The sequence below is a fragment of the Myodes glareolus genome, chromosome 2 (assembly GCF_982192425.1).
Source record: "Myodes glareolus chromosome 2, mMyoGla1.1, whole genome shotgun sequence".
In the NCBI taxonomy this organism is placed as follows: Eukaryota; Metazoa; Chordata; class Mammalia; order Rodentia; family Cricetidae; genus Myodes; species Myodes glareolus.
The window spans coordinates 90,706,134-90,778,222 of NC_142027.1; the positions used below are offsets into that span (position 1 = coordinate 90,706,134).

The following is a 72,089-nucleotide window of genomic DNA, read 5'->3' on the forward strand; positions in this document are numbered from 1 at the left end:
GCATTCCCACCAGCAATGGAGAAGTGTTCTCCTTACTCCACATCCTCTCCAGCATAAGCTATCAGGTGTGTTTTTGATCTTAGTCATTCGGACAGGTGAAAGATGGTATCTCAGAGTTGGTTTGATTTGCATTTCCCTGATAGCTAAAGAAGTTAACCTTTCCTCAAGTATCTTTTGGTCATTTGAAAAACATTGCATAGAACAAAACAAAGCATAACTCTAGAAGACATAATGTACTTATAGATACCATAAGATCACATATAAAAATAAATAAATTCCAAAGCTAAACGTTATGGAGAAAAAGAATATCCAAAAATTCCATTGAGTTGTGTTGGTGATATCCTTCAAGATCTGGTTATGGGGAATTCCTGTGTGACTTTTATCCCCACTGAGACTCTCTTGAAGAAAACGTTTTTCATTGGGGACTTGTAGTCTGTTGGATATAGTTTAGGTACGATTAAGATTAAATGCTCTTTATATTTCAAGTGCATTTTTCTAGATTCTTTGACAAAATGAATGTAATAGATGAGTGGACTTAAGTTAGTATCTACAACTTGATTTTTTGATCAATATATCTGTTTTTCAGCTGTACCAATATTTTACAAACCTGATTATTAATAAATGTAGTATAATTTAAAACTCTGAATGGTGTATTGTTTATAGTTTTATTTTTCATAACTGTTTAAGCTATTGTGAGGTTTTTATTTGTTTGTATCCATATGATGCTGAAAACTGTGTTTTTGAGATCTGAGAAGAATTGTTTTAGAATTTTGATAGGGTTTTCACTGAATCAGTATATTACTATATCAATTGACCAGTCCTTGAGCATATATATTTTTACATCTTCCAATATCTTTTTTAATTTATTTCTTCAATGCCTTAAAGGTTTTAAAATGGTCTTTCACTGTTTGAGTTCTAATTACCCAAAACTATTTTTTGAGGTTATTATGAAAGACATCATTTCCCTGAACTCCATTTAAGTCTTCTCTCATTTGTGTATAGGAAGGCTACTGCTTTTTGTTAGTTAATTTTGCATTCCTTATCTTTGATGAAAGTGTTTCTCAATCGTGCAAGTTTCTACATAGAGTTCTTAGAGTCTTTTGTACATAAAACATAGCATCTGCATATAACATATTTTTGATTTCTTCCCTTGCTATTAATTACTTCTACATCTTCTCATTTTGTTATCGTTTAAGCTAAGATTTCAAGTACTGTATTGAATACATATAGAGAAATTGAGTACACTTGCATTGTTCCCTATTTTGTTAGAGAGGCTTTGAATTCTTTCCATTTAGTTTGATGTGGGCTATACCTTTTCTGTGAATTGAATTTTTTATTTGGAGGTATATCTCTTGCACCCCTAAACTCTCCAGGACTTCTATCAAAAGGAGTGTCAATTTTGTCAAAGGTTTTTCTGCTCTAATAAGATGAACTTCTGGAATTTGACTTTAGTTTGTACATTTGGTAGATTATACTTATTGGTTTTGAATGGATCATCTACCCCTAAATGTCTTGACATGAAGCCTATTGTAGTCTATCTTTTTGATATGTTCTTAGATACAGGTTGCAAATATTTTATTGATGATATTTGTATATATGTTCATAATGATATTGGCATATATTTCACTTACATATTGGGTGTATACGTGGTTTAGGTATCAAGGTAACTGTCCTCAAGAAAAGAATTTCATAGTGTTCTGCTGTTTTTATTTTGTAGAATAATCTGAGGAGCATTCATGTTAATTCAAATGCATTCTTAAAAGATAGAAAGTACCACCTACTACCGTTATTCTGCTTGGATATAGTACTAAAATTATTTTTGATATCCTATTGATTTATTCACAGACTGTTCCATCTCTAAGTCTTCATTCTAAAAATGTCTGTCTAATTTGACAACTAAAAGGTGACTCACAGCTGGACATGGTAAAACAACAAGAAAACATTCAGTTTTAACTAGTATGTTTATATTAAACGTATTCCATGAACTGTTCAGTGGTCATTCAGGACAGAGTGATAATACACAATAAGGCAGGAAGTCATGGATGACTATAAGAAAATAGTGCTTTCTGTGAACAACATGACAGTTGCCCTTATAAACTCAAGAAATTAGGACAGAATGTATCAGACCTGAGCAATCCCAAGCCAGATGAAAATCCTTGGGAGACAGTAAGAAAGGACCTGAAGAACCATGCCTTCCTGAGAAGCTACTATTATCTTAAAGATACTTGGATAAAGGGAATAATGTTGATTTTAAGAATGTGCAGCTCCTCTTTATTCAACCATATTGTAGACCATGCTCAACATCCATAATTTTATGGGAGTTTCAGATTGAACTCTGTGAATGTAAAAAAAGAAGAGGAAAAAAACCAAAGATGTCTGGAAGAAGTGGAACTTGGGAAGAGTAAAGAGTTGAATTTGCTCAAATGATACTGAAAGGTATTATTAAATCACTAATAAAAGTATTAAAAGTAAAATATTGTGGATATTTCTCCAAACATATTCCATTACTGATATAAAACACAAAGGAAAACAAGTGCATATACAACATTTATGTGGAAATTAACATAAATTTTGATAGTCAAAGATTAGTAGGTGATATTAAATTAGACCAATAACATGTATGACTCGAAACAAGTCTTAATTACTAAAGAATACTTTACAGAAATAGAAAAAGTTACCTTTTAATTTCTGTAGTATCTCACATAAAGAATGAACTCTACAATCCTCCAAAATGAATACAGCTATAAGATTTATATTTCCTGATTTTATGTGAGACTACACAACAGTGAAAGCCATGTAATTCTGTCATGAGAGCAGAGAGACAGACATGAAAAGGTACAGAGAAATACTTCTTCAAATACTGTGAAACTTTTTAATGCTAATTTTCATTTCAATATTGTTCATTTCAAAGCCTGATAGAGTACAAAGATATGCAAACAAATCATTTTACTTCTGTTTTATATCATAATTTAAGTAAATTATTCAAAGTGACATTTTAGGTCATTTTACTTTTAAAGTAATTTGGAATAATCATTCAATGTGAATTTTTACATAATTTTACATAGAAATATTTGTGCATCTGTTACCGGGAGAGGAAGCCTTTTGTTCTGGCCATCCGCTAGCTTACACCCAAAATAATCACACAGAAACTGTATTAATTAAAACACTGCTTGGCCATTAGCTCTAGCTCCCTATTGGCTAACTCCCACATTTTGATTAAACCCATTTTTATTAATCTGTATTCACTATGAGGTCATCGTGGCTTACAGGGAAAGATTTAGCTTGTGTGACCTGGTGTTTCCATGGTGGATCTCTCATTCTGACTCTGCTTTTCTCCTCCCAGAATTCAGTTCTGTCTTCTCTGCCTACCTAAGTTCTGACCTATCAGGCCAAGCAGTTTCTTTATTGATTAACTAATGAAAACAATACATAAACAAAAGGCCCTCCTACACCATGCATCCCACCTCAGGTCAGAATTTCTCCATGCCCTAGGTTTCCCACGTGTGCCAATGCTTCATTCTGGCTTACCTTGTTCATTGCCTTCTGTCTCTCCTATGTTCATTTTCCAGGGCTCTTTGTTTTGTTCAAGAAAGCTGATCAGATCTGGTTTTGACACTGAAAGACCTGCATGTTGGATGAGACTTATAACCACAACTTGGGATAACAATAATAAAACACATGGATTTCTCGTAAACCACCATACTGATTATATAAAATGGCCTATAATTTAAAATTCCAAAAATGATTTTCTTATTGCTATCTCCAAATATTTTTACACACTGAAAAGCATTTTTGTTAATATTTTATACCTTGAATTTCTTTGTAAATTAGTACTGGATCAAATGCAAACACATTATGAATCATTAAGATGCAAATCAATATATAATCTGTGATGTGTCTAAAGAGTAAAATGTATTATGAAAGTTTGAATGATGAATGTCTTCTCCAGGAGTCAGGAATATATTGACAAGATAAAGTGACACAGAATATTGTGTTCTACATGAACTCCAAGATTTTTATTAAATTGGCAAATGAAAATGAGGCAGACAATTCAGACATAGATGTAAAACATACTTGTAGGAAACAATTATGATGAAGGAATCAGAAAAGAAAAAAGTCTCACCCACGGAGACCATGTTACTGTAGTTCTCCAACATGACTTCCCTGTACAAAGCCCTCTGTGAAAAGTCGAGGCAGTCCCACTCATCTGGAGAGAAATCAATTGCCACATCCTGGAATGTCAAGATTCCCTGTCATGAAAGAAAAGAGGTTATCAAGTGCCTATGTATATATTTCTTTACTTAGACTAAGGATACAAGAGTTCACCACAAAACTTGATGTGTTCTTGCTTAGCATTATTCTAAAAGACATAGTCCAAAATACAGTCCATACTAAAAATCCATGTGCGGGAAATATTAAACAAAGTAGGACAAGTTAAGCTGGAGATTTATGGGCTAAAATAGGGTATGTGAATGGGAGTCCGATTATCTTCATGTGAAGTTCCAGACTTCACCCGTGCCCTTAACTATCTATCCTCATTCCAAATTTTTCTTTAGAAACCACAGGCTGAAGAAACATGAGCTGTAAATTTGCAGCCATGCAGGCATACACTGCTGTCAAATAAAAATATGTCAAACATAAGATGTGTAGCAAAGGCAAGATTTCCATATCCAAGAAAGAAGCAGAAATTCTTACTGTATATGATTCTAATGACATCAGTGGGAAGATCATGGAAGGGTTGACACCTGTATGTGGTGACCTAAAAAGAGACTTATTTCTGAGTCCTGAATCAGTGCTGGGAACACCGTGGGAAGATTTATAAAGGACAAGTGAAGGATGTAGATTGTGTAGCTGATGCATGGCTTGGATCAGCTGACATCCAAAACTGACTCTCCTCTACAGGGTCCCATCACTGCTTCAAGAACATAAGATGAGTATGAACTAAAGTACCATAAGTTACTCTGCAAAATTTCCAAAGAATCAATAAAACCACCAACAAAAATGTGACTAAACAACTCTGTGAACAACATTCCCCCAAATCTGGTATTCTAGATTAGTGATAACATTACAAACAGTACTTTGTCCTTCATCAATTTTTTTCTACATGAATTATCATGGAGAAGATAGAACAAAAAGGACAAACTACCAAGAACATGCCCTCATCGACAGTATAATTATATTGTTCATCATACATTTCCCTGTTGTCTTTTTCCTATTCTAATTCTTTAACATATTCATTATCACTTAACTACATCTTAAACATTTTTATGATTTTTACTGTTTCATTGTTTAATTGTACTTTATGGATTTTTTTCTGTATGTGTCTGTAGTACACTGTTTTCTTCCATTGTTCTAGTCACATCCTGGGCAGATGTGCTGCTGACTTGAAGACACCGCAAATGCATGGCCAGACTACTAAAACCAGAAAAGTTTTAAATCACCAATTTCAAACAAGATAACCCATGAAAAAAACAGATTTAAACAATATCTATCCACAAATCCAGCACTACACAAAGTACAAGAAGGAAAACTCTGACCAAACAAAGCTACCTGTACACAATCAAATACATGCAACAGATAACCTCACACAAACAAAACCCAAAGAAGGGAAACACACACTTTCATAAAAAACTAACAGGCATTAACAAACACTGGTTATTAATATCTCTTAATATCAATGAACTCAATTCACCTATAAAAGACACAGGCTAAGAGAATGATTCTTAAAGCATGATCCAGCCTTCTGCTGTATACAAGAAACAGACTTCAACCTCAAAGACATATATTAACTCAGAGTAAATGGTTGGCAAAAGATTTTCCAATCAAATGGATCTAAGGAACTAGTGAGTGTAGCTATTTTAATATCTAACAAAATAGACTTCAAACTAAAATCAATCAAAAGAGATGGATAAAAACACCTTATACCCATAATAGGACCAATCCATCAAGGTGAAGTCTTGATCCTGAACATCTATGCCCCAAATACAAGAACACACACATATGTAAAAGAAACATTACTAAAGATTAAATTGTAAATCAAACCCTACACACTAATAGTGTGGGACTTAAACACCCCATTCTCCCCAATGGACAGGTAAAGCAGTCAAAACTTAAAAGAGAAATAAGAAGAATAACAATTAATGAATCAAATGTAATTTACAGACACCTACAGATCATTCCACCCAAACACAAAAGAACATACCACCTTCTAAACATCTCACAGAACCTTTTCTAAAATTGATCACATAATTGGTAGCAAAGCCAATCTCAACAGATACAAAAAATGGAGTAATCCCCTGGATGTTATTAACCACTGTGGTTTAACAATAGTGTTAAAAAGTAACACTAATTTCTGAAAATCCACTAACACATGGAAAATAAACAGTGCTCTACTGAACCACCCCTGGGTCTTGGGATACTATAAGCAAAGAAATCAAAGTCTTCCTAGAATTCAACAAAAATGAAGGCATAGTGTACCAAAACCTATAGAACACTATGAAAGCAATGCTAAAAGGAAAGTTCATAGAATTGAGTGCCCACATAAAGAATGTGAAGGAAGCTCAAACTAGTGGCCTAACAGCACACCCGAATGCTCTAGAACAAAAAGAAGCAGACTCATGCAGGAGGAGTAGAAGACAGGAAATAATCAAAATGAGGGCTGAAATCAACAAAATAGAAACAAAGAAAACAATACAAAGAGTCAATGAAACAAAGAGCTGGTTCTTTGAGAAAAATCAACAATATAGACAAACCCTTATCCAAACTAATCAAAAAGCAAAAATAGAATATCCAAATTAAGAACATAAGAAGTGAAAAGGGAGATATAACAACAGAGAGTGAAGAAATCCAGAGAATCATTAGATCATACTACAAAAGCCTGTACTCCACGAAATTGGAAAATGTAAAAGAAATGGATAAATTTTTAGATAGATACCATATACCGAAATTAAATCTAGACCAGTTTGACAATTTTAAATAGATGTATAACCTGTAAGGAAATAGAAGCTGTTATCACAAGCCTCTTAACCAAAAAAGTCCAGAGTTGATTGGTTTCTGTGCAGAATTCAAGAATTTCAAAGAAGAGCTAATACCTATACTCCTCAAAGTGTTCAACATAATAGAAACAGAAGGAACATTGTCAAATTCTTTTTCAGAGGCTCCAGTTACCCTGATACCAAAACCACACAAAGATACAATCAAGAAAGAGAATTACAGATCAATCCCACCCATGAACATTGATCCAAATATACTCAATAAATTACTGCGCACACCTTTAATTCTAGCACTCAGGATGCAGAGGTGGATGAATCTCTCTGAGTTTGAAGCCAGCCTGGTCTACAAGAGCTAGTTCCAGGACAGGCTCCAAAGCAACAGAGAGACTCTGTCTCAAAATACCAAAACCAAACTAACTAACAAACAAACAAAACCCCCAAATTCACCATGATCAAGTCAGTTTCATCACAGGATGCAGTAATTTTTCAATGTACAAAAACCTATCAATGCAACTCACCACAAAATAAACTGAAAGATTATATGATTATCTTATCAGATGCTGAAAAAGCATTTGAAACATCTTTATGATAAAGGTCTTGTAGAGATCAGGGATACAAGGAACGTATCTAAGCATAATAAAAGGAATATACAGTAAGATGACAGTCAATATCAAATTAAATGGAGAGAAAGTCAAAGGGATTATGCCAAAATTAGAAACAAGACGAGTCTGCCCACTCTTTCTATATCTATTCAAAATAGTTCTTAAGGTATTAGCTAGAGCAATAAGACAACAAAAGGAGATCAAGTGGATATAAATTGGAAGAAGTCTAACTTTGCTATTTGCATATTATATGACAGTATACATACATGACCCCAAAAACTCTACTAGGGAACTTCTACAGATGAATAAATTACCTTCAATATTATTGAAGGATACAAGATCAACTAAAAAAATTAGTAGCCCCCTACATACAAATGATAAAGAAGCTGAGAAAGAAATCAGATAAATATCACCATTCACAAAACAAATAACATAAAATATCTTGTGGGTAACACTAACCAAACAAGTGAAAGACCTGTTTGACAAGAACTTTACATTTTTGAAGAAAGAAACTGAAGAAGATAGCAGAAAATGGAAAGATCTTCCATGCTCTTGTATAGATAGGATCAACATAATAAAAATGGCAATACTACCAAAATCAATCTATTGATTCAATGCAATCCCCATCAAAATTTCAAAAGAAATCTTCACAGACCTTGAAAGAACAATAATCAACTTCATATGAAAAACCAAAAAACCCTGGATTGCCATAACAATCCTGTACAATAAAGAACTTCTGGAGGCGTCAATGTCCCTGACATCGAGCTCTGTTATAGAGTTACAATAATGTAATGGTCTGGTATTGGTATAAATCAGACTCTTTGACCAATGGAATAGAATTGAAGTTCTGTATATTAATCCACACACCTATAAACACCTAATTTTTAACAAAGAAGTTAAAATTATACACTGGAAAAAAGAAAGCATCTTCAACAAACCATGCTGGCATAACTGGATGTCAACATGTAGAAGAATGAAAATAGATCCATATCTATCCTCAAGCACAAAACTCAAGTCCCAATGGTTTATAGACCTCATTATAAATCATAGCACACTGAACATGATAGAAGAGAAAGTGAGAAGCAGCTTTTAATGCATGGGCACAGGAGACCACTTCCTAAATCTAATAAATCCAGCAGCACAGACACCGAGAGTAACAATAAATAAAACTGAGAAGCTTCTATAAATCAAAAATCACAGTCAATAAGACAAAAAACCAGCCTACTAAATGGAAAAATATCTTCACCAACCCCACATCAGACAAAGGACTGATTTCCAAAATATATACAGAACTCAAGCAATTAGACATCAAAATACTAGAGCATGTGATCCAACCAGATTCTCTGAATGTGGTTGGATTTTCTGAATGTGGCTGGCCTGCAGTCTTTCCGAGAAGCCATTGACAATGACACTGGGACTGGTTTCCTCTGCATATACTGGATTTTTGGGATCCAGTCTGTTTGGATGCTCACCTTCCTGGACCTGGAGTGAGGGGGGAGGAACTTGGACTTCCCACAGGGCAGGAGACCCTGACTTCCCTTGGGGACAAAGAGGGAGGAGGAGAGGGAGGGGGGGAGTGGGAGGGCGTTGGGAGGAGGGGCGTAAATGGAAACTTTTTATAATTTAATAAAATTACTAAAAGAAAAAAAAATAAATAAAAATGGGGTACAGATCTAAACAGAGAATTTAAATAGAAGAATCTCATATGGCCAAAAGACACTTAGGGGAATGTTCAACATTCTTAGCCATCAGGGAATTGCAAATCAAAACAGTTCTGAGATACCATCTTATACCTGTCAGTATGTCTAAGATCAAAAACACCAATGGCAGCCTATGGTGGAGAGCATGCAAAGTAAGAGGAACATTCCTCCATTGCTGGAGGGAATGCAAACTTTACAACCACTCTGGAAATCAGTATGGAAATTTCACAGAAAATTGGGATTCAACATACCTTAGAACCTAGCAATACCACTTTTGGGCATATGTCTAAAGGATGCTCAATCATACTACATGGACATTTGTTCAACTATGTTCATATGTTCATAGAAGCATTATTTGTAATAGCCAGAACCTGGAAACAACCTAGGTGATCCTCAACCAAAGATCGGATAAAGAAAATGTGGGACATTTACACAGTGGAGTTCTACTCAGCAATCAAAGACAGTGGCATCTTAAAATTTGCATGCAAATGAATAAAACTAGAAAAACAGTCCTGATTGAGATAACCCAGACCCAGAAAGATGAGCATGGTATGTGTTCACTCATAGGTGGATTTAGCTATAACCAAATCCTATAGTCCATGACCCCAGTGAAGCCAAGTAAAAAGACAATCCTAAGAGAAACATATATAGATGCCCCTGGAAAGGGAAAGTAGACTAGATCTCCTGAGAAAATTGGAAGCATGTCGGGAGGGCAGGAGAAGGGAGGTTGGAAGGGGAAGAGGAGGGGAGAAAGGAATGGTGGAAGGGAACTAGAGGTAACAGGATATTTGAGATTGTGAAAAGACAGAGACAGAGAACAAAGAAAGAGATATCATAATTGTGGGAGCCTTTATGGGGCTTGCAAAAAAATTGCCACTAAAGAAATTTCCTAGAATCCACTAGGATGGCCTCATCTAAGATCCTAAGCAATAGTGGAAAGGGTGACCGAACTGGCCTTGCCCTGTAGTCTGATTAATGACGATCCCAAATGTCACCAAAGACACCAAATGTCACCTTTGTCCAGCAACTGATGGAAGCAGAGGCACAGATCCACAGTTGAGCACTGGGCTGATCTCCCAAATTCCAGCTGAAGAGTGAGAAGAGAGAGAATATGAGCAAAGAAGTCAAGACCATGATGGGCTTAACTGCTGAAACAGCTTGACTGAGTTAAAAGAAGCTCACCAACTCTAACCAGATGGGAAAGGAACCAGCAGAGGACAGAGTTAGGCCTTCTGAATGTGGGTTACATTGTATGACTGGCGCTGACTGGGGGCCACTGGCAGCTGGCCAGGGTTTATCCTTACTGCTTGTAATGACTTTTTGGAACCCATTTCTTAGGAGGGATACCTTGCTCATCCTAGATGTAGCATGAAGGACTTGGTCCTTTCTCAAAGCAATATGCCTTATTCTCTCTGAGGAGTTGATGGGGTTGAGTGCGGGGGAGGGGAGGGTGAGGGGGGGGCGGTAACATGAAAGGAATAGGAAGAGGGGAGGGAGGGGCAACTGGGATTGGTACATGAAATGAAAAAAAGATAGTTTTTTAAATAAAAGTTTTAAAAAAGGATGAAGCTAGTGTGCAAGAGTCAAGGATGATGGAAAATACAAATACCCACACACCCTTCCCAAACACACAGCCCTCTACCTCAGCTGGATTGAAGGAGATATTAACTAGCAGAAATAGAAGCAGCATACATAGGGCATGTACTTATGCACCTGATTTAATATTAGAAATTAAGTAAGAAGTGGACTCATGAACAGATCCATAACCCAGAAGCTATCTCTGATTTATATTCATTTTCAAATGAAAATTTACTTTTTTCAAGGAATTGTCGCTAGGATAAGAACTTACTTTCAAAATTATGCTGCAAACGAAGCCTCAAAAATTCAATAGCAAGCTAGTCGGTGGTGGCACACACCTTTAATCACAGCACTCAGGAGGCAGAGGCAGGTGGATCTCTGTGAATTTGAGATCAGCTACAAGAGCTAGTTCCAGGACTGGCTCCAAAGCTACAGGGAAACCCTGTTGAAAAAAAAAACCCAACATCCCAAAAAATTTAACAGCATCTTGGATGTTCCTTGTCTCATTATGTTATGTCAGAACTTTACATCCTTTCTTTCCCTTATATCTCATCTTATTTACACATTTTCTTATCATATTTTCACACACACACACACACACACACACACACACACACACAATATTACAGATTCCAGTTGAGTGTATTGGAGGATTCTGTTTCTTTTGGCTTTTCTTGGGCTATTTGTCTTCTAATTGTTTTTTTCTATTATTCTGTGGTAGTTTTTGTTTTATCTTACTATACAATAGTATATTTTTTGTTATTATTCTCCCTTAGAAACCAGTTTTTTTTGTGATGAGAGAAAGAAAGGGGTTGGATCTGGATGGGAAAAAGATGAGGAAGAGTTGGGCATAGTAGAGTTGAGACAAACACAATTAAGAAATTATGTAAGGAAACCTGTTTTCAATAGAAGGATAAGTAAAAAAATCATATAAATAGATCCCTATTTTTCTGAAATATTCATATGTAAACATCCATGTTAACTGGGGGAAATGTGTGGAGATCCCATGCAAGGGAGTTTCCAATGCAAGGAATCAAATGTAAATAATTAGGGAAAAGTTCATTTTCTGCAAAAGATGTGATAGTTTATGTTCATCACTTGGCAATGCTTCAAAATAATTATTTCTGATAACATGAATCCAACATATGCTGGTTAAAGAATCAAACACTATATATGAAATCAGAAATAAAAAACAACCAAACTAATGATCTCTGAAGTGGTAGACATTGTCTCAGAGAACTGAATACAGGTGAATGAAGTCAATATCAATACATTAAGATAAACTGATGACAGCTTTTCACACACAGAGTCACATCATTTTTGCTGTGATAGTGATTGCCCAAGGAATAGAGCTTGGAAACTGTAGTGTGAATACAACAGTATCAATTTTATACCACGCATAAGCTACATATGTCTGCCACATTCCAGATTCTCAAGTGAATTCCATATATGGAGTTTTGTTTTCCACAAGAATATGCCATTCCTGATTCCACTTTCTCATAACTGAAAAAGTTATGCTAGGCTACGCATTTCATGTGAATGAGCATGCATTTTCATAAACCAGTAAACCAAGAGAGCCCCGTGCAGAAGTCATGCCATATATTTGCATTTTCTGTCTTTATATGAGGATGTGACTTGGTTTCTGGAGGAATTGGGCATCAGAAAACTACAATATTCCTCTGTTACAATGGAATCCTTCAGGATAAGCATCATCAGTTCATTGAGGATCTATGTCTTGAAAAAAATGAGCAGGCAAGAACAAAACAAAACAAAACAGTGGGAATTTGACACAATAGTATATATTTAAAGACTCAATCATAACTGTAATAATTTAGCACAGACAAGCAAATATCAAAAGAAATAAACTCCGTAGGCAAGACTATGAGAAGCAGAGAAATGTGCAACATAAATATTTCAACTTTGTAGAAGCAATTGAGCATAGCTGCTGTGCAGAGACACACTTACTATAGAACCATCCATCTCTTCTGAGCTTCTGTTCCTCCATTCTCTCTAGAGGATTTGCTTTTAAAAAAAGTATCACTAAATACCATTCACCTGCTACATACACAGTCACCATCTGCAGAGCCTCAGAAATCAGGGAGTATTTACTCCTGACTTGGTTAAACGGATACTCAAGAAAACAAGAGCGATTAAAATCCTGAGTTTCTCCCTTGCTGAGTTCAAGTGGTTTGCTCAGCAGTCACGTTATCCAGTGAGATCGTGGGCTTCACTAGCCTGTTGTACTCAACCAAGGCAAAGCATCAGTGGGGAAAGGAAAGCTGAACTCAAATGCAGATTAAAATCTTATAAAGCTTATCATAACCTCTACCTTGCTTTTACTGGCATGGTTCACAAAGATGTCGGGGCTGCTAGTTAGATTAACGAATAGAAGCTGTGGAATGAAGCACAAGGGAAAGCAATTTTATTTCAACATGCAGTTATTTGTGACTTTGAAATTTTGAGAGAACTGCAAGTATTTTTGCCTTCTTTTAATGGAAGCAGTAGAGTTCAAGATGCTTTAACAGTAGACATTGTTCATTAAGCATGTAGCATATTACCACAGTATGTTATGATACATTCTTATGGACTCATATATTCTGATATGAAAAGCATATACTGAGATTTTCATAATTCCCATGAGGACCTACTGTTAGGAACCCTCTTTTTACTTAGACATGAATAACAAAGAGCTATGTATGAAGGATGTGGGGATAGGTAAAGAAGGATGCCTAGTAAATAAGAATGGAACCTTCAAAGCTCGGTTTCACTCTACTTACTTATTTCACTGTCACAAGAAGACAGTATACTCCATTAGAACTTGATGTAGCACAGATAGACCATGTTCATGCACAACACAACCACAGAATATGGTTTGAGAAAAAAATCTGTTCCTTGTCCCTGATTCTTGCTGTGCTTTGTACAGATAGTTTTTATTTGTTTGTCTCTCCTCCCTGACCATATGAAAATGCTTTACATTGATGCTGAACTATTTTGCCATACATTTTGATCTTTCTGACAATTTGACAGTCTCTACTGTTTGGATAAGTTAGTTATGTCTCCCAGTGTAATAGGTGTAATGGATTTATTCATCAATTGTTGTCCCCAAAGCTTTACTATCAACTGCTTCTTCTCTTACTCAGAAGCAGAGCTGAATGTGTATAAACATGTGGATCTAGATGTTTGACACGGTAATAACTCTCTTCACTGTCTGTGATCTCAAGCCAATCTAACGTGTAGGATTAAAAGTAATGAATGGCATTCATCTTTGAGAGATTATTCATGAGAAAAAATTCTGTAAGTATGCTAAACCTTAAAAAAACTTAAATTTATTAAAATACAATAAAAATCCTACATGATACTTACAAAAACACTTCCTTCTTTATTATGTGTTGTCAAGATAGTCATTTGAGATATAATAATCATGGATTTGTGGAAAAAATCATTGTTTAATGAATACTCCTAAGGCACAATATTATAAGTTCTATGAGAAAACACATAGGTCAAATCTTTGAATATGAGAATTGTTTTTACAGTTAAATCTCATCTAACTCATGTTTTTGGATACATGACACACCAAAACATAAGTTTATTCCAAACAACACTGACACAATTAAGGTCACGGACTCATGATTTTTAGTTCACTTTTGGAGAATGTAAATTGTTTTCAGTTTTTAAAGATAGCCTAGTGATTTCAGACATACTGAACATAACTGAAGATGTTTAACTGTTAAATATTAAGAATGTAAAAGTACTTGCCACAAATGCCGGACAACCTGAGTTTAATCACAAGAAACCCTGTAAAAAGTCAGATAGGTTGGCTAGTGTCTGTAATCCCAGCACTCCTACTGCAAGAAAGGGAGACAGAGAAGAGAAGCACCAGGGAGCTTGGAGGCCAGCTAGCCTGTAGTACTTACCATGGCGGAAACAAAAGCCAATAACTCAACTACTAAACCATTTCTTCAGCTCTAGTAATATTTTTAAACAGTGGTACTTTTATTGTTTAGTTAACTAAATTTCCTAGACATTTCCAAACACTTTTATAAAAGTAACACATCATATTTTCAGTCTTTTGGCCGATTGTCTAATATCTTTCTATGTACTTAATTACAAAGCAAGTTAATTCCATTTATGTATACAGTAACTTAAGTTTTTCTTAATAAAAATTATAAATTTTATGTTTTCAAACAGTAAAATACTCTATCTCACCTAAAATCACAGTTCCTTTGGACACAAAGTGTTGTGGGAGAATTGTCTGTATTCTGTCAATCATATTTTAATAAAACGCTGATTGGCCAGGCAGGCAGTATAGGCGGGAAAACCAGACAGGAAGTAGAAGTGATGCAATGAGAACAGGAGAATTCTGGGAAGCAGAGAAGTTCCTCAGCCACTCCTGTGCAGACCACCGAAGAGGCAACATGTAAGCTGTCACACTGAGAAAGGTACTGAGCCCATGTGGCTAACATAGATAAGGATAATGGGGTAATATATGTTATAAGAGTTAACAAGAAGCCTGACCTAATGGGCCAATCAGTTTATAACCTTATGGAGTCTTGTGTGTGATTTTCTTTGTTGCTTGCTGGCTGTTGGGGTACTGGGAGGGACAGAAACCCCAACAAGCCGGCCCTCATGTTACAGATGGCGCCCAAACGTGGATAACTGAATCCACCGAAAGTTTGAGAAAGCTTGGGAAAGAATAGACTAAAGCATGTTTTGTTGGTAGCAACAATTTCTCAGGTCTGCTCTGCTTGCTAGTAGCAAGCAAATGCTCTCATCTAAGAGAGGCTTCCTGACTCAGCTTTAGCTGCAAAACCCTGCAGTTCATTGAGAGGTCCTGCCACAAAACACTTAAACGCTGTTGGTGAAGGGCTGAACACATGCTTTTTGGTTTTCAGCCGTAGCAGGAAGAAAGCTGTGCTGTTTTAAAATGCTGGCTTTCTGGGCTGTCCTGCCAAGGCAGACTCTGACTCTTTCAGGCAGGCAGCCTGAAGCACTTGAGTGTGGTCTGTGAGCAGAACGTTGCAGCTTGCTTGCTAGCAAGGACCTTGAAACGCCATAGAGTTGTGGCAGTGAACACAGCTCTGGCTGGTACCTCTACCATGAGTCTGGAAAGCTAAGAAATGGCCTAGATCCAGCCGTCAAAGCCACGGGTTTTAGGCTCATGTGGTCAGAAAAAAGGAGAGATATACAGTAAAGAGAGATTCAAAGACGAACAAAACCTCTAAATGGTTTATAGTGTGTTACAAATATATGCAGGCTAAAAGTTAAAGTTCTTAATGTAAAAAAAAAAAAGAGAGTAGTTGGGTGTGGTGGTACACACCTTTAATCCCAATGCCGGGGAGGCAGAGGCATATTGACCTCTGTGACTTCAAGGGGTAGAGGTAGATTGACCTCTGTGACCTCAAGGGGTGGTAGTACACGCCTTTAATCCCAATGCCTGGGAGGCAGAGACAGATCTCTGTGAGTTCAAGGTGTGGTAGCATACACCTTTAATCCCAGCACTGGGGAGTCAGAGACAGGAGGATCTCTGTGAGTTCAAAGACAGCCTGGTCTACAGTGTTATTCCAGGACAAAGATATACAAAGATCCTGTCTCAAAAAGTAAAAGTAAAAATAAAAGAAATAGAGGTTAAAATAAAGCCACATAAAGATGGAAAATGCACAGAGAATCTTCATACTGTATGCTATTATGCTCTCTTTAAATCGTTTGATTGCTGAGGAAGGAGCAACAACTGCTAAAAGACTTGTGTTTATAAATGCTACAGAATTAATCCAAGATAGACATTTTGAAAATACCTTGGCTTCAAAACTGAAGTCAAAAGGTTTGTTACTTTGGAGAAGAGATTTTGCTTGTGTTTCCACAGAAAATGAGAGCCTCTGGATTTATTCAGAGTTAAGAAAATTCATCTTTGGCCAAGGGAGACCACCTGAGCAATCTCTGGTAGGAACAGATGGCCCAGATGTCTGAGTTCTACATACAGAACGGATTCAAGGCGCTGCCTGAGATGATCAGGTCTCACAGGATACTCCAGTCAGGACTTGATTATAACTCTAAATTTTCTTTAGGTCCCCATAAGATCATCAGCGCCCCCAACCAGCAGGAAGTAGCCTGAAATACTACGCCCACATTCCCAACAAATGGACTATGGGTATTTTCCTTTGTTTAAAAAAAAAAGAGGGAAATGTTGTGGGAGAATTGTCTGTATTCTGTCAATCATATTTTAATAAAACGCTGATTGGCCAGGCAGGCAGTATAGGCGGGAAAACCAGACAGGAAGTAGAAGTGATGCAATGAGAACAGGAGAATTCTGGGAAGCAGAGAAGTTCCTCAGCCACTCCTGTGCAGACCACCGAAGAGGCAACATGTAAGCTGTCACACTGAGAAAGGTACTGAGCCCATGTGGCTAACATAGATAAGGATAATGGGGTAATATATGTTATAAGAGTTAACAAGAAGCCTGACCTAATGGGCCAATCAGTTTATAACCTTATGGAGTCTTGTGTGTGATTTTCTTTGTTGCTTGCTGGCTGTTGGGGTACTGGGAGGGACAGAAACCCCAACAAGCCGGCCCTCATGCTACAACAAAGCACTTAACTGTTTAGTGGTCTGGTTTATCTGATTAAAGGAATAGATGGCCATTCCATTATTTAGAGTCCTCCATGTGCAGAGCAATGTGAGTGTGTGTTTGAAGAGTACTGTACTGCTACCATTTGCTAGACCCACTCCCAAGCTCACTCCGTTTCCTGCCAGACCTGGGCAGTTCTGGCTCTGTATGAAGTGTATTTCTAGTGTGCTTGGGCTGTTAGTGTTTAGAGCAGCTGGAGAGCTGGTTGCTGTGCATATCATAGTTACTTGTACAAATAAGGATGAGGCTTATGATCTTATTGGGGTTGGTTATTTGTGCTATTACACTTAAATAAATCATTAAGAAAAAACTGAGAATCACAATTAAAGAAAAAACAACACTAGTTACCAATTATTCACACAAGATCAACAAACTAAATCCATAAGATATTAGATAAAAAACAACTACCTTCAGAAAATAGGTTAACAACTTGGGGATGTTTCCTTAGAATATAGCTGAAGCATTATCATAATTGGAAAATTTTTAGAGAATCATGTGTAAAACATACATGAGAACTCAAATATTCTGAAAACTGAAGTATTTCACTCAAAAACTTCTCACATATTTATTACACATTGTAGCACTAGAATTTCTTGACCATTGTGTTAAGTATTCCAATATTCTTTAATATATTGCAGTTATTAAAGACATTAAAAATATAAAAGTTGTTCCTAGACAGGTAAAAATATTAATGACACATGTTTTTCTTACTTCATCCTCTCCTTTCTTATTTCTATTTTTCCCAACCAAAAATTTTTATCAATAAAAATAATTTTAATACACCATAAAAAAAGAATGTATTACTTTCTTTGGTCTATGACTTTTGACTTTTAAAGACATACTAAATTTGAAAACAAGCACATAAAGGAGAAGAAATTCTGTGGGGAAACCCAACAAAATTAAAACTCCACAATTTCTTCTGTAGTGAACAAATTTGGAATGAGAAAAAAAGAAAAAAATATGAAGGTGACTATGACAGTACCTCTTTCTCTACCTTCTTGAGAACCCTCAGTGCAAATGATGAGAAAATTACAAATAGGGGGAGTATCGCCATGGTATGTCTGTAAAGGAACTCATCAAAAAATATTTAAAAGAAACATTCCTGAAATAGTTGAAAATCATAATTATGGTACTCATTTGAAGAAGGTACCACCTCATATAACAAAATAAAGAAAAGAGCTAACGGTAATCCTCTCTAACTTTAAAAGCAATGGCGTTCACTTGTGGGTGGATATGGGAGAATCTTTTGTGATCCATTGTCTGCCAGGCTGCAGAGAGCATCTAGACAACAGGACCCAAGTTATATACATCTCCATACTTCCCCATTCCCAGGACCCTTCCCACTCACCTCATTGAGCTCAAGTGAAAGAAAATACAATTTGATAAATATAAAAAATGTGTCTTTATGATAAATGAAGTGGCTTATTCTATAATAATAATATGGAAAAATAATGATAAAGGCCTCTGTGGGATTTACAGTTGAACAGAAGCACTAATCTGCTTTCTATTCATATAACATCATACGTCAAATAAAATGACCTAGAAATTCAATCTTAGACATGTACCTAAGTCTAGTACACCAAAGGACTATGATTCCCATAATTGAAATATACTAGTCATGTGACTTTAAAAATTTCATGTGATTCTATTTGAAATTCCCATATCTGGACAACTGGATTCCCTGGCTATTCTGCGTCAGATATTCATTTAAATATTTCAGAGTTCTGTGTAAGTTTACATTTTAAGTTTAAGTTATATTTATGAATGTTTATCTTATTGAATCCACATGCTTTTTCACAGGCAATTTTCTCCGTAGCTGTTCATATAGCTGTGCTTTCTGAGGCCTCTGTGTCCCTAAATTTTACATCTTAGACTGTAAATGTCTTTTTCTATTTACTGAATCTTGGTTGACCATTTCTCTGTCTGCTGTTGTCTCTATTCTAGTAAGCATCAGTGGGTAAATTGTATTGAATCACTGAAGTAAGGGAGACTTGAACTCTCGCCCTCCTTCAAAGCCCTAACCAGTCACCAAGTTCTGTTTTTTACCATGTTCTCTTTCTACAGAGAACAGGTTCCTTTGACGATGGTAGGATTCACAGAATAGCATTTTATCTATTTTATTGTACCGAGGGAAACTGGTAAAGACCATCAGATACCTTGTTCATTAGTTCATGTGGATGTTAGACCATGTTAGAAAGTGACTTAGTGCATGCAGACAGTCTGTATGTAGGGAGGACATTGTCACAGAGCAAAATCTGAAGTATAATTTAGACTTCGTTTTACTGCCACCTAGTGTCCCATTGGCAGGATGGTCTTAGTTTCTCTTGTCTTTTAAAATTTTTTTTTCTTTCTTTTTTTTTTATTAAATTATAAAAGTTTCCATTTCAGCCCCTCCTCCCAATACCCTCCCACTCCCCCCACTCCCTCTCCTCCTCCCTCTCCATCCCCTAGAGCAGTCAGGGTTTCCTGCCCTGTGGGAAGTTCAAGTTCCTCCCCCCTCCCTCCAGGTCCAGGAAAGGTGAGAGTCCAAACAGACTGGAGCGCCAAAATCCAGTATATGCAGAGGAAGCAAGTCCCAGTGTCATTGTCAATGGCTTTTCAAAAAGGCTCCGGGCCAGCCACATTCAGAGAATCTGATTGGATCACGTCCTCGTTCAGTCCCAGTCCAACAGGCCTTGGTGAACTCTCATTATATCAGTTCCCTTGTATCAGTGGGTGCTCGCATCCCTCGCAGTCCTGATTACTTTTTTTATTTTCTTCATCTTTCTGTTCCTCATTTGGACCGTGGAGTGCTCAGTTCGGTGTTCCAATATGGGTCTCCATCTGTATCGCCATGCAACGTCGGATGAAGGTTTCCTCTGTCCTTGCCTTCTTTGCTCACGTTCTCTTTCCTTCTGCCTCTTATTTGGACCTAGGGAGCTAGGTCCAGTGTTCCAACGTGGTTCTCCGCCTCCATCTCCGTCCATCGCCAGATGAAGGTTCTATGGTGACATGCAAAATATTCATCAGTATGGTTGTGGGCCAAGGCTGGTTCAGGCACCCTCTCCTCTGTCCAGAGAACCACCTGGGGATCTCTCCTTGGACCGGGGATCCCCTTTATAATCAAGTCTCTTGTAAACCCTAAAATGATTCCCTTAGTTGAGGTATATACTTGCCTGATCCCATATCCATCCTTCCTCCCTCCCCCCATCCCAGTCCCCCGATCTTTCCCCAATCCTCCCCTACGCCCTTCTCTCTAACCCTCTCCCTTTCAGACAACCCTCCCACCGCCCCATGCACCCGAGGTTACCTGGGACTCTTGTCTATTTCCTACCTCCTGGCAGATAGCTAAAAGCAATATACAGCAAACCGTTAGCTAACATCAAATTGAATGGAGAGAAACTCAAAGCCTTTCCACTAAAATCAGGAACACGACAAGGCTGTCCACTCTCACCATTCCTCTTCAATATAGTGCTTGAAGTTCTAGCAATAGCAATAAGACAACATAAGGAGATCAAAGGGATTCGAATTGGAAAAGATGAAGTTAAACTTTCGTTATTTGCAGACGATATGATAGTGTACATTAGCGACCCCCAAAAACTCTACCAAAGAACTCCTACAGTTGATAAACACCTTTAGTAATGTGGCAGGATACAAGATCAACTCCAAAAAATCGGTAGCCCTCCTATACACAAAGGATAAAGAAGCAGAGAGGGAAATCAGAGAAACATCACCTTTCATGATAGCCACAAATAGCATAAAATATCTTGGGGTAACTCTAATCAAGGAAGTGAAAGACCTATTTGACAAGAACTTTAAGTCTTTGAAGAAAGACATTGAGGAGGATACCAGAAAATGGAAAGACCTTCCCTGCTCTTGGATAGGGAGAATCAACATAGTAAAAATGGCAATTCTACCAAAAGCAATCTATAGATTCAATGCAATTCCCATCAAAATCCCATCAAACTTCTTTACAGACCTTGAGAGAACAATAATCAAGTTTATATGGCAAAACAAAAAACCCAGGATAGCCAAAAAAATCTTATACAATAAAGGAACCTCTGGAGGCATTACCATCCCTGACTTCAAACTGTATTACAGAGCAACAGTATTGAAAACAGCTTGGTATTGGCATAACAACAGAGAAGTCGACCTATGGAATCGAATAGAAGACCCGGTATTAACCCACAAACTTATGAACACCTGATTTTTAACAAGGAAGCTAAAGCTATACAATGGAAGAAAGATAGCATCTTTAACAAATGGTGTCTTTTAAAATTTTAACCTGAGCTTTTCTTACCTTGGATTTTCTTTTCATTTCTGTTTCTATGATCAACTAATTTCCTTGCAGCTTTCTATGTAGTAGCTTTCTGTGAACTTTTCCCTCAATCATTTCCTCAAACATTTACTGTTGCCTGTTTTTTTAAACCCATGACGTTTAAAGCAAGATGATATTTATGTGAAATCACAAATAATTTCAGGAAAATTAAAAATTACATTAATATAGAATATAATCACATTATAGCGAGAATATACCAAGAAACTTAAATAGCAATCAAAATCTGAAAGAATTTGAAGTTGGCTGCTTCTTTAATATATTATCTTGACATATAGTCAAGAATTATTATTGCTTACCTCAGTCCCACTAAAAATATTTATTTATAATATTTATTTATTTATAAATATTTATTTATTTATAAATATTTATTTATAACAGCTGATGTTTGAATAATTGTGACCATAACAATAATGCATAAACTATTCAGTTTTCAACAAATACATGATGTCCATAAAGTTCAAATCTAGATACAATATTTCTAAATTTATAAGAACTGTCAAGCTAAGTATTGACTAAAGTCTGAAAATTACTTGAAGCTTGTCAGTCTGTGTAATAAGTTCTTCAATATATGAAGAATAGTAGAGAGAAGTAATTTGAGCTATACTAAGATATTTTGTGAAATGTACCCATCACATGTTTTTTTGCTGCCTTCTAAGTACTGACTGTGTGTTAAAGGACTTGCCACATTCCTGACATTTGTAAGTTTTCTAACCACTATGAATTCCGTCATGAGTTTGAAGAGTTTAGACCTTGGTAAAGGACTTGTCAAATTCTTGACATCTATAAGGTTTCTCATCAGTATGAATTCTATGGTGATCTTGAAGATTTTGTGATGGGTAAAGAAGTTGCCACATTCTTGACATCTGTAAGGTTACTCATGAATATGAATTCTGTGATAAGTTTGAAGAGTTGAGACCTTGGTAAAAAAACCTTGCCACATGCTTGATGTCTGTGAAGTTTCTTAGCAGTATGAAATCTTTGATGAGTTTGAAGAGTTAAGAAATTGGGAAAGGACTTGCCACATACTTGACACTTGTAAGGTTTCTCACCACTATGGATTCTCTGGTGATCTTGAAGATTTCTCTGATAGGAAAAGAACTTGCAATATTATTGACATTTGTAAGGTTTTCCACCAGTATGGATTCTGCGATGAGTATGAAGAATTGAGACCTAGGTAAAAGACTTGCCACATGTCTAACATCTGTAAGGTTTCTCACCAGTATGGATTCTGTGATGTCTGTGAAGATTTGAGAAATGGGTAAAGGTCTTGCCACATTCTTGACATCTGTAAGGTTTCTCACCAGTATGGATTCTCTGGTGAGCTTTAAGATTTGCATGATGGGTAAATGACTCTCCACAATCTTTGCATTTTTAGCCTTCTCTTTTCAGTTAAGTCTCTTATTCCTATCGAGGCACGTACAGCTTTTAAAGCACTTTCCACACTCCTTATAGGTGTTTTGTCTCTCTTCATTTTAACTGTTTCATAATGTTTTACTTGATTTTGGTCATGCTGGAGAAATAAGAGGTCTGTATTATAATCAAAATCTTAAACTTATCATATATGTATTGGTTCTTGGGAAATAAGCCTTCTTTTATGTTTATAAATACTGAGAAAAGACATACTGTCATTTAGTGTTTTGGGAATTTGTCCCTTCAAGATGAGAATTCTCATAACTATTTGTTTTAGAAGGTCGTTTTTTCATTTCCCAGCAGCCCAGTTTCCCAAAATAATCACACAGAAACTATATTAATTAAATCACTGTTTTTCCTATTAGCTCTAGCTTTTTGTTGCTAGCTCTTACACATTAATTTAATCCATTTCTATTAATCTCTGTATTGCCATGTGACTGTGACTTACCAGGTAACATTCTGGTATCTGTCTATGGCAGGACTATATGGCATCTTTAAACTCTGCCTTTGTTTACCAGCATTCAGTTTAATTTCCCTGCTTCTCTCTACTCTTTTGCCCTATCACAGGCCAAGACAGTTTATTTATCAATCAATGGTATTCAGGGCATACAGAAGGGAATTCCACATCACCTCCCTTGTTCTGTTTAAATAAAAAGGAAGGTTTCAACTTTAACATAGTAAAATTACATATAAAAAAACAGTTATTAATCTAGAATTACAGTTCCGATATTTATATCTACTTTATCTGTTACCATATCTATGGAAAACTGTATTTATAATTATGTATTCTTCAACTCCATCAAGGACTCCAGAAGGATATAATATTACCTAAGTAAACAGGAAGTGCATTGTAAGCAACTTCCAACACTATAGAATTGACAGATACCTCTAGCTGCCTGGACAGTCACCCAAAGTTCTTCTGTAACACTGGAGTGTCCATCTTCAGCCTACAAGCTCATAGTATCCAGAAGACTTTTCAATGAAGCAGGGAATTTCAAAGACAGTTCCACCTATACTGGCAGTTTGTCAGTCATTTTTTTTTGCGTGTGTCTTGCAGAATGTCTGGCAGACTCTTTCATAAAGCAGGAATATCGAAGGACAATCTCACCTTTAGGCAAATTCATCAGTCATTTCTCTTTGGGTCCTGCATGTCCAGTTCATACAGCACACCATCAAGCAGACCAGGAAAGAGCAGTTTCTTGCCCAATTGTGTATCAAACTCCATGCGGAGGCTCTTTTTCAAAGCAACATATTCTTAGACTCAAATTCTGAAGTCAAGATACCATTTTGTTGATTAATTTTAGCAGCCTCCTAAATATCTCTCTGCAGTCAAAAAATTCAAAGAAAACACTGTAGTATTCATAATCCAGACTCTCTGTGTATTTTTCATTTTATGTGGCTCATTTTTCTTACTGTATTAGTTTTTTTATAAGTTTATTCTGTTTTTTAAAGACTTTAATATTTTTTAACAATTTGCCTTTTTTATAACTCTCTATAATCCTTTTCTTCTCTCTCCCAAGCCTACATACATATATTTGTCACCACTGTTACCCATTTAGAGGTCTTTTTCATCTGAATTTGTTTTTATTATTTATCTGCTTCTTAAAATGGTAAGCATTTTTTAAAAATCTAAGCAATAGCATTGCTAGGGCAAATATGGCCCTGCCTGCTTGGTCTGCACAGTCTACCACTGTGGAAGACTATGCAATGGCTCTGAGACTGCTGGATGGGGGCCGTCCTCATCACATCAACTCTGATAACCATTTGGCCCATGTTGCCACCAAGTGACTTGCAGCAAACTACCCACAAACCCCATTTAAATGCTCAGTCTCCTGAAAGAGCCAGAGTTTGTGCTGGCAGCTGAGCCAAGAAAGCCAGCATTTCAAAAGTGTGCAGCTTTGTTTTCTGCTACCACTGAATCTGGAAAACCTCTCTTAAAGCAACTATAGCATGATGCCAGCAGGAAAAAAAATGCAACTAAACTTGATTATTTTAGTGCCTAGGATTCCTTTCCAAGCCCTCTCAGTTTCTATGTGGATTTAGTTATCACATGTTGGTGCACCAATTTGTATTAAGGAGGCCACTTATTTGTTCCTGGCTGCTCAACCCCCAAATAATCACACAGATACTATATTATTTTCAATGCTGTTTGAACAATAGCTTAAACTTATTTCTGGCTAACTTATATCCTAAATTAACCCATCTCCATTAATATATGATTCTCCACAAAGCTGTAATGTACAGGGTACAGTTCCAGCATCTGTCTCTGGGGTACTACATGACGTCTTCTTGACCCCACTTTCTTTCTCCCAGCAGTCAGTTTCATTCTCCTAACCTAGGTTTATTCTGCTAAGCCACTGATCAAAACATCTTCTTTATTCATTACCAAATAAAGGCAACACATATACATAAGGACCTCCTACAGCAACTGTTCTTCCTAGAGTTCCTAGGAAAGGTTTTAATAACATCATGATATGTGTAAGGCTTTTCAATCCTAGAAATGCTATGATTTTTTTTCAGTCTCATTTGATTGAGAAAAGACTTCTCATGCTCATCTAAACTGAATGACTTGTCACAAAATGTAATTAATAGTTGGGAGAACTCTAACAAATGTTTATTTAATACATATAATTCAGTTTTGGGTTTCTCTAATATCTTTATAGAATAAATCATGTTTTAAAATTTTAGTTGTATTTTTTACTAAAGAAACTGCTTCTAAAAATGTAAGCAATCTAATGTGACAACTTTCAAGATAAGGTAGAGATTCTTGACCCTTTTTGGTAGAACTTACTAGAGAGGCTGGTGAATCCCAATTATTTCAATCATGCCGTAATCACTCTCTTGCTCTCTCCTCCAGATTTTGAGAATATACTTAAATGCAATGTTTTTTAAGTCACTACTTACAGATATTTCTGATACCAATTTCTGGATAGAATTTTGTCTGCTCTCCTGTACAAATGGATCTTGTGTTTGATAGGAATACAGAACTGGAAGAAGGGAAACTATACAATTATCTGAATTAGTAAACTTAGGTGAACAGTTTTCAGATATATAAGTGACTCAATTTTATCATTATGTAGGCCCATAATGCAAGTTGGCATACTATAAATAATAAACTTCAGATCATTTATTCAAATGAAATCATCTTATAAAGACAACTAAATACAACATATTTCAAAACATACTTTAATACATTATAAAATAGAAGGATTGAAGCTATGTTAACTTGTAGATTTCCAATATAATTTATAAAATAATAAATAATAGTATGGTGGGTTGAGTGTAATGACCCCATATAGTAAGACATCTGAATACATGGCCTGAAATTGGTGGATATTTATGGTAGGATTAAGAGATATCAACTTTCTGGAACATCTATGTCCCTGGAAACTGATTTTTAGAATTTTAAAGCCTCCTAGTACCATCAATGAATTTTCTGCTCTGTTGTGGGACCTCTCACTGCTGCTCCAGCTCCTTGCCAGCTACTAACTCTGATTCATCATCATGGATTTTTCTTCTGCACATTGCTTTTATCATGGTGTTTTATCACAGCAATTAAAAGTAACTAATACAAAACTTATAACTCAATTACAAAATATCATATGCATGAAATTGTATTATCCTTATGAATGTATCTCATATCCACAATCCCTTGAAATGAACAAATGTAAGAATATTAATAAAGAAAGAAGGAAATGAATAAGAGGAAACCACTGTTCCTAACAGGACTACACAGAATCATGTATCCCATAAGAAAGGGCTCCATCAAATGTCAGACATCAAGGAAATTCACTAGGACTGATTATATCACCAGAGATACATTTTCTCTTTTACTTATATACAAAGATGTTTTCATAAAATATATTCTGACTATGGATTTTCAGACCTCAAATGTCCTCAGATCCTCCTCCACATCTTCATTCATGTCAGAATTTATTCACTTTTTATCACTTAAAAAACAAATAGGCATCTAAAAAATAAGAATAAAATAACCAGAAGTGGTGGTGCACACTTTTAATAGCAGCACTCAGGAGGCAGAGGGAGGCTGATCTCTGTGAGTTCAAGGCCAGCCTGATCTACAAGAGCTACTTCCAGGACAGGCTCCAAAGCTAGAGAGAAATCCTGTCTCAAAAAATCCAAAAAAGTAGAATAAAATAATATAACCAATATCAAAGAAATCAGATATGACAGTAAAAAAAGCACACAAAGAAAAAGCACAGTAGACATATGTAGAAAGAAGATGTACATTTGTACAAACAAAAATTGCATGGTATAGTCAAAGTAAAACTCTAGGAGTTATGATTTATACAATGATGTTGTTAAGCAAGCAAAAAATAAAATTAAATTAAATGAACTCCCAAACTAAACATCATGGGAAAAAAGAATGTAGAAATATTCCTTTGAGTTGTGTTGATGTTACCCTTCAAGAGCTGGGAATGGGGACAGCCTTTAAAAGTACCTCTCATAGCCACTGTCCTCTCTTGGAGAAAACATAGTTTTCACTGGGACTTGTCTGTTGAAATAACTTAGGTTAGGTTAGGATTAAATTATCTTTATGTCAAGTGTATTCTCCTAGATTCTTTTGCAAAATAATATGTCATGTGTGAGTGGACTTATATCAGTATCTACAATTTGATTTCATTAATCAATATATCTGGTTTTCAACCATACTATTATTGTAGATAACCTGGTGAATATTTAACTGCCTTGTAATTTAATATTTAATATTGTCAACAATAATACCATCTATAGTTTATACTTTTAGTTTTCATGATTGCTTCAGCCATTGTTTTTTGTTTGTTTGTAACCATACAACGCTAAAGACAGTCTTTTCAAGACCTGTGAAGAATTGTATTAGAAAATTGATGGGGTTTTCACTGAATCAGTACATTACTTTAGATATGGTATCCTTGTCTATTTTTACTTCATCATTTGAACAATCCTTGAGCAGAGAAATTTTTCTATCTTCGGATATCCTTTTTAATTCACTTCTTCATTGCCTCAAAGTTTTTATAATGGTCTTTCACTTTTCTAGTTTGAATTATCTCAAACATTTTTCTGAGGCTATTGTGAAAGACATTGTTTCCCTGATTTCTATTAATCTGTTTTCATTTTTTATAAAAGATGAATGAAGCCCTCTTTTATTTATATTTGCATTCCCTTATTTTTGATTAATGTGTTTCTCAGCTTAGGAGCTTCTTGGTGGAGTTCTTAGAGTCTTTTATCCATAAAATTATAACATCTGTGTATAAATTGCTTATTATTTTTTTTTTGGTATTCATCACTTTATTTCATTTTTATTAGATTTTTTATTTAAAAAATACCAATCCAAATTCCCACTCCTACCCTCCTCCCATTCGCTCCACACAACATCCCAACCACCCCCATATAAACCTAAAAGATGATAAGGCACTTTGCTTTGTGGAAGGTCCAAGGCCTTCCTTATACATTTAGGCTGAGGAAGGTATACATCCAAAGAGAATATGTATCATTAGTGATTTTTGATCATAGCCATTCTGACAGGTGTAAGATTTTGTGATTTACATATTTTGGAGATTAGTTCTTTGTCTGATGTGGGTTTGGTGAAGAACCTTTCTCATTGAGTAGGCTGCCTGTTTGTCTTATTGATTGTGTACTTTGCTTTACAGAAGCTTCTCAGTTTCAGGAGGTCCCATTTATTGACTGTTGCTCTTAGTATCTGTACTACTGGGGTTATATTGAGGAAGTGGTCTCCTGTGCCCATGCATTGAAGGCTACTTCCCACTTTCTCTTCTACCAGGTTTATGGTGGTTGGATTTATATTGAGGTTTTTTTTTAATCCATTTGGACTTGAGTTTTTTGCATGGCGATAGATATGGATCTATTTTCATTCTTCCTCAGGTTGACATTCAGTTATGCCAGCACCATTTGTTGAAGATGCTTTCTTTTTTTATTGTATAATTTTAGCTTCTTTGTCAAAAAGCAGGTGTTCATTGGCATGTGGATTAATATTCAAGTCTACAATTCAATTCTATTTGTCAATGTCTCTTTTTTTTGCCAATAGCAAGCTGTTTTCATTATTGTAGCTCTGTTAATAGAGCTTGATGTCAGGGATGGTAATTCCTCCGGAAGTTCCTTTATTGTACAGAATTCTTTTGACTGTCCTGGGTTTTGTGTTTTTCCATATGAAGTTGATCATTGTTCTTTCAATGTCTGTGAAACATTGTGTTGGAATTTTGATGGGGATTGCATTGAACCTATATTATGCTTTTGGTAGGAGTTCCATTTTTACTATGTTGATTCTTGCTATTCAAGAGCATGGGAGATCTTTCCATTTTCTGGTACCTTCTTCAATTTCTTTCTTCAAAGACTTAAAGTTCTTGTCAAATAGGTATTTCGCTTCCTTGGTTAGTGTTACACCAAGATATTTTATATTATTTGTTAAAATTGTGAATGGTTATGTTTCTCTGATTTTCCTCTAAGCTTCTTTATTATTTGTGTATAGGAAGGATATTGATTTTTTTTTTGTTGAGGAGATCTTGTATCCTTCAACATCACAGAAGGCATTTATCAGATGTAGGAGTTCTCTGGTAGAGTTTTTGAGGTTACTTATGTACACTAGCATATCATGTGCAAAAAACAAAAGTTTGACTTCTTCTTTTCCAATTTGAGTCCCCTTGATCTAATTTTGCTGTCTTATTGCTATTGTTAAAACATCTAGAACTATGTTGAACAGACATGGAGATAGCGTACAGCCTTGTCTTGTTCTTGATTTTAGTGAAATCGCTTTGTGTTTCATTCCATTTAATTTGATGTTGGCCATCGGTTAGCTGTATACTGCTTTTATTATCTTTAGATATGATCCTTGCATCCCTGATCTCTACAAGTCCTTTATCATGAAGGGATGTTGGATTTCGTCAAATGCTTTTTCATCATCTAATGAAATCATCATATCTTTTTCATTCAGTTTATTTATATTATGGGTTACATGAATCAATTTTTGTAGGTTGAACCAGCCCTGAATCTCTGGGACGAAGCATACTCAATCATGATGGATGATTTTTTTATGTATTCTTGGAATCAGTTTGCCAGCATTTTATTGAGAATTTTTACATCCATGTTCATGAGTGAGATTGGTCTGCAATTCACTTTTTTGGTTGAATCTTTGTGTGGTTTTGGTATCAGCGTAACTGTAGCTTCATAAAAAGAGTTTAACCATGTCCCTTCTGTTTCTATTATGTGGAACACTTTTAGTAGTATAGGTATTAACTCTTCTTGAATGTTTTTGTAGAATTCTGCACTAAAACGATCCAGTCCTGAGCTTTTTTGTTGGGGGGTTTTTAATGACAACTTCTATATCCTCACAGATTATAGGTATATTTAAATTGCTAGTCTTGATTTAATTTGTTATATTGTATTTATCTAAAAATTGCCCATTTCTTTTACATTTTCAAATTTTGTGGAATACAGGTTTTGTACTAAGACCTAATGATTTTCTGAATTTCCTCAGTGTCTGTTTTTATGTCCCACTTTTCTTTTCTGAATTTGTTAATTTGGATATTCTCTCTCTGCCTTTTAATTAGTTTGAATAAGCGTTTGTCTACCTTGTTGATTTTCTCAAAGAACCAGCCCTGTTTCATTGATTCTTTGTATTGTTGCCTTTGTTTCTATTTTGTTGATTTCAGCCCTCAGTTTGATTATTTCCAGTCTTCTACTCCTCCTGTGTGAGTCTGCTTCTTGTTGTTCTAGAGCTCTCAGGTGTGCTGTTAAGTCACTATTGTGAGCTTTCACTTTTTAGTTTACGTGGGCACTTAGTGCTCTGAACTTTTCTCTTAGCACTGCTTTCAGTGTCCCATAGATTTGGATATGTTGTGTCTTCATTATCGTTGAGTTCAAGAAATATTTTCATTTATTTCTTTATTTCTTCCTTGACCCAGGGATGATTCAGTAGTTGACTATTCAATTTCCATGAGTTTGTAGGTTTTCTGAGGGTCATATTGTTGTTCAATTCTATCTTTAATCCCTGGTGATCCAATAAGACACAGCAGGTTATTCCAACTTTTTTATATATGTGAAGGTTTTTTTTTTTGTTACCGAGAATGTGATCAATTTTAGAGAAGGTTCCTTGAGGTGCTGAGAAGAAGGTATATTCTTTTGTGGTTGGGTGGAATGTTCTGTAGCTGTCTCTTAAGTCCAATGGTTCATTACATCTGTTAGTTCATTAATTTCTCTGTTAAGTTTCTGTCTGGTTGACCTGTATTGTGGAGAATGAAGTGTTGAAGTCTCCTACTATGAGTGTGTGGGTTTTGATGTGCAATTTAAGTTTTAGTAATATTTCTTTTACATATGTGAGTGCTCTTGTATTGGGGCATAGATGTTCAGGAATGAGACGTCATCTAGATGAATTGTTCCTGTTATGAGTATAAAGTGTCCGTCTCCATCTCTTCTGATGGATTTTCGTTTAAAATCAATTTTGTTAGATATTAGGAAAGCTACGCCCACTTGTTTCTTAAGTCCATTTGATTAGAAAACCTTTTTCCAACCCTTTATTCTGAGGTAGTGTCTGTCATTGTGGTTGAGGTGTGTTTCTTGTAAACAGCAAAAAGCTGAATACTGTTTTCATATCCATTCTCTTAGCCTGTGTCTTTTTACAGGTGGATTGAGTCCATTGATATTAAGCGCTATTAATGACCAGTGGTTGTTAGCTCCAGTTATCTTTCGGTAGTAGTGTTTGTGTGTTTCCATTCTTTGGGTTATGCTGGTGGGGGGTTATCAGATATCTGTGTTGTTGTGGGTGTAGTTAGCTTCCTTGTATTGGGGTTTTCATTCTAGTACTTTTTGTAAGGCTGGGTTTGTAGATACATATTGTTTAAATCTGACATCCAAAGCTGAATCACCTCTGAGGCTACAGGGTTCCATCACTGCTTCAAGAACACAAGATGAGTATGAGAACTAAATTACAATGAGTTACTCAGCAAAATTTACTATGGAATGAATAAAAACACCAACAAAAATGTTGACTAAGTAATTGTGTGAATTGCAGTCTCAAAAATCTGGTTTTCTTGATTAGAGCTAATCTTAAAACCTGCACCTTGCTTTTCATCAAATATTTCTACGTGAGTCATTATAGGGAAGATAGCACAAAAAGAACAAACCTCCCTATTTGACAGTGTAATTATATTATTCATTGTATTTTTCCTTGTTGTTGTTCTCCTATTCTAATTCTTTAACTTATTCACTCTCACTTTATTACATCTTAAGTATTTTTATGTTTTATACTGTTTTATTGTTTAATTGGGTTGTATAGTTTTTCTGTGTGTTTCTGTAGTACACTGTTTTCTTCCATTGTTCTAATCAAAATCCTAGTACTGTCCTCTCATTACTTAGCTAAACTCTTTTCCCTCCTTCCAATGTTTTCCTCTCTCATTATAATGGTATACCTCCATAGCTTTACTGATGTTTAAATGCTGTGGACACTGTAGTATAGCTATAGTTTTCATTGATGTATATTTTTCTCCTTGATTTATCATTAGTTATATTAATACTGATTTCTCTTCTCAAATAAATGAATTTAGTTCATATCATTAGAAGTAAATTTAATATATGATCTAATAGCATTATTCTTTATCAATTCACAATTTCAGAAACCACAATTTCGACCTCTTTTTAATTCTTATTTATTCAATGTGTCTTTCTGTCATGGCTCTGGATTCCATTTACTTCCCATTCCTTAGATCCAATCACTGCCCTAGAAAACCCACCAAAAATAATGCTTAAGGGAGAAACATTTTAAAAGAGTCATAGAGAAAAAGAAAAGAGGAATAAATAAAAAATGTCACCATTGTAACATCAGTGTGAAACATATTGTCACTCTTTGTCTATAGATCTTTTACTTGCAAGTTGTTTGTTGTAAAAAGTCTTTGGTTTGAATAAAAGGCTCTGGTTCCTACTGCACTATGGATGTTAAGCCTTCACAGTGACAATTCTTGCATATTTGCAATGGGATGAGAGGGATGGAGGAAGGTGGATATGGGAGCCGCCCATGTTGTGAAGATCCTGCTTTAAATTTGACAAAATTCAACACCCCTTTGTGATAAAGGTCTTGGAGAGATAATGCATACAAGGTTCATTCCTAAATATAATAAAAGCAATATACAGCAAGCCGACAGCTAACATCAAATTAAATGGAGAGAAACTTAAATTCATCCCACTAAAATCAAGAATAAGACAAGGCTGTCCACTCTCTCCACACCTCTTCAATATAGTGCTTGATGTTCTAGCAATAACAATAATACAGCATAAAGAGATCAAAGGTATTCAAATTGGAAAGGAAGAAGTCAAATTTCATTATTTGCAGATAATATGATAGTGTACATAAGTGACCCCAAAAACTCTACCAGAGAACTCCTAAAGCTGATCAACACCAAAAAATCAGTTGCCCTCCTATACACAAAGAACAAAGATACAGAGAGGGAAATCAGAGAAACATCACCTTTCATGATAGCCACAAATAGCATAAAGTGTCTTTGGGTAACTCTAACCAAAGAAGTGAAAGATCTATTTGACAAGGTCTTTAAGGTTTTGAAGAAAGAAATTGAAGAGGATACCAGAAAATGGAAGAATGTCCCATGCTCTTGGATTGGGAGGATCAACATAGTAAAAATGAAAAATAACAATCTATAGATTCAATGCAATCCCCATCAAAATCCCAACAAAATTCTTCACAGACTTTGAGAGAACAATAATCAAGTTTATATGGCAAAGCAAAAACCCAGGATAGCCAAACCAATCCTATACAATAAAAGTACTTCCAGAGGAATTACCATCCCTGACTTCAAACTCTCTTACAGAGCTACAGTAATGAAAACTGCTTGGAATTGGCACAAAAACAGAGATGTCGACAAATGGAATCGAATTGAAGACCCAGATATTAATCCACAAAACAATGAACACCTGATTTTCAACGAAGGAGCTAATATTATACAATGGAAGGAAGAAAGCATCTTTAACAAATGGGGCTGACATAGCTGGATGTCTCCCTGTAGAAGAATAAAAATAGATCCATATCTATCACCATGCACAAAACTCAAGTCCAAATGGATTAAAGACCTCAATATTAATCTGACCAAATTGAACCTGATAGAAGAGAAAGTGGGAAGTAGTCTACAAGACTTGGGCACAGGAGACCACTTCCTAGGTAGAAGGATAGTAGCGCAGACAATAAGGGCAACAGTGAATAAATGGGACCTCCTGAAACTGAGAAGCTTCTGTAAAGCAAAGGACACTGTCACTAAGGCAAAAAGGCTACCTTATGACAGGGAGAAGATCTTCACCAACCCCTCATCAGACAAAGGTCTGATCTCCAAAATATACAAAGAACTCAAGAAACTAGACACTAAAACTCTAATTAACCCAATTAAAAATGCAGTACTGAACTGAACAGAGAATTCACAACAGAAGAACTTCGAATGGCCAAAAGACACTTAAGGTCATGCTCAACCTCCTTAGCGATCAGGGAAATTCAAATCAAAACAACTTTGAGATACCATCTTACACCTGTCAGAATAGCTAAACTCAAAAACACCAATGATAGCTTATGCAGGAGAGGATGTGGAATGAGGGGAACACTCATCTATTATTGGTGGGAATGCAAACTTGTGCAGCCACTTTGGAAATCAGTGTGGCGGTTTCTCAGGAAACTGGGAGTCAACCTCCCTCAGGACCCAGCAATTCCACTCTTGGGAATATACCCAAGAGATGCCCTATCATACTACAAAACCATTTGTTCTACTATGTTCATAGCAGCACTATTTGTAATAGCCAGAACCTGGAAACAACCTAGGTTCCCCTCAATAGAAAAATGGTTAAAGAAGGTGTGGAACATATACATATTAGAGTTTTACTCAGCGGTAAAAAACAATGACATCTTGAATTTTGCATGCAAATGGATGGGAATAGAAAACGCTTTACTGAGTGAGGTAAGCCAGACCCAAAAAGAGGAATATGGTATATAATCACTATAAGTGGATTCTAGCAATAATTAAAGACTTCGAGCCTATTATTCGTGATCCTAGAGAAGCTAAATAAGAAGGTGAACCTAAAGAAACACATATAGTTATCCTCCTGGTTGTGGGAAGTAGAAAAGATTTTCAGGTACAACTTGGGAGCACAGGGGTGGGGTGGAGGGTGGATGTTAGGGGAGATGGGTAGAGAGATGGGAGATGGGAAGGATTGGGGAAAGCTTGCGGGAATGGGATGGGTGGGATGGAAGAAGGGTGGATATGGAAGCAGGGAAGTAAATATCTTAATTAAGGGAGCCATTTTAGGGTTTGCAAGAGACTTGATTCTAGAGGGGTTCCCAGGTCCAAGGAGAGATCCCCAGATTTTTCCCTGGGCAGCAGAGGAGAGGGTGCCTGAACTGGCCTTGTCCCATAGCCATATTGCTCCAATGTGGGTCTCTGTCTCCATCTCCATCCATTGTCAGATGAAGGTTCCCTCTGATCCTGCCTTCCATGCTCACGTTCTCCCTCCTTTTACTTCTCATTTGGCCTAGGGAGTTAAGTCCAGTGTTCCAATGTGAGTCTCTGTCTCTATCTCTGTCCATCACCAGATGAAGGTTCTATGGTGATATGCAAAATATTCATCAGTATGGCTTTAATCCCCGCAATCGGAAGGCAGAGGCACATAGATCTCTGTGAGGTCCAGGCCAGCCTGATCTACAGTGAGTTTCAGGACAGGCTCCAAATCAACTGCTCTTAAAACCTGGAAAAGAGAACTTAAAGACATCTGCACTGTTTAAAGTTGAAAGAAATGACTAATATGTTTTCTATGCACATACATAAGCCTAATATAATGACCTAGAAATTTAGTCTTAGACATGTGCATAAGTCTAGTAGACCAAAGGGCATATGATTTCCATAATTCAAAGATAGTAATCATCTTACCTTACAAACAGCCTGTGATTCTAATAGAAAGCTTTATATCTCTGTACAATTTGATACCCTGTTTTTCTTCCTCTTCTATATTTATTCAAATATTTCAGAACTCTTTACAAGGTATCCTTTTAAGTATAAATCTTATGTACAAATATCCATCTTTTAAAATCCACATACTTTTTTATCAGAATACCTTCTCCCTAGCTCTCCTTGTTGTTGTTTCTTTTGAAGCCTCTGGGTGCTTAAATTTTATATTAAAAACTGGAAATATTTTTCAGCATTCCCTGAATCTTGGTTGACCATTGCTTCATCTGCTGTTATCTATATTCTAGTAAATAGCAGCTGGTAAATTGTACTGAAACAATGATGTAGGCGATATAGTCTCCATGTTCTGCTCTTACCATTTGTCTCTTTCTGTAGAGAACAGGTTCGTTTAATGCTATTAGGATTCTTCATTAAACAGTATTATTTTCTAATTTTAATGTACTGAGGGTAAGTGGTAAAAATCATGAGATATTGTGTTCATTATCTCATGTGGACATTAGACCATGTTAGCGAGTGGCTTAGTGCAGGTAGTCTACTTGTTTGCAGGATGCACTCACAGTGTATAACCTGAAGTACAACTTGGACTTCGTTGTTCTTGCAAGCTGGTGTCCCTTTAGTAAGATGGTCTTGTTTGTTTCTTTTTCCTGTTTAATATTTCAATCCTGAACTTTTTCTTATTTTTGGATTTTCTTTCTATTTCTGTCCCCTTGGTCACTTAATTGACTCACAGTTTTCTATGTAGGAGCTCTCTGTTACGTTTGCCAAAATCATTTCCCCAAACATTTACTACTGCTTGTTTTTCCTCTTATAAGAAGTACATTCATTTTCAATGTTTAATAATTTATGATTTGGTAATGCACATTATACAATATACAATATAACTCTAAAATAAAGAGTAGATAATAGAAAGTAACATTTAGCCATTTGTTTTGGTTTTCTGATGACCTTTAGTGATTTGGGTTCTTAATAACTTAACCTTACCTTCTAGGTTTTCACTGATAAAGAGAAATAGGCTTCAAATATACTGCTGGGACTCAACTACATATTTCAGTGTCTGTAAAGGCACTGAATGAACAATCTGAAAGCTGATGATTTTGCTACAGCACTTGTGACTTCACAGATGATGCCAGCGATCTCCAGGAAACATTAGAATGTCCAGGTAATGGTGAATCAATCCCACACCAGTTATGTTTTAAGGGGTTATTTATTTTGGGGGGTAAAACTTACATACACCATAAACCGTCAGGAAGGGAGCCTAGTGGTTGGAGCAGGAGCCAGGAGCAGGAGCTGGGAGCAGGAGCCAGAACCAAGAGGCCCAAGCCAAATTCTGTGGCTCTTTTTAAAAGAGAAAAATACCACGCCCCAGTGGGCTGGTATTTCAGCGGCTATTGGCTGACGGAGCGGAAGGCCCTACCGCAGTGCCATGGGCTCGTGCTTCAGCGACTATTGGCTGAAGCAGTGGAAGATACTCCCGCAGCACCTCCCCCTTTTATTTAAGTAAGAGAGTTCTAAACCTACTACGAAATTATATACAGTAAGTACAAACCTACACAATTATATACAATAAGTACAAATATCCTATTCTAACTAGCTAAAGTCTTGTATAATAAGTAACTTGGCCAAGTCATGAGAGGAAAGTAGCTACATTTATCTAGTCTTCAACCCCATAGAAGATCCGAGAAGGGAAATAATGTTACCTGAGTAATTAGGAAGTACAATCAAAGAACTTCCAAAACATGCAACAAATCACAGAGACAACTGGCTACCTGGGCAATCACCAAAGACCTGTTTGCAGCGTTGAAGCAACCAACTTTGACTAAGGCCTAGAATAACTGACAGATTATTTTTAACAGGCAAGAGATTTTTCAAAACCGTCTTACCCTGTCTTGGCAAGATTTGACAGTTCTGTTTATCCATTTCCGGATACTGTGTATTTGTCAGTAGTTGAGGTATGGGCAGTTCCTTACCCAGAGGCCAGTTTTGTCAAGAAGACAAGCTTCAAGTGGAGTGCTCACAAGCAGAGGTCTCACAAATATCATGGACTGGAAGATGATGAATGATAGGTTTTCCTGAAAAACGTTGTATGAGAGAAGCAGTGTTTATGGCCGAGTCACTGAGCATGATGGAGCTGTGCTTACAGAAGAGGTAAACAATAAAGTTTGCTTCACCAGGGACTTGAGGACAGGTGTGCATCTTTAGTGTCTTAGCAGAGTTCCATTGTAGACTGTGCTCTTGTGGAACCAACTAACATTTTAAGGAAAGGGTGAAGTATTATGTAACAATTTTTCCTTTTTGATATATATAGTTTCTGCTATTTTTGAGATTATAATTGCATTTTTGCTCTTCCCTTTCATCCTTGCAAACCCTCCCTACACTCTCCCTTGTTCTGTTTCTCATTTATGACTTCTCTTTTCATTCATTGCTGTTACATGTTTATACATATATGTGTGCAGCTGATACAGTCCTAAATGTAAACCAATCATTCTTTATAGCTAGCATGTATGCTTTTCAGACTCACTGTTTGATATGGGATTTAAAACAGGTATGTTCTTCCCTAAATAGGAGTATTTCCTTAACTCTCACAAAGTTCTATGGAAAGAGGAAGAAAGTTCATAAGACTCAGCATTTAAACCATTGCTGGGAAGGCTGGAGCTAAAAGATTAATAAAGATCTACTGCTCTCAAACTTACTTCTTCAGTAAGGAGAACTGAAGAAATGAGAACCTCTGTCTCAGTTAGTTGCAAACAAGTCATGCAGACATGTTCACGGTTCTAGTTTTCCTGAGTCCCCCATTCTGATGGGAGCCTTTATGATCCCACAAATTTGAGTTATTCATACTCCTGTAAGTAATCCTATACCTATATTCCTGTATTAATCTCAATAAACTCATTGATTTGAGGGAATTGGAATGACACAGTCTTCCCTGGGAGGCAGATAAAGAAAGGGGGAACTGATAGGTAATAGAAATGGTCATCTTTGAGCTTTGTTTTTATTTTCTGTACTGAGACAAAAGCTTAGGAGACTTTTCCTTCCACCAGCAGGCTGTCTCCTCCAGTTTTCCGGTTCAGGAAAGATATGTTAACAGTCACTTCTGAACATGGTCACCTGAAGCTGCAGGTGATCACAGTTCTTGTGACTGAGCAGTGGCTGGGTCATGCCCAAAGACAGCATGTCACAGCAGTCCTCCTCACCCCCAGACAGGACATTCAGGACCCACTTCCATGACGTTCCCTGTGTCTAGGGGGAATGGTTGGTCTATAGGTCCCATTTAGGAATGAGCATTTAGGGTCACTTCAACATTTTGAAATTATGAGGCTGTGCATTTGCTGCTGTGCACTCCATGAAGAAGAACCTCTGACCAAGGCTGACAGCTGAAGAGAACTATTTGTAGAAACAGATATATTTACAAAGCAGTTACTCTTGTCACACAATATAACAATAACATCATCTTAAAGGACTATATGGCTCGTCCAGCTATGGTCTTTTGACTATGGACATAGGACTAGGTACTAATTCCTACCTAGAGTGCAGGACTCACCAGATCAGCAGGAAGTTAAACATACAATGACTCTCAAGTCACTATTGCACCAGTGATTTTCTCATATTCTGTTTGTCCCATTTAAATGATATTTTCTTATGCAGAAATACAAAAGTTTTAATTTCATAAGATCCTATTTGTTGATTTTTGGTCTCATGTTCTATTGGACAAGAGTCCTATTCAGAAACCCCTTACCTGTGCTTTAAAGTTGGAGTATTTTCTCTACTGTGTCCTTTGGGATTTGTATGGTACGAGGTCTCATTTTGCCATCCATGACACATTTGGTGCAGTTTGTGGATGGGAGATAATAAAGAACAGAGTTTTATTGTCTGCATGCTGAAAACAGTTTTCATAATCAGCATATCTGAGACAGTTTCTCAAATGCCAACATACATATGAAATACAATTATGTTTGTAAAGTTACCCTAGTTACTCACAAGTACTTTCTGCTTACCAAGTGGACCATGTTGAGGTACTCAGGCATGGAGTAATATGAGGTCAAGCTCTGACCACTCAAGGTATGTCATGGCAACCACTTGCATTAGAATACATTTTCAACAGGACTTATAACCTGGCTCAAGTACTCTAGATTTTGTGGCCATTTTCTTGGGTTCCAGACTCATTTCTCACAAAGTAAAATAATATTTGGAGTTTTCCATAATTCTAGCTTTGAGTGCCTTTTTAGTGATAACATTTTTTGACAACTCTAAATTATTTTTAAATACTGCAAAGGAAGTGGGAAAAAAGAACACATATGGTATGGTCATTGTAAAATAAGACATCCCAGGTACTGTGGATGCTATAAGGATAGTTATGACTGAAAATTTGCCATTGACATACCAGCTGAATCACTCCTAGATATGCATGCTTATCAAAGTGAGTTCACTATACTGAATCACATATATTTGTGCATGAGTTTGTGTGTATTTGTTATCACTGCACTTCATATAATTGATGATTCAGGGAATGAGCTTAGATAACCACCAATATATGAATGGATAAAAAACAAAATATGCATAAATAATGCAAGATAATCCATCAATGAATAAAATCATAGAAAAATTACATAATTTTCAAGAAAATTGTTGCAACTATGTATCATTAAGTCAAAGAAATAGACAACTCTCCAAAATACAAATGACACACATATTCTCTCTTAAATGGAACCTCAAAGAATATGAAAGGAGAATGAAAAATTTTGCAGAACTTTGAGGGCAAATATTTTAGATGGAGGGGAGGTAAACAGGGAAACAAGGGGTGTATATGAACACATTACATATTTTATATAATTAAAATGTACAAAATAGTAAGATTAATTTTGTGCTTACAATTTCCTACCTCCAACTCTACTATACACCACAATCTCTGTTCTCTTTCAAGTTTATGTCCTTTATTCATGCACTGCTAATTTTATACATAAATTTGTATACACTTTTATTCCTAAGTACAAAGAGGCCAGTCCATTGAATGGTAGTATTTTGTATGTTTTCAGGGCTGTCCACTGGTTACAGGACAACTGGTTTATGTGTTCCTCCTCAGGAAAGGCCACCTCTCCCACTCCCTGCTTTCCTGAATGAGTAGAGTTTTTTGCTTTATATTGTTGTTTATAGTTTTCCTTGTCCAGTTTTGCATGCCCATTGATATCTTCCATCTACCTCACACTTATTTGAACCACAATTATACAAAGTTTAAAGTAATCTATGTAGTGTGCCATCTCTGTCCTACCAGGTCATCCATGGAAGTGTTCACAATTATGATACTCTACTATTAGAGAATAGATTATCAGAAAAAATTGGACAAAATGTTTAACTGTTGTGTTGCATGGACACAAATTAAAAGACTTGAATTTTAAAACAAACTAATATTTATTTAAGAATCACAAAAAATCACAGAGAAATAATGTTTATGTGGAGTATAATCTCATTATATAAGCAACCATATGCCAAGAAATTAAATGTGCATCAAAATCTGAACTAGTTTGACATTGGCTGTTTTTGTCACACATTATCTTAACATATAGTCAAGAAATGTTATTGTTCAATTTACTCCTACTAGAAATATTTACCTATTCATAGCAATTAATTCTTGAATTGCATGTTTACAATGATGTATAAATTCTGCTTACAACAAATGTTTGATGACAATAAAGTTAAAACATGGATACGATGTTTCTAAATTCATAAGAACTGTATAGTTGTCTAAGTATTGACTAAGATTTGAAAATTAGTTGAAGGATGTGAGTCTGTGAAATAAGTTGGCTAATGCATGAAGAGCTGTACAATGAATTAAGTAAGGTATACTAAGAAATTTCATGAAATGTATCCATTACATGCATTTTGTGATGGTTTCTAAGACTTAAATTTGTTTTAAAGGACTTGCCACATTCTTTACATTTGGAAGACTTGTCACCGGTATGGGTTCTGTGATGATTCTTAAGAGTTGAGGCCCAGGTAAAGGACTTGCCACATTCTTGACACCTGTAAGGTTTCTCACAAGTATGGGTCCTTTGATGTCTATGAAGAACTGAAATCTGAGTAAAGGATTTGCCACATTCTTGACATCTGTAGGGTTTCTCGCCAGTATGGAGTCTGTGATGAGTGTGAAGAGCTGAGGCCTGGATATAGATTTGCCACATTCTTGACACCTGTAAGGTTTCTGACCAGTATGGATTCTGTGATGTTTATGAAGAACTGAGACATCAGTAAAAGATTTGTCACATTCTTGACACCTGTAAGGTTTCTGACCAGTATGGATTCTGTGATGTCTATGAAGTATTGAGACCTGGGTAAAAGATTTGCCACATTCTTGACACCTGTTAGGTTTCTCACCAGTGTGAATTTTGTGATGAATATGAAGATGTGAGACCTGGGTTAAAGACTTTCCACATTCTTGACACCTGTAAAGTTTCTCACGAGTATGGGTCCTGTGATGTCTATGAAGGACTGATATCTGGGTAAAGGATTTGCCACATTCTTGACATCTGTAGGGTTTCTCGCCAGTATGGAGTCTGTGATGAGTGTGAAGAGCTGAGTCCTGGGTAAAAGATTTGCCACATTCTTGACACCTGTAAGGTTTCTCACCAGTATGGATTCTGTGATGTCTATGAAGTATTGAGACCTGAGTAAAAGATTTACAACATTCTTGACACCTGTAAGGTTTCTCACCAGTATGGATTCTGTGATGTCTATGAAGAACTGAGACGTTGGTAAAAGATTTGCCACATTATTTACATTTGGAAGGCTTGTCACCAGTATGGGTTCTGTGATGATTCTGAAGAGCTGAGGCCCAGGTAAAGGACTTGCCACATTCTTGACACCTGTAAGGTTTCTCACCAGTATGGATTCTGTGATGTCTATGAAGAACTGAGACATCAGTAAAAGATTTGTCACATTCTTGACACCTGTAAGGTTTCTCACCAGTATGGATTCTGTGATGTCTATGAAGTATTGAGACCTGGGTAAAAGATTTGCCACATTCTTGACACCTGTAAGGTTTCTCACCAGTGTGAATTCTGTGATGAATATGAAGATGTGAGACCTGGGTAAAGGACTTTCCACATTCTTGACAGCTGTAAGGTTTCTCACGAGTATGGGTCCTGTGATGTCTATGAAGGACTGATATCTGGGTAAAGGATTTGCCACATTCTTGACATCTGTAGGGTTTCTCGCCAGTATGGAGTCTGTGATGAGTGTGAAGAGCTGAGGCCTGGGTAAAAGATTTGCCACATTCTTGACACCTGTAAGGTTTCTCACCAGTATGGATTCTGTGATGTCTATGAAGAACTGAGACTTCGGTAAAAGATTTGCCACATTCTTGACACCTGTAAGGTTTCTCACCAGTATGGGTTCTGTGATGATTCTGAAGAGCTGAGGCCCAGGTAAAGGACTTGCCACATTCTTGACACCTGTAAGGTTTCTCACCAGTATGGGTCCTGTGATGTCTATGAAGGACTGATATCTGGGTAAAGGATTTGCCACATTCTTGACATCTGTAGGGTTTCTCGCCAGTATGGAGTCTGTGATGAGTGTGAAGAGCTGAGGCCTGGGTAAAAGATTTGCCACATTCTTGACACCTGTAAGGTTTCTCACCAGTATGGATTCTGTGATGTCTATGAAGAACTGAGACTTCGGTAAAAGATTTGCCACATTCTTGACACCTGTAAGGTTTCTCACCAGTATGGGTTCTGTGATGATTCTGAAGAGCTGAGGCCCAGGTAAAGGACTTGCCACATTCTTGACACCTGTAAGGTTTCTCACCAGTATGGGTCCTGTGATGTCTATGAAGGACTGATATCTGGGTAAAGGATTTGCCACATTCTTGACATCTGTAGGGTTTCTCGCCAGTATGGAGTCTGTGATGATTCTGAAGAGCTGAGGCCTGGGTAAAAGATTTGCCACATTCTTTACACCTGTAAGGTTTCTCACCCGTATGGATTCTATGATGTCTATGAAGAACTGAGACGTCGGTAAAAGATTTGCCACATTCTTGACACCTGTAAGGTTTCTCACCAGTATGGATTCTGTGATGTCTATGAAGTATTGAGACCTGGGTAAAAGATTTGCCACATTCTTGACACCTGTAAGGTTTCTCACCAGCATGGTTTCTGTGATGATTCTGAAGAGCTGAGGCCCAGGTATAGGACTTTCCACATTCTTGACAGCTGTAAGGTTTCTCACGAGTATGGTTCCTGTGATGTCTATGAAGGACTGAGATCTGGGTAAAGGATTTGCCACTTTCTTGACATCTGTAATGTTTCTCACCAGTATGGATTCTCTGGTGAGATTTAAAATTTTCATGACAGATAAATGACTTGCCACAATCTTTACATTTGCATGTCTTCTGTTTGGAATTAATTCTCTTATGCATAGTGGGGCAGGCATATCTGTTGAAGCACTTTCCACATTCCATATAATTGTTTTGTCTCTCTTCATTTTGATTGTTTATATAATGCCTCCCTTGTTTCTGGTAATGTTGAAACAAAAAGAAGGTATGTTACAATCAAAATCATCCTTACAATTATCATGTATGTATTGGCTCTTAGGAAAATCAGACGTCTTCTATGAACTTATATAATGAGGAAAGACATACTGTGATTTTATCTTTGGGAATTTGTCCCTTTAAGAAGAGGATTCTGGAAACTATTCTTCTTAGAGTTCCTAGGAAACGCTTTAATAACGTCATTGAATATGTAAAGTTTCTCATGACTCAAAATTCTGTGATATATTTTCAGCCTCATTTTATTGAGAAAAACTTCTCATGTTTATCTCATGAATAGCTTGTAACAAAATGTAATTTTTGTTGAGAAAATTCTAGTGAATGTTTAATAGAATACATGTCATTAAATTTTCAGGTTTTTCAATATTCTTTGTAGAAAAAAACCTTTTTTTAAAACTTATTTGTATTTTTTTTACTGATGAAAGTGCTTCTGAAAATCTGATGAATAGAGATTATTTCAATCATGGCATAATCCATTCTCTTTTCTTTCTTCGCCAAATATTGAAATCATTTTTAAATGGAAGGTTTTAAAATCACTACTTACAGCTATTCCTGATATCAACTTCTGAATACAATCTTGTCTATTCTCCTTTGAAAATAAGTCTTGCGTTTGATGAGAATATAAAACTGGAAGAAAGAAAAATATATAATTATCTGAATTAGTATACTTAGGTGAAATTTTTCAGATATATAAGTGACACAATTATATATATATGTAGACACATATGCAAGATGGCATATTATATAAAATAAACTTCAAATCATTTATTCTAATGAAACAAAATTTTTAATGTAAATGGATAGAATATCTTTTATAACATACACTAAATACATTTTTAAAAATGAAAAGATTGAGTTTATGTTATCTTAGAGGTTCCAATCATAGTTTTCAGAATAATAAATGAGATTATGGTGGTTTGAGTGAAATGACCACATATAATAGGATATCTAAATACACGGTCTAATGTTGGTGGATATTTATGAGTAAGATAAAGAGGTATCAATTTACTGGAAGACCTATATCCCTGAACACTGGCTTTGAGAATTTTAAAGCCTTCTAATGTCGACAGTGAGCTATCTATGTTCTCGTGTGGTTCTATTTGAGACATGTCACTTCTGCTCTAGCCCCTTGACAACTGCTTTCTCTGATTCACCATCAAGGATCTTTCTTTTATACGTTGCCTTTATCTTGGAGTTTTATCACAACAATAGATAAGCAGTTAATACAAAGACTATAACCCAAGTGCAATAAAATTGTACTTATAAAATTGTATTATCTTCATGGATATCACTCAACTCCATAATCCCTTGAAATGAACAAATTGAGTAATATTAATAAAAAGACACAATATTAATTAATCAAGAAAGAAGAAAAGGTAAAATCAGAAAGAGTTATTACTAACTGGTCCACAGATAATCATGTATACCATTTGGAAGGGATTCATAAAATTTCAGACATCAAGGAAATTCACTAGGATTGATATTATTATCAGAGATACATTTTCTCTTATTCTTATACAGAAAATAGATGCCTTCATAAAATATATTCTGACTATGACTTTTCATCCCTCAGATGCCCTGAGTTTATCCCCATCTTTACTCATATCTGAATTCATCCACTTTCTGTCACTTCTTAGAAAACAAATAGTCATCTAAAGAATAACAATAAAATCATCAGAATAAAAGAAACCAGATAGGGTAAGAGAAGAAAAGCAGAGAAAGAAAAAGCATAGTAAGCATATGTAGAGAGAAAGACATACTTTTGCACCCCAAAATTGTGTAAAACAAAGCATAGCAAAACTCTAGAAGGTGTAATGTACATAAGATACCATAAGGTATCTTTATAAATTTATAAATTGAGAAAAATAAATAAATTCCCAAATTAAACATTATGGGGGAAAAAGAGTGTAAAAATTCTGTTGAGTTGTATTGGTGATATCCTTCAAGTGCTGGTTATGGGGAATTCCTGTAAGTGTGACTTTTTGGCTTACATTTTTTAATTATTATTTTATTACTTTAAAAAATACCAATTCAAATTACCACACTCTCTCTTCCTTCCACTCCCTCTCCACACCCTCCTTCCCCACCCTGCTCCAATCCTAAAACAGGACAAGGCACCCTGCCTTGAGGCAAGTCCAAGCCCTCCCTACTACATCTAGGTTGAACAAGGTATACATTCAAAGAGAATAGGATCCCAAAAAGCCAGTACATGCAGTAGAGAAAAATTCCAGTGCCACTGTCAATTCCTGCTCAGTCTGCCCCAACTATCAACCATATTCAGAGGGTTTGATCCCATGCTAGTTCACTCCAAGGCCAGTTGGAGTTGGTGAGCTCCCATTAGCTCAGGCAAACTGTCTCAGTGGGTGAACCACTCATGGTCTTCACCTCCTTGCTCATATTCTCACTCCTTCCATTATTCAACTGGACCTGGGAGCTCAGTCCAGTGTTTGGATGTGGTTTTCTGCCTCTGTTTCCATCTTTTGTTGGACAAAGGTTCTATGGTGATATTTAAGATAATCATCAGTCTGACTACACTGAAAGGCTAGTTCAAACATCCTCTCCTCTATTGCTTAGGGTCTTAGCTGGGGCCATCCTTGTAGATTCCTGGTATTTTTCTAGAGCCAGGTTTCTTGCAAACCACATAAAGGCTCCCTCAATCAAGATATCTCTTTTCTTTTCTTTTTTTTTCGGTTTTCTTTTTCATTAATTTATAAAAGTTTCCACTTCTGCCCTCGTCCCAATACCCTGCCACTCCCCCCACTCCCTCTCCTCCTCCCTCTCCAGCCCTAAGAGCAGTCAGGGTTTCCTGCTCTGTGGAAAGTTCAAGTTCTTCCCCCCTCCCTCCAGGTCTAGGAAGGTGAGCATCCATACAGACTAGGATCACAAAAAGCCAGTACATGCAGAGGAAACAAGTCCCAGTGCCATTATCAATGGCTTCTCAGACAGTCCCCCTGCCAGCCACATTCAGAGAAACCGGCCACATTCAGAGAATCCGGTTTGATCAAGTGCTCATTTAGTCCCAGTCCAGCTGGCCTTGGTGAACTCTCATTAGATCAGTCCCCTTGTATCAGTGGGTGAACACACTCCTCAAGGTCCTGCCTTCCTTTTTCATGTTCTCCATCCATTTGCATGCAAAATTCAAGATGTCACTTTTTTTTCCTGCTGAGTAGTACTCTAATGTGTAGATGTACTACATTTTTTCCCTTTCTTTAGTTGAGGGGCATCTAGTTTGTTTCCAGGTTTTGGCTATTCCAAATAATGCTGTTATGAACATGGTTGAACAAACGCTTTTGTTGTATGATTGAGCATCTTTTGGGTATATTCCCAAGAGTGGTATTGCTGGATTCTGAGGTAGGTTGATTCCCAGTTTTCTGAGAAACGGCCATACTGATTTCGATAGTGGTTGCACAAGTTTGCATTCCCACCAGCAATGGAGGAGTGTTCTCCTTACTCCACATCCTCTCCAGCATAAGCTATCAGGTGTGTTTTTGATCTTAGTCATTTGGACAGGTGAAAGATGGTATCTCAGAGTTGTTTTGATTTGCATTTCCCTGATAGCTAAAGAAGTTAACCTTTCCTTAAGTATCTTTTGGCCATTTGAAAAACATTGCATAGAACAAAACAAAGCATAACTCTAGAAGGCATAATGTACTTATAGATACCATAAGATCACAAATAAAATTAAATAAATTCCAAAGCTAAACGTTATGGAGAAAAAGAATATACAAAAATTCCATTGAGTTGTGTTGGTGATATCCTTCAAGAGCTGGTTATGGGGAATTCCTGTGTGACTTTTATCCCCACTGAGACTCTCTTGAAGAAAATGTTTTTCATTGGGGACTTGTGGTCTGTTGAAGATATTTTAGGTACGATTAAATTAAAGGCTCTTTATATTTCAAGTGCATTTTTCTAGATTCTTTGACAAAATGAGTGTAAAAAAATGAGTGGACTATAGTTAGTATCTACAACTTGACTTTTTGATCAATATATCTGTTTTTCAGCTGTACCAATATTTTACAAACCTGATTATTAAAAAAATGTAGTATAATTTAAAACTTTGAATGGTGTATTGTTTATAGTTTTATTTTTCATAACTGTTTAAGCTATTGTGAGGTTTTTATTTATTTGTATTCATATGATGCTGAAAACTGTGTTTTTGAGATCTGAGAAGAATTGTTTTAGAATTTTGATAGGGTTTTCACTGAATCAGTATATTACTATATCAATTGACCAGTCCTTGAGCATAGATATTTTTACATCTTCCAATACCTTTTTAAATTTATTTCTTCAATACCTTAAAGGTTTTAAAATGATCTTTCAGTGTTTGAGTTCTAATTACCCAAAACTATTTTTTGAGGTTATTATGAAAGACATCATTTCCCTGAATTCCATTTAAGTCTTCTCTCATTTGTGTATAGGAAGGCTACTGCTTTTTGTTAGTTAATTTTGCATTCCTTATATTTGATGAAAGTGTCTCTCTATTGTGCAAGTTTCTACATAGAGTTCTTAGAGTCTTTTATACATAAAACATAGCATCTTCATATAACATATTTTTGATTTCTTCCTTTGCTATTAATTACTTCTACATCTTCTCATTTTGTTATCGTTTAAGCTAAGATTTCAAGTACTGTATTGAATACATATAGAGAAATTGAGTACACTTGCATTGTTCCCTATTTTGTTAGAGAGGCTTTAAATTCTTTCCATTTAGTTTGATGTGGGCTATACCCTTTCTGTGAATTGCATCTTTTATTTGGAGGTATATCTCTTGCACCCCTAAACTCTCCAGGACTTCTATCAAGAAGGAGTGTCAATTTTGTCAAAGGTTTTTCTGCATCTAATAAGATGAACTTCTGGAATTTGACTTTAGTTTGTACAAATGGTAGATTACACTTATTGGTTTTGTATGGTTCATCTACCCCTAAATGTCTTGACATGAAGCCTATGGTAGTCTATCTTTTTGATATGTTCTTAAATACATTTGCAAATATTTTTTGATGACCTTTGTATATATGTTCATAATGAAATTGGCATATATTTCACTTACATATTGGGTGTATACGTGGTTTAGGTATTAAGGTAACTGTCCCCATGAAAAGAATTTCACAGTGCTCTCCTGTTTTTATTTTGTAGAAGAATCTGAGGAGCATTCATGTTAACTCAAATGCATTCTTAAAAGATAGAAAGTATCACCTACTACCGTTATTCTGCTTGGATATAGTACTAAAATTATTTTGATATCCTATTGATTTATTCACAGACTGTTGCGTCTCTAAGCCTTCATTCTAAAAATGTCTGTCTAATTTGACAACAAAAAGGTAACTCACAGCTGGACATGGTATAAACATCAAGAAAATATTCAGTTTTAACTAATATGCTTATATCAAACCTATTCCATGAACTTTTCAGTGGTAATTCAGGACAGAGTGATAATACACAATAAGGCAGGAAGTCATGAATGACTATAAGAAAATATTGCTTTCTGTGAACAACATGATAGTTGCCCATATAAACTCAAGAAATTAGGACAGAATGTATCAGACCTGAGTAATGCCAGGCCAGATGAAAATCCTTGGGATACAGTAAGAAAGGACCTGAAAAACCATGCCTTCCTGAGAAGCTACTATTATATTAAAGATTCTTGGTTAAAGGGAATAATGTTGATTTTAAGAATGTGCAGCTCCTAATTATTCAACCATATTATAGGCCATGCTCAACACCCAGAATTATATGGGAGTTTCAGATTGAACTCTGTGAATGCAAAAACAGAAGAGGAAAAAAAAAACAAAGATGTCTGGAGGAAGTGGAACTTTGGAAGAGTGGAGAGTTGAATTTGCTCACAAGATACTTACTTCAAGGTATTCTTAAATCACGAATAAAAGTATTAAAAGTAAAATATTGTGGATATTTCTCCAAACATATTCCATTACTGATATAAAACACAAAGGAAAACAAGTGCATATACAACATTTATGTGGAAATTAACATAAATTTTGATAGTCAAATATTAGTAGGTGATATTAAATTAGATCAATAACATGTATGACTCTAAACAAGTCTTAATTACTAAAAAAAAGAATATTTTACAGAAATAGAAAAAGTTACCTTTTAATTTCTGTAGTATCTCACATAAAGAATGAATTCTACAATCCTCCAAAATGAATACAGCTATAAGATTTATAATTCCTGATTTTATGTGAGACTACACAACAGTGAAAGCCATGTAATTCTGTCATGAGAGCAGTGTAACAGACATGAAAAGGTACAGAGCAATACTTCTTCAAACACTGTGAAACTTTTTAATGCTAATTTTCATTTTAATATTGTTCATTTCAAAGTCTGATAGAGTTCAAAGATATGTCAACAAATCATTTTACTTCTGCTTTATATCATAATTTAAGTTAATAATTCAAAGTGTCATTTTAGGTCATTTTACTTGTAAAGTAATTTGAAATAATCATTCAATGTAAATTTTTACACAATTTTACATAGAAATATTTGTGCATCTGTTACAGGGAGAGGGAGCCTTTTGTTCTGGTCATCCGCTAGCTTACACCTAAAATAATTACACAGAAACTGTATTAATTAAAACACTGCTTGGTCATTAGCTCTAGCCCCCTATTGGCTAACTCTCACATTTTGATTTAACCCATTTTTATTAATCTGTGTTCACTACGAAGTCGTTGTGTCTTACAGGGAAAGATTTAGCATGTGTGACCTGGTGTCTCCATGGTGGCTCTCTCATTCTGACTCTGCTTTTCTCCTCCCAGAATTCAGTTTTGTCTTCTCTGCCTACCTAAGTTCTGACCTATCAGGCCAAGTAGTTTCTCTATTGATTAACCAATGAAAACAATAAATAAACAAAAGGCCCTCCTACACCATGCATCCCACTTCAGGTCAGAATTTCTCCATGCCCTAGGTTTCCCACGTGTGCCAATGCTTCATTCTGGCTTACCTTGTTCATTGCCTTCTGTCTCTCCTATGTTCATATTCCAGGGCTCTTTGTTTTGTTCAAGAAAGCTGATCAGATCTGGTTTTGACACTAAAAGACCTGAATGTTGGAAGAGACTTAGGACCACAACATGGGATAACAATAACAAAACACATGGATTTCTTATAAACCACCATACTGATTATACAAGATGGCCTATAATTTAAAATTCCAAAAATGATTTTCTTATTGCTATCTCCAAATATTTTAACACACTGAAAAGCATTTTTGTTAATATTTTATACCTTGAATTTCTTTGTAAATTACTACTGGATCAAATGCAAACACATTCTGAATCATTAAGATGCAAATCAATATATAATCTGTGATGTGTCTAAAGAGTAAAATGTATTATAAAAGTTTGAATGATGAATGTCTTCTCCAGGAGTCAGGAATATATTGACAAGATAAAATTACACAGAATATTGTGTTCTACATGAACTCCAAGATTTTTATTAAATTGACAAATGAAAATGAGGCAGACAATTCAGTCATAGATGTAAAACATATTTGTTGGAAACAATTATGATGAAGGAATCAGAAAAGAAAAAAGTCTCACCCACAGAGACCATGTTACTGTAGTTCTCCAACATGACTTCCCTGTACAAAGCCTTCTGTGAAAAGTCGAGGCAGTTCCACTCATCTGGAGAGAAATCAATTGCCACATCCTGGAATGTCAAGATTCCCTGTCATGAAAGAAAAGAGGTTATCAAGTGCCTATGTATATATTTTTTTACTTAGACTAAGGATACAAGAGTTCACCACAAAGCTTGATGTGTTCTTGCTTAGCATTATTCTAAAAGACATACTCCAAAATACAGTCCATACTAAAAATCCATGTGCTGGAAATATTAAACCAAGTAGGACAAGTTAAGCTGCAGATTTATAGGCTAAAATAGGGTACGTGAATGGGAGCCCGATTATCTTCAAGTGAAGTTCCAGGCTTCACCCGTGCCCTTAACTATCTATCCTCATGGCAAAATTTTCTTTAGAAACCACAAGCTGAAGAAACATGAGCTGTAAAGTTGCAGCCATGTGGGCATACACTGCTGTCAAATAAAAATATGTCAAACATAAGATGTGTAGCAAAGGCAGGATTTCCATATCCTAGAAAGAAGCAGAAATTCTTACTGTATATGATTCTAATGACATCAGTGGGAAGATCATGGAAGGGCTGACACCTGTATGTGGTGACCTAAAAAGAGACTAATTTCTGAGTCCTGAATCAGTGCTGGAAACACCGTGGGAAGATTTATAAAGGACAAGTGAAGGGTGTAGATTGTGTAGCTGATGCATGGCTTGAATCAGCTGACATCCAAAACTGACTCTCCTCTACAGGGTCCCATCACTGCTTCAAGAACATAAGATGAGTATGAACTAAAGTACCATAAGTTACTCTGCAAAATTTCCAAAGAATCAATAAAAACACCAACAAAAATGTGACTAAACAACTCCGTGAACAACATTCCCCCAAATCTGGAATTCTAGATTAGAGATAACATTACAAACAGTACTTTGTATTTCATCAATTCTTTTCTACATGAATTATCATGGAGAAGATAGGACAAAAAGGACAAACTACCAAGAACATGCCCTTATGGACAGTATAATTATATTATTCATCATACATTTCCCTGTTGTCTTTTTCCTATTCTAATTCTTTAACATATTCATTATCACTTAACTACATCTTAAACATTTTTATGATTTTTACTGTTTCATTGTTTAATTGTACTTTATGAATTTTTTTCTGTGTGTGTCTGTAGTACACTGTTTTCTTCCATTTTTCTAGTCACATCCTGGGCAGTTGTGCTGCTGACTTGAAGACACCACAAATGCACGGCCAGACTACTAAAACCAGAAAAGTTTTAAATCACCAATGGCAAACAAGATAATCCATGAAAAAAACAGATTTAAGCAATACCTATCCACAAATCCAGCACTACACAAAGTACAAGAAGGAAAACTCTGACCAAACAAAGCTACCTGCACACATACAAATACATGCAACAGATAACCTCACACCAACAAAACCTAAAGAAGGGAAACACACACTTCATCAAAAACTAACAGGAAGTAAGAAACACTTGTTATTAATATCTCTTATTATCAAAGAACTCAATTCACCTATGGAAAGACACATGCTAAGAGAATGATTCTGAAAGCATGATCCAGCCTTCTACTGTATACAGGAAACATACTTCAACCTCAAAAACACATATTAACTCAGAGTAAATTGTAGGGAAAAGATTTTCCAATCAAATGGACCTAAGGAACACATGAGCGTAGCTATTTTAATATCTAACAAAATAGACTTCAAACTAAAATCAATCAAAAGAGATGGAGAAAAACACCTTACACTCATAATAGGACCAATTCGTGAAGGTGAAGTCTCAATCCTGAACATCTATGCCCCAAATCCAGGAACACCCACATATGTAAAAGAAACATTACTAAAGATTAAATTGTAAATCAAACCCTACACACTAATAGTGTGGGACTTCAACACCCCATTCTCCCCAATGGACAGGTAAAGAAGACAAAACTTAAAAGAGAAATAAGAAGACTAACAGATTAATGAACCAAATGTAATTTACAGACACCTACAGATCATTCCACCCAAACACAAAAGAATATACCACCTTCTCAACACCTCACAGAACCTTTTCTCAAGTTGATCACATAATTGGTAGCAAAGCCAATCTCAACAGATACAAAAAAATGGAGTAACCCCCTGTATCTTATTAACCACTGTGGTTTAACATTAGTGTTCAACAGTAACACTAATTTCTGAAAATCCACTAACACATGGAAAATAAACAGTGCTCTACTGAACCATCCCTGGGTCTCAGGATGCTATAAACAAAGAAATCAAAGTCTTCCTAGAATTCAACAAAAATGAAGGCATAGTGTACCAAAACCTATAGAACACTATGAATGCAATGCTAAAATGATAGTTCGTAGAATTATGTGCCCATATAAAGAATGTGAAGGAAGCTCAAACTAGTGGCCTAACAGCACACCCGGATGCTCTAAAACAAAAAGAAGCCGACTCATGCAGGAGGAGTAGAAGACAGGAAATAATCAAAATGAGGGCTGAAATCAACAAAATAGAAACAAAGAAAACAATACAAAGAATCAATGAAACAAAGAGCTGGTTCTCTGAGAAAAATCAACAATATAGACAAACCCTTATCCAAACTAATCAAAAAGCAAAAATAGAATATCTAAATTAAGAACATAAGAAATGAAAAGGGAGATATAACAACAGAGAATGAAGAAATGCAGAGAATCATTAGATCATACTACAAAAGCCCGTACGCCACGAATTTGAAAAATGTAAAAGAAATGGATAAATGTTTAGATAGATCCCATTTACCGAAATTAAATCTAGACCAGTTTGACAATTTTAAATAGATGTATAAACTGCAAAGAAATAGAAGCTGTTATCACAAGCCTCTTAACCAAAAAAGTCCAGAGTTGATTGGTTTCTGTGCAGAATTCTACAAGAATTTCAAAAAATAGCTAATACCTATACTCCTCAAAGTGTTCAACATAATAGAAACAGAAGGAACATTGTCAAATTCTTTTTCTGAGGCTCCAGTTACCCTGATACCAAATCCACACAAAGACGCAATCAAGAAAGAGAATTACAGATCAATCCCACCCATGAACATTGATCCAAATATACTCAATAAATTACTGTGCACACCTTTAATTCCAGCACTCAGGAGGCAGAGGTGGATCAATTTCTCTGAGTTTGAAGCCAGCCTGGTCTACAAGAGCTAGTTCCAGGACAGGCTCCAAAGCAACAGAGAGATCTTGTCTCGAAAAACCAAAACCAACCAACCAACCAAACTAACAAACAAAAAACCCAAAATTCACCATGATCAAGTCAGTTTCATCACAGGATGCAGTAATTTTTCAATGGACAAAAACCTATCAATGCAACTCACCACAAAATAAACTGAAAGATTATGATTATCTCATCAGATGCTGAAAAAGCATTTGAAACATCTTTATGATAAAGGTCTTGTAGAGATCAGGGATACAAGGAACATATCTAACCATAATAAAAGGAATATACAGTAAGATGACAGTCAACAACAAATTAAATGGAGAGAAAGTCAAAGGGATTACACCAAAATTAGAAACAAGACGAGGCTGTCCACTCTTTATATATGTATTCAAAATAGTTCTTAAGGTTTTAGCTAGAGCAATAAGACAACAAAAGGAGATCAAGTGGATATAAATTGGAACAAGTCAAACTTTGCTATTTGCATATTATATGACAGTATACATACATGACCCCAAAAACTCTACTAGGGAACTTCTACAGATGAATAAATTACCTTCAATATTATTGAGGGATACAAGAACAATCCTATAGTCCATGACCCCAGAGAAGCCAAGTAACAAAGAGAATCCTAAGAGAAACATATATAGATGCCCCTGGGAAGGGAAAGTAGACTAGATCTCTTGAGAAAATTGGGAGCATGTGGGGAGGGCAGGAGAAGAGAGGTTGGAAGGGGAAGAGGAGGGGAGAAAGGAATGGTAGAAGGGAACTAGAGGTAACTGGATATTTGAGATTGGGAAAAAACAGAGACAGACAACAAAGAAAGAGATATCTTAATTGTGGGAGCCTTTATGGGTCTAGCAAAAAAACTGCCGTTAAAGAAATTTCCTAGAATCCACTAGGATGACCCCATCTAAGACCCTAAGCAATAGTGGAAAGGGTGACCGAACTGGCCTTGCCCTGCAGTCGGATTAATGACGGTCCCAAATGTCACCAAAGAACCTTTGTCCAGCAACTGATGGAAGCAGAGGCACAGACCCACAGTTGAGCACTGGGCTGATCTCCCAATTCCAGCTGAAGAGTGAGAAGAGTGAGAATATGAGCAAAGAGGTCAAGACCATAATGGGCATACCTGCTGAAACAGCTTGACTGAGCTAAAAGAAGCTCACCAACTCTAACCAGATAGGAAAGGAACCAACAGAGGACCGAGTTAGGCCTTCTGAATGTGGGTTACATTGTATGGCTGGGGCTGACTGGGGGCCCCTGGCAGTTGGCCAGGGTTTATCCTTACTGCTTGTAATGACTTTTTGGAACCCATTCTCTTAGGAGGGATACCTTGCTCATCCTAGATGTAGCATGAAGGACTTGGTCCTTTCTCAAAGCAATATGCCTTATCCTATCTGAGGAGTTGATGGGGTTGAGTGCAGGGGAGGGGGTAACATGGAAGGAATAGGAAGAGGGGAGGGAGGGTGAACTGGGATTGATACATGAAATGAAAAAAAGATAGATTTTTAATAAAAATTTTAAAAAAGGAGAAAGCTAGTGTGCAAGAGTCAAGGATGATGGAGAATACAAATACCCACACACCCTTCCCAAACACACAGCCCTCTACCTCAGCTGGATTGAAGGAGATATTAACTAGCAGAAATAGAAGCAGCAGACATAGGGCATGTAGTTATGCACCTGTTTTAGTATTAGAAATGAAGTAAGAAGTGGACTCATACACAGATCCCTAACCCAGAAGCTATCTTTAGTTTATATTCATTTTCAAATGAAAATTTATTTTTTAAGGAATTCTCACTAGGATAAGAAATTACTTTCAAAAGAATTCTGCAAGCCAAGCCTCAAAAATTCAACAGCAAGCTAGGCGGTGGTGGCACACACCTTTAATCACAGCACTAAGGAGGCAGAGGCAGGTGGATCTCTGTGAATTTGAAGCCAGCTACAAGAGCTAGTTCCAGGACTGACTCCAAAGCTACAGGGAAACCCTGTCTTGAAAAAAACACCCCACATGCCAAAGAATTTAACAGCATCTTGGATGTTCCTTGTCTCATAATGTCATGTCAGATCTTTACAGCCTTTCTTTCCCTTATATCTCATCTTATTTACACATTTTCTTATAATATTTTCACACACACACACACACACACACACACACACACACACACACACACACAATATTACAGATTCCAATTGAGTGTACTGGAAAATTCTGTTTCTTTTCTCTTTTCTTGGGCGATTTGTCTTCTAATTGTTTTTTTTCTATTATTCTGTTGTAGTCTTTGTTTTATCTTACTATACAATAGTATATTTTTTGTTATTATTCTCCCTTAGAAACAAGTTTTTTATGATGAGAGAAAGAAAAGGCTGGATCTGGATGGGAAAATGATGGGGAAGAGTTTCTGAAATCTTCATATGTAAACATCCATGTTCACTGGGGGAAATGTGTGGAGATTCCATGCAAGGGAGTTTCCAATGCAAGGAATCAAATGTAAATATTTAGGGAAAAGTTCATTTTCTGCGAAAGATGTGACAGTTTATGTTCATCACTTGGCAATGCTTCAAAATAATTATTTCTGATACATGAATCCAACATATCCTGGTTAAAGAATCAAACACTATATATGAAATCAGAAATGAAAAACAACCAAACTAATGATCTCTGAAGTGGTAGATATTGTCACAGAGAACCAAATACAGGTGAATGAAGTCAACATCAATACATTAAGATAAACTGATGACAGCTTTTCACACACAGAGTCACATCATTTTTGCTGGAATAGTGATTGCCCAGGAATAGAGCATGGAAACTGTAGTGTGAATACAACAGTATCAATTTTATGCCACGCATAAGTTACATATGTCTGCAACATTCCAGATTCTCAAGAGAATTCCATATATGGAGTTTTGTTTTCCACAAGAATATGCCATTCCTAATTCCACTTCCTCAGAACTGAAAAAGTTATGCTAGGCTACGCATTTCATGTGAACGAGCATGCATTTTCATAAACCAGTAAATCAAGAGAGCCTCGGGCAGAAGTCATGCCATATATTTGTATTTTCTGTCTTCATATGAGGATATGACTTGGTCTCTGGAGGAATTGGGCATCAGAAAACTACAATATTCCTCTGTTACAATGGAATCCTTCAGGATAAGCATCATCAGTTCATTGAGGATCTATGTCTTGAAATAAAAATGAGCAGGCAAGAACAAAACAAAACAAAACAGTGGGAATTTGACACAATAGTATATATTTAAAGACTCAATCATAACTGTAATAATTTAGCACAGACAAGCAAATATCAAAAGAAATAAACTCCGTAGGCAAGACTATGAGAAGCAGAGAAATGTGCAACATAAATATTTCAACTTTATAGAACCAATTGAGCATAGCTGCTGTGCAGAGACATACTTACTATAGAAGCATCCATCTCTTCTGAGCTTCTGTTCCTCGATTCTCTCTAGAGGATTTGCTTTTTAAAAAGTATCACTAAATACCATTCACCTGATACATACACAGTCACCATCTGCAGAGCCTCAGAAATCAGGGAGTATTTACACCTGGCTTGGTTAAACTGATACTCATGAAATCAAGAGCGATTAAAATCCTGAGTTTCTCCCTTGCTGAGTTCAAGTGGTTTGCTCAGCAGTCAGGTTATCCAGTGAGATCGTGGACTGCACTAGCCTGTTGTACTCACCCAAGGCAAAGCATCAGTGGGGAAAGGAAAGCTGAACTCAAATGCAGATTAAAATCTTTTAAAGCTTATTATAACCTCTACCTTGCTTTTACTGGCATGGTTCACAAAGATGTCGGGGCTGCTAATTAGATTAACGAATAGAAGCTGTGCAATGAAGCACAAGGGAAAACAATTTTATTTCAACATGCAGTTATTTGTGACTTTGAAATTTTGAGAGAACTGCAAGTATTTTTGCCTTCTTTTAATGGAAGCAGTAGAGTTCAAGATGCTTTAACAGTAGACATTGTTCATTAAGCATGTGACATATTACCACAGTATGTTATGATACATTCTGATGGACTCATATATTCTGATATGAAAAGCATATACTGAGATTTTCATAATTCCCATGAGGACCTACTGTTAGGAACCCTCTTTTTACTTAAACATGAGTAACAAAGAGCTATGTATGAAGGATGTGGGGAAAGGTAAAGAAGGACGCCTAGTAAATAAGAATGGAACCTTTGAAGCTCGGTTTCACTCTACTTACTTATTTCACTGTCACAAGAAGACAGTAGACTCCATTAACATTTGATGTAGCACAGATAGACCATGTTCATGCACAACACAACCACAGAATATGGTTTGAAAACAAAATCTGTTCCTTGTCCCTGATTCTTGCTGTGCTTTGTACAGAGAGTTTTTATTTGTTAGTCTCTCCTCCCTGATCATAAAAAATGCTTTACATTGATGCTGAACTATTTTGCATTACATTTTGACCTTTCTGACAATTTGACAGTCTCTACTGTTTGGATAAGTTAGTTACATCTCCCAGTGTAATAGGTGTAATGGATTTATTCATCAATTGTTGTCCCCAAAGCTTTACTATCAACTGCTTCTCTCTTACTCAGAAGCAGAGCTGAATGTGTATAAACATGTGGATCTAGATGTTTGACATGGTAATAACTCTCTTCACTGTCTGTGATCTCAAGCCAATCTAACGTGTATGATTAAAAGTAATGAATGGCATTCATCTTTGAGAGATTATTCATGAGAAAAAATTCTGTAAGTATGCTAAAACTTAAAAATACTTAAATTTATTAAAATACAATAAAAATCCTACATGATACTTACAAAAACACTTCCTTCTTTATTATGTGTTGTCAAGATAGTCATTTGAGATATATTAATCATGGATTTGTGGAAAAAAATCATTGTTTAATAAATACTCCTAAGGAACAATATTATAAGTTTTATGAGGAAACACATAGGTCGAATCTTTGAATATAAGAATTGTTTTTTTATTGACTAGCTATTTTCAAAGTTTATTAAAATACAAAAGTCTCCATTTCCGCCCCTCCTCCCAACACGTTCCCACTCCCCCCACTCCCTCTCCTCCTCCTTCTCCATCCCCAAGAGCAGTCAGGGTCTCCTGTCCTGTGGGTAATTCAAGCTCCTCCCCCCTCCCTCCAGGTCCAGGAAGGTGAGCATCCAACCAGACTGGATCACAAAAATCCAGCATATGCAGAGGAAACGAGTCCCAGTGTCATTGTCAATGGCTTTTCAGAAAGACCCCATGCCAGCATCATTCAGAGAATCTGGCCTCATTCACAGAATATGGTTGGATCACATGCTCGTTCAGTCCCAGTCCAACTGGCCTTGGTGAACTCTCATTAAATCAGTCCCCTTGTATCAGTGGGTGATCGCACACCTCGCGGTCCTGATTTCCTTTTTCATGTTCTTCCTCCTTCTGCTCCTCATTTGGACTTTGGGGGACTCCGTCCGGTGCTCCAATGTGGGTCTCCATCTGTATCGCCATCCATCGTAGGATGAAGTTTCGCTCTGATCTTGCCTTCCTTGCTCACGTTCTCTTTCCTTCTGCTTCTCGTTTGGACCTAGGGAGTGAAGTCCAGTGTTTCAATGTGGGTCTCCGTCTCCATCTCCATCCATTGCCAGATGAAGGATCTATGGTGATAAGCAAAATATTCATCAGTATGGTTATGGGCCAAGGCCAGTTCAGGCACCCTCTCCTCTGTCCAGAGAACAATCTGGGGATCTCTGCTTGGACCTGGGATCCCATTTATAATCAAATCTCTAGTAAACCCTAAACTGACTCCCTTAGTTGAGATATATTCTTCCCTGATCCAAAATCTATCCTTCCTCCCTTCCCCCCCTCCCAGTCCCCAGAGCATTTCCGTCCCTCCCCTGCTCCCTTCTCTCTAACCCTCTCCCCTTCCAACAACCCTCCCATCCCCCCATGTACCCGACATTACCTGGGACTCTTGTCTATTTCCTATCTCCAGGAGGAAAACTACCTGAATTTTCTTCCGGTTCACACTCCTATCCAGGTTCTCTAGGATCACGAATAATAGGCTCAAAGACCTTTAATTATGGCTAGAAACCACTTATGAGTGAATACATACCATATTCCTCTTTTTGGGTCAGGCTTACCTGACTCAGTAAAGCGTTTTCTATTTTTTTTAAATTTTTTTTTTATTTTTTCAATTTTTATTTTTTATTTATTTATTTATTTATTTTTTCAATAAATCAAGATTTATACCAATGCAAATTATTCATATCTATATCAGAATGAATCCATAGCCCCTCATTTCCTGTGGAAAGAAAAGCAAAACCTCTTCTCCAAAATAACATAACTTTTGACTTAAAATTTGAAGTCAAGGCATTTTGAAAATATATAGGTTGGATTAATCCAGCAATATTTATAATCTAATGTCTTTTAGCAGCTCTTGCTCCTTCCTCAGTAGTCAAACAATTCAAAGACTATACAATAACACACAGTAACCAGATTCTCTGTGTATTTTCCATCTTTGCATGGATTTTTAAAAACTCTATTTCTTTTATTTTTATTTTTAATTTTTGGTTTTTGGGAAAGGGCTTTTCTTTGTACCTTTGGCTATCTTGGATCTCATTCTGTAGACTAGGTTAGACTTGAACTCACAGAGATCTGTCTGCCTCTGCCTCCCAAGTTCTGGGATTAAAGGCATGTACCACCATGCCCAGCTACTATTTTCTTTTTTTTTTTTAAGTAATTTTATTAAATTATAAAAGTTTCCATTTACGCCCCTCTTCCCAACACCCTCAAACTCCCCCCTCCCTCTCCTCCTCCCTCTTTGTCCCTAAGGTCAGTCAGGGTTTCAAGCCCTGTGGGAAGTTCAAGATCGTCACCCCTCCCTCCAGGTCCAGGAAGGTGAGTATACAAACAGACTGGATCCCAAAAATCCAGTATATGCAGAGGAAACTAGTCCCAGTGACATTGTCAATGGCTTCTCAGAAAGACTCCGGGCCAGCCACATTCAGAAAATCCAGCGACATTCAGAGAATCTGGTTGGATCACGTGCTCGTTCAGTTGCAGTCCAACTGCCCTTGGTAAACTCTCATTAGATCCGACCCCTTGTATCAGTGGGTGATAGCATCCCTCGCAGTCCTTCGTCATTTTCTTCATCCTTCTGCTCCTCATTTGGACCTTGGGGGGCTCAGTCCGGTGTTCCAATGTGGGTCTCCGTCTGTATCGCCATCCATCGCCAGATGAAGGATCTATGGTGATAAGCAAAATATTCATCAGTATGGTTATTGGCCAAGGCCGGTTCAGGCACCCTCTCCTCTGTCCAGAGAACAATCTGGGGATCTCTCCTTGGACCTGGGATCCCATATATAATCAAGTTTCCTATAAACCCTAAAATGACTCCCTTAGTTGAAATATATTCTTCCCTGATCCCATATTCATCCTTCCTCCCTTCACCCCATCCCGGTCAACCAAGCTTTCTCCATTCCTCCCCTACTCCCTTCTCTCTACCCCTCTCCCCTTCCAACAACCCTCCCACACACCCCCCATGCACCCAAGGTTACCTGGGACTCTTGACTATTTCCTACCTCCTGGCGGATAGCTAAATAATCTTCATCAGGTTCGTCTTCTTATTTAGCTTCTCTAGGATCACGAATAATAGGCTCAAGACCTTTAAATTATGGTTAGAATCCACTTATGAGTGAATACATACCGTGTTCCTCTTTTTGGGTCTGGCTTACCTCACTCAGTAAAGCGTTTTCTATGTCCATCCATTTGCATGCAAAATTCAAGATGTCATTGTTTTTTACCGCTGAGTAAAACTCTAATGTGTATGAGGATGTGGAATGAGGGGAATACTCATTCATTGTTGGTGGGAATGCAAACTTGTGCAGCCACTGTGGAAATCAGTGTGGCGGTTTCTCAGGAAACTGGGAGTCAATCTCCCTCAGGACCCAGCAATTCCACTCTTGGGAATATACCCTAAAGATTCCCTAACATACTACAATAGCATTTGTTCTACTCTGTTCATAGCAGCACTATTTGTAATAGCCAGAACCTGGAAACAGCCTAGGTGCCCCTCAATAGAAGAATGGTTAAAAAATTCGTGAAGCGTTCCATATTTTTGGGGCAGCCTCCCCCAGCTAATCCCTCTCTCCTGCTATGCCATTCCAGCTTTCGGCCTGGAACCCCTCCCGTCCTCTCTCCCTTTTTCGGGGCTTAAATTCCTCCATCTCAGCCGGGGTGGGCACCTCGGCCCGGGGCAGGCGGTGAGTGCAAAGGGGCGGGAGTCCCTTTTTCGGATAGCCAGCCTGCAGCAAGCTAAGACCGCAGGCAGTGAGTCTTCTGACCAGCCAGGGGCTCTGATCCTGTGGAGGGGTGAGTGTGTTGACCGCCATACAACTCCGCTTAGGTACACACGGTATTCCCGCCATCCTTATCTCCCTGGTTGCTCCACAGGGACAGCTTCCCCCAGCTAATCTCTCTCTCTTGCTAAGCCATCCCAGCTTTCGGCCTGGAACCCCTCCTGTCCTCTCTCCCTATTTCGGGGCTTAAATTCCTCCATCTCAGCCGGGGTGGGCACCGCGGTTCGGGACAGGTGGTGAGTGCAAAGGGAAGGAAGTCCCTTTGTTCTAATAGCCTGCCTGCAGCGAGCTAAGACTGCAAGCAAAGTGATTCCGGGTTAGCAAGGGACACTAATCCAGTAGAAGAAGACCCAGCGGAGGGAAGAGCCATTGGAGGGCATCTGAAGGAAGAGATGGGCAGGCGCCAAGGCAAAAATTCCTCCAACAATCTGAAAAACAACATGAAAACACCAGATCCCAGCGATCTTACGACAGAAGGACTTGAACGCCCTATTCCGGAAGAAGTGGAAAACAGTGTCATTATGAAAGCAATAGAGTCTCTTAAACAGGGTATGAATAACTCACTTAAAGAAATAGAAGACAAATATAACAAAAAGATGGAAGAAATGAGTATTTTTTTTTTATTTTTTTATTTAATTTTTACTGGGAACCCCTCCATAACCAAGTCTCTTTCAAACCCTACAATGGCTCCCGTAGTTGAGATATAAATTTCCCTGCTCCCAGAACCATCCTTCCTCCCTCCCACCTCCCATTCCCCCAAGCCATGCCCAATCCTCCCCCACTCCCCTCTCCCTAACCATCTTCCCCTACTTCCAGCCCCCTGCCCCGCATACACACGAGTTTGCCTGGCAAACTTGCCTAGTTCTAATATCCAGGAGGATAACTATATGATTTTCTTCAGGTTCACCTTCTTATTTAGCTTCTCAAGGATCACAAATTATAGACTCACAGACCTTTAACTATGGCTAGAATCCACTTATGAGTGAGTACATACCATGTTCCTCTTTTTGGGTCTGGGTTACCTCACTCAGTAAAGCGTTTTCTATTTCTATCCATTTGCATGCAAAATTCAAGGTGTCATTTTTCTTTACCGCTGAGTAGAACTCTAATGTGTATATCTTCCGCACCTTTTTTAACCATTCTTCTATTGAGGGGCACCTAGGTTGTTTCCAGGTTCTGGCTATTACAAATAGTGCAGCTATGAACATAGTTGAACAAATACTTTTGTAGTATGTTAGGCAATCTCTAGGGTATATTCCCAAGAGTGGAATTGCTGGGTTCTGAGGGAGGTTGACTCCCAGTTTCCTGAGAAACCGCCACACTGATTTCCACAGCGGCTGTACAAGATTGCAATCCCACCAACAATGGATGAGTGTTCCCCTCACTCAACATCCTCTCCAGAATAGGCTATCATTGGTGTTTTTGAGTTTAGCTATTCTGACAGGTGTAGGATGGTATCTCAAAGGGGTTTTGATTTGCGTTTCCCTGATCGCTAAGAAGGTTGAGCATGTTCTTAGGTGTCTTCTGTCCATTCAAAGTTCATCTGTTGTGAATTCTCTGTTCAGTTCAGTACCCCATTTTTTAATTGGGTTAATTAGAGATTTAGTGTCTAGTTTCTTGAGTTATTTGTATATTATGGAGATCAGACATTTGTCTGATGAGGGGTTGGTGAAGATCTTCTCCCAGTCAGAAGGTAGCCTTTTTGTCTTACTGACAGTGTCCTTTTCTTTACAGAAGCTTCTCAGATTCTGCAGTTCCCATTTATTCATTGTTTCACTTATTGTCTGTGGTTCTACTGGGGTTCTACTTAGTAAGTGGTCACCTGTGCCTATATCTTGTAGACTACTTCCCACTTTCTCTTCTATCAGGTTCAAAGTGGACAGATTAATGTTGATGTCTTTAATCCATTTGGGCTTCAGTTTTGTGCATGGTGATAGATATGGATATACTTTCATTCTTCTACAGGTTGACATCCAGTTATGCCAGCACCATTTGTTAAAGATGTTTTCCTTCTTCCATTGTATACCTTTAGCTCCTTTGTCGAATATTAGGTGTTCATAGGTTTGTGGGTTAATATCTGGGTCTTCTATTCGATTCCATAGGTCGACTTCTCTGTTGTTATGCCAATACCAAGCTGTTTTCAATACTGTAACTCTGTAATAGAGTTTGAAGTCAGGGATGGTAAAGCTTCCAGAAGTTCCATTATTGTATAAGATTGTTTTGGCTATCCTGGGTTTTTTGTTTTGCCATATATACTTCATTATTGCTCTCTCAAGGTCTGTGAAGAAGTTTGATGGGATTTTGATGGGGATTGCATTGATTCTATAGATTGCTTTTGGTAGAATTGCCATTTTTACTATGTTGATTCTTCCAATAGAAGAGCAGGAGAGGTCTTTCCATTTTCTGGTATCCTCCTCAATTTCTTTCTTCAAAGACTTAAAGTTCTTGTCAATTAGGTCTTTCACTTCCTTGGTTAGAGTAACCCCAAGATATTTTATGCTATTTGTGGCTATCGTGAAAGGTGATGTTTCTCAGATTTCCCTCTCTGCTTCTTTATCCTTCGTGTATTGGAGGCAACTGATATTTTGGAGTTGATCTTGTATCCTGCAACATTACTAAAGATGTTTATCAGCTGTAGGAGTTCTTTGATAGAGTTTTTAGGGTCACTTATGTACACTGTCATATAGTCAGCAAATAATGAAAGTTTAACTTCATCCTTTCCAATTCGAATTCCCTTGATCTCCTTATGTTGTCTTATTGCTATTGCTGGAACTTCAAGCACTATATGGAAGAGGTATGGAGAGAGTTGACAGCCTTGTCGTGTTCCTGATTTTAGTGGAAAGGCTTTGAGTTTCTCTTCTTTCAATTTGATGATAGCTGTCGGCTTGCTGTATATTGCTTTTATTATATTTAGGTATGATCCTCGTATACCCAATCTCTCCAACACCTTTATCATAAAGGGGTGTTGAATTTTGTCAAATGCTTTTTCAGCATCAAATGAAATGATCATATAGTTTTTTTCTTTCAGTTTATTTATATGATGGATTACATTGATAGATTTGCGTATGTTGAACCAACCCTGCATCTCTGGGATGAAGCCTACTTGACCATAATGGATAATTTTTCTAATGTGTTCTTGGATTCAGTTTGCCACTATTTTATAGAGAATTTTCATGTCGATGTTCATGAGTGAGATTGGCCTGTAATTCTCTTTCTTGGTTGTGTCTTTGTGGGGTTTTGTTATCAGGGTAACTGTAGCTTCATAAAAGGAGTTTGGCAATGACTCTTCTGTTTCTATATTGTGGAATACATTAAAGAGTATAGGTATTAGCTCTTCCTGGAAGTTCTGGTAGAATTCTGCATTGAAACCATCTGGTCATGGGCTTTTATTGGTAGGGAGATTTTTGATAACAGCATCTAATTCTTCGCGACTAACGGGTCTATTTAGATTGTTCACCTGGTCTTGGTTCAACTTTGGTATATCGTACTTATCTAAAAAAATGTCCATTTCTTTTACATTTTCCAGCTTTGAGGAATATAAGCTTTCGTAGAAAGATCTGATGATTCTCTGAATTTCCTCTGTGTCTGTGGTTATGTCCCCCTTTTCATTTCTGATCTTATTAATTTGCATGTTCTCTCTCTGCCGTTTGATTAGTTTAGACAGGGGTTTGTCGATCTTATTGATTTTCTCCAAGAACCAGCTTTTTGTTTCATTGATTCTTTGGATTGTTTTCTGTGTTTCTATTTTGTTGATTTCAGCCCTCAGTTTGATTATTTCCAGTCTTCTACTCCTCCTGGGTGAATCAGCTTCTTATTTTTCTAGAGCTTTCAAGTGTGCTGTTAAGTCTCCAATGTGTGCTTTCTCCGTTTTCTTTAATTGGGCACTAAGTGCTATGAACTTTCCTCTTAGCACTACTTTCTTAGTGTCCCATAGGTTTGAGTATGTTGTGTCTTTATTTTCATTAAATTCAAGGAAGACTTTAATTTCTTTATTTCTTCCTTGACCCAGGGGTGATTTAGTAGTTGACTGTTCAACTTCCATGAGTTTGTTGGCTTCCTGGGGGTAGCATTGTTGTTGAATTCTAACTTTAATCCATAGTGAACTGACATGACACAGGTGGTTACTAATATGTTTTTGTATCTGTGGAAGATTGCTTTGTTACCGAGTATGTGGTCAATTTTTGAGAGTGTTCCATGAGCTGCAGAGGAGAAGGTGTATTCTTTACTATTTGTGTGTCGTGTTCTATTGATGTCTGTTAAGTCCATTTGATTCAATACCTCCAATAATTCTCTTTTTTCTCTGTTAGGTTTCTGTCAGATTGACATGTTCATTGGTGAGAGAGGTGTGTTGACATCTCCGACTATTAGTGTGTGTTGTTTGATGACTGCCTTGAGTTCTAGAAGAGTTTCTTTTACATATGTGGGTTCCTTTATATTAGGGGCATAGATATTCAGGATTGAGACTTCTTCCTGCTGAATTTCCTGTTATGAGTATGAAATGTCCATCTCCATATCTTCTGATTGATTTTAGTTTGAAGTCGATTTTGTTAGATATTAGAATGGCCACACCTGCTTGGTTCTTAGGTCCATTTGCTTGGAAAACCTTTTCCCAACCCTTTACTCTGAGTAGATGTCTGTCTTTGTGGTTGAGGTGTGCTTCTTGTAAACAGCAGAATGTTGGATCCTGTTTTCGTATCCAATCCCTTAGTCTGTGCCTTTTTATAGGTGAGTTGAGTCTCTTAATATTAAGTGATATTAATGAACAGTGGTTGTTGATTCCGGTTATTATTTGTGTGTGTGTGTGTGTGTGTGTGTGTGTGTAGTAGAGTTTGTGTGTTTCTCTTCTTTTAGTTGTGGTTGTGAAGGATCGCTAGATTTCTGGGATATTTTAGGCAGTGATGGCAATGTTGGATTCCTTGGGTTTCGATTTTCATTCTATTACTTTCTGTAAGGCTGGATTTGTGGATACGAATTGTTTAAATTTATTTTTATCCTGGAATATTTTGTTTCTCCGTTGATAGTGAACAATAGCTTGGCTGGGTATAGTAGTCTAGGTTTGCATCCATGGTCTCTTAGTTTCTGCAGTACCTCTATCCAGGACCTTCTGGCTTTCATGGTTTCCATAGAGAAGTCCGGTGTAAGCCTGATAGGTTTACCTTTATAAGTTACTTGACCTTTTTCCTTTGCAACTCTTAATATTCTTTCTTTAATCTGAATGTTTTGTGTTTTGATTCTTATATGGTGAGGGGATGTGTTTTTTTTTGATCCAGTCTATTCGGTGTTCTGTATGCTTCTTGAACCTTCATAGGAATATCGTTCTTTAGATTGGGAAAGTTTTCTTCTATAATTTTGTTGAATATATTTTCTGGGCCTTTGATCTGCAGTTCTTCTCCTTCTTCTATTTCTATTATTCTTAGATTTGGTTTTTTTATTGTGTAAAAATATGGAATGCTTCACGAATTTGCGTGTCTTTCTTGCGCAGGTTCCATGCTAATCTTCTCTGTATCTTTCCAATTTTAGTATATGTGCTGCCAAAGTGAGCACTAAGGTCAATATTATTATACATATTTCTGATCTTAAGTAAGGTATTGTGTTTGTGCAGTTATTTTAAAAACATAAAGCATAATTAAGAAATTTAAGTTAATCCAATATCATCTATAATAGGCAAGCTTGTAGTCTTGTAACTTAGGTTTTGTAGATGTTCAGAGATATATTTTAGATGTATAGGCATTTTTCAAACCTTCCAAGTCTGCAGAACATGACATTTAACAGATTTAAGGCTGAGCAAATCCAGACAAGGCTGAGCAGATCCAGACAGGTAAGTGAGTGGCTGCATGTCCTGATGTTCCTGGGGAACAGAGTACAAACCCCCTCCAAACCCCAAAGCTTTTCTGGCCATCCAGAGGGGTATTTTCCAGTAGCAGACATTCTCTACCTCACCCTAGCCTGCACCCAAGCACTACTTTTCAACTGCAAGGTCCTTGGATCCCCCAGCAAAGTCTGCTTCGTGGTGTAGGGGATCTGAAAGCCTGCTCCAGTGCTGTGGGAACCTAACAGGAGGTAGATCAAGAAAAACTTCCAAGTACAGTGTCAACCACAACAAAGATTAGACCAAGATGCCAAGACTCTCCTGATTGCATTGGAAGGAAGAAATGGGCAGGCTCAAATGTAAGAATTCCTCCAACATCTTGGAAAGCAACATGATAACACCAGAATCTAGAGAACATGCAATAAGGAGACTTGAACATCCTAACCCAGAGGAAGTAGAAGAATTCGACCTTAAACGTAATCTCATAAAATGATGGAGACCCTTAAACAAGATGTGAAAAACTCCCTTAAAGAAGTGGAAGAGAAGACAACAAAAAGAAGAAATTAATAAATCCCAAAGATACCCAAGAAAACCAAGAAAAAGTAATAAAATAGGTAAAGAAACAGTTTAAGACTTGAAAACTGAAATGGAGGTAATGATGAAAACACAAACCCAGGGATGGCTGAAGATGAAAAATCTGGGTAACTGAACAGGAACTACAGAGACAAGTATTACCAACAGAATACAAAACATAGAGGAAAGAATCTCAGATGCTGAGGATACAATAGAGGAAATAGACTCATTGTTCAAAAAACAAATCCAATATATTCTTAAAACAAAACATACAGAAAATCTGGCACACCATGAAAAGACCAAACCTAAGAATAATAGGGGTCAAAGAAGGAAAAGAATTTCAGCTCAAATGCCCAGAAAATATATTCAACAAAATTATAGAAGAAAACTTTCCCAACCTAAAGAAGGGTATTCCTATGAAGGTACAAGAAGCTTACAAAACACCAAATAGACTGGATCAAAAAAAAATCATCCCCTCACCATATAATAATCAAAACACAAAACATACAGAATAAAGAAAAACAATAAGAGCTGCAAAGAAAAAAGGTCAAGTAAATTATAAAGGTAAACCTATCAGAAATACACTGACTTCTCCATAGAAACCACAAAAGCCAGAATGTCTTGGATAGATGTGCTGCAGACACTATGAGACCATGGATACAAGACCCGACTACTATACCCAGAAAAGCTCTCTTTCATAATCAATGGTGAAAACAAGATATTCCAGGACAAGAACAGGTTTAAACAATACATATCCATAAACCCAGCCTACAGAAAGTACTTCAAGAAAAACCTCAATCCAAGGAAGCCAACAACACTCACAATAGCACAGATATCTGAAAACCCTCCACCAATACAACTCAAAGAAGGAAAACACACAAACACTACCACCAAACATATATAACCAGAGTTACCAACCACTGGTCATTAATATTACTTAATATCAATGGACTCAATTCACATATAAAAAGACAAAGGTTATGAGAATGGAAACAAAAAGAGGAATAAACATTCTTCTGTTTAAAAGAAACACATTTCTACCTCAAAGAGAGACACTACCTCATAGTAAATGGTTGAAAAAAGGTTTTTCAAGCAAATGAACCTAAGAAACAAGTGGGTGTGGTTATCCTAATATCTAACATAATTGATTTCAAACTAAAATCAGAAGAGTTGGCAAAGGACACTTTATACTCATAAAAGGAACAATTCATCAAGATGAAGTCTCAATCCTGAATATCTAGGCCCCTAATAGAAAAGCACTCACATATGTAAAAAAACATTACTAGAACTCAAAGCACACATTAAACCCTACACACTAATAGTAGGAGATTTCAACACTCCTTTCTCGCCAATAGACAAGTCAACCAGACAGAAACTTAATGGAGAAATAACAGAACTAATAGATGTAATGAATCAAATGGACTTAACAGACAGCTATAGAACATTCCACCCAAACAGGACAGTATATACCTTCTTCTCAGCATCTCATTAACGAAGTAAACACCTACAGAAACAAAAAAATTATTGGAGTAAGCACATGTGTCTCATCGCATCACCATGGAATAAAGCTAGAATATTTAATAACAATTCTACCCCTAGATAGCCAACAAGCTCAAGAAAACTTAATAGTCAACTACTGAACCATCCCTGGGTTAAGGAAGAAATAAGAAAGATACTAAAATCTTCCTTGAATTCAACCAAAATAAAGACACAACATACCCAAACCTATGGGACACTATGGAAGCAGTTCTAAGAGGAAGTTCATAGCACCAAGTGCCCACATAAAGAAAACAGAGAAAGCTCACATTTCACACAGAGAAAGAGACCTAACAGCACACCTTAAAGTTCTAAAAAATAAGA

General features: G+C 36.8%; 1 protein-coding gene and 1 non-coding gene across 2 annotated transcripts; both read right to left on the bottom strand.

The window, feature by feature from the left end:
• Positions 1–42,477: 42,477 nt before the first annotated feature.
• Positions 42,478–52,298, bottom strand: LOC148123057 (uncharacterized). Its single transcript, XM_087902825.1, is given in 6 exon segments — positions 42,478–43,453; positions 43,455–44,386; positions 44,471–44,692; positions 45,261–45,341; positions 51,670–51,765; positions 52,265–52,298. Coding segments are annotated over 6 exon segments (2,229 nt in total). The 3' UTR covers positions 42,478–42,589.
• A 16,986-nt stretch (positions 52,299–69,284) lies between these two features.
• LOC146895552 (U6 spliceosomal RNA) lies at positions 69,285–69,391 on the bottom strand. Its single transcript, XR_015000702.2, has one exon. It is a non-coding gene; the product is annotated as a U6 spliceosomal RNA (small nuclear RNA).
• Positions 69,392–72,089: the final 2,698 nt, after the last annotated feature.